Raw genomic sequence first — 72,089 nt, 5'->3', positions numbered from 1 at the left:
TTAATTTAATAATTTAAAAGTGTTAATAAACAAAAAGACAAAACTTATGTTTATTTGTCTTGTCTTTTTTTTTGCTGATCCGAAAAATGATCCGATCCGTGACTCTGATCCGAGAAACGATCCGAACCGTGAGTTTTTTGATCCGTTGCACCCCTACTCAGAATGCAAAAACACGGTGATCTGAACAACCACTACATAATGACAAAATTGGACAAAGTACACATCCACAACAGAAGGAAATGAGAAACAGGTCTAGGCACATCCACGCACTTTAAAACAAAAGTCCAACAGAGGAGGGCGGAAGGGGGCATAGGACGAGGACGCAGAACTGGAATATGGGACCACCAAGGTTGAGGGAGGAGCAAGCGAAGAGATGATGGTGGGAGGTGCCAGGGAGGAGTTGACGGCAGAAGGAGCCTGGAAGTGGATGACAGCGGGAGGAGCAAGGGAGTGACCCCCGACAAAGTCGCTGGAATTGAAGGAGGAAGGAGCCACGGTGTAGGTGGAGGTGGAGACGATAGTGGTAGAGACCCAGGAGGAGCCGATGTGCCGAAGACCCGGTGTAACACCGCTGTACTGGAGGGCAGAGGCGGAGGTGGAGACGGGGACTCGGCAGACTGAGTTGGAGCCTGAGGAAACAAGGATAATGGTGGAGCCGGAGGGAAGAAAGAGCCTTTTGGAGCCAAAGAAGTGGAGGGACGGGGAGTAGCCAGAGGACTGGAAGTCCATGGCAAAACCAGGGTGATGACTGACCAAGGTGGAGCAGGAGGGATGAGTGAGCCCGGCAGAGCTTGAGGGATGATGGTGAAGCAGAGGGAGTGTGGAACCAAGGTGGAACCAATGGGTCAACAGGACGAGGTGGAGTCCAGGGCTCGGAGGCTTGAGGTGGAGCAGGGGAACAACATACCTAGGCAAAGTTGGTGAACAGGAACGCCAAGGCAGATCTGAGTTGCTAGGTGATGCCAACAAAGGAGGAGTCAAAGGGCTGAAGGGAGCATAGACATGACCGAAGAACTGGATGGTATTTGCAGTAGAGGTGGGAGTAGGGCTGGGCAAGAGCATTCACTTGAAGCTGGGCAACAAAACATAATTGGCACTGGGCAATGAAACAGACTTGGCGCTGGGCAGCAACATTAGCAACAAATGAGACTTGAAGCTGGGTGGGACCAGCAGCGACAAATGATACTTGGAACAGGACGAAGAATGAGACTTGGAACTGGATGATGAAGCAGACTTGGAACTAATCTTTTCACATTCCTCAATAATAACAATGGATTCACACTTACTTCAGCCTTGGGAATTAGGGTGGGGCTCCACTCCATACCCTCATACTTGATGAGTATTCCCACTGGAACAGACAAAGAAATATGCTCACACAACTGGCCAGACTCCTTTTTCAACTAAAGGAAACAAGAAACAGGTGCAGAGAATTAACCAAACAACAAATCACCATGCAAACATAGGTAACTCCACGACCAACTCAACGTCCAACTTAAGCGAAACTCAAACAGACGTGACAGTTATGTCATATTATATTATGTTATATTATATTAGAATTTATTTGTGATTGCAAAGCTGAATTTTTATCACCCAATATTCCAGTTTTCGGGTGTCACATGATCCTTCAGAAATCATTCTAATATTTCAAGATTCTTTGATGAATAGAAGGTTCACAACAACAGCATTTATTTGAAATAGAAATCTTCTGTAAAATTATCTTTGTAACTTACTCATACAGCAACTACTAGCTGGCCTCCGTTACACTCATCCCCCTAAACCTCACTCCCAGCCGGGTCACGGCACCAATGTAACCCCTCGACCCAGGTCCTACTCGCCCCGCTCTGCGCGGTCCTTGAACCTGGGTCTCCAGTGTGGAAGTCGGATGCTCTAACGAGGAGGCTAAAGGCTGCAACCCCTAGCGTCAGTTGCTAGAGCATCTCTTGAGATCAGAGGAGTGAGGTTTACTCGCACAGCAACTACTAGCTGGCCTCCGTTACACATAGCAACCATTATAACTGCCAATGCACTCAGTTTAAAAAGATACATGCCTTAAAAAAAAGTACAATATTCATGGATAAGGCTATTTGTGTATTTTTAAACTCAAACTATAGACAAAATGACCTGGTAATCAGACAAACTGAGCACAGTTAAGCTCAAAATGCCTAGCTGGATATCAGTCTAACTCTAGTATGTTTATTAGCTTTTCTCTCTGTTAAGAAAATGTTCCATTTTCTTAACCTATTTACCAAAACAGTCCCAGTGGATCAGCAAAGCCAATTCCCTTTTGTTCTTTTCTTCTCATAGCAGGTGTGTCAGGTGGTACCTGTCAGACAGCGTCCCACTGTTCTGTCCTGTCTTTCCCATTTCCATGCTTTACAGCTTCCACATTAATCACTGCTCTGTCTCTTCTCTCACCCGTCGTCATTTGTTCACGTCCCTATCTCCTCCTTTGCCACAAATCACTGCTAATTGGGTTCTCCTGGTTTGTGCTCTTAGAGCAGAGCAGTGTATCTCCTCTCTGCAGAGACCTTTGTTTGAAGACTTCAAGCTGGAAATGGGTGCTGACGGTGAAGGTATAAATGCAGTTTTAAGTTTTTACTGCAGTTTGCATGGATCATTCAAGTATTTTATCTTTTCACAAGGACTTTTTACACTTGATAGTTAAACCTCGGTCATTATAAACCCTGGGTCAACAGAATCTTGGGTTATCTTGCTTTATGTTTCACAGTGCTCATACTCTACCCAGGGTAAACAATTAATCCTGGGCATTCATAAGCTGATGTTTCACACTATACATTTCTAAACCCTGGGCTAATGTTCTTATTTGCATATTTGCGGTGTCTGTGTCATGATTGGACAAACGCAGCAAGTGACCTATTGCATTGTTCATCCTCAAATATTGCCAACTGCCATCAAATTTTTCTTGAATGGAGTTTATGCACTTGAATATGAGGCATGCGATTGGTTGTCTGCTGCACAGTGTAAGGGAACTGACCATTTTTAGTCTTTTACTATTAAAATTATGATAATTTGTTACAGTGAACCTTTAACATCCATGAAACCAAAAGGTTCTTTTTTATTTTCTTTATCTTCTTTATTTTTGGCGTTTTTGCCTTTACTGAGATAGGAGAGTATAAAGTAGACAGGAAGCAAAGTGGGATATTCAAAGCTCTCGGGTCACCCGAAGCACAACTACGATGTATATCGGCGCGCTGCCCACGAGGCTATCGGCTCAGACAAGATTTATTCTCGATTCTTTTTCAGGCAATTAGGATGGATGAAGACTGAGACTTTTGAGCATCAAAAATAATGCAAAAGCACTATTAAAGTATCATAAACAATAGACTTGTGAGATGGAGAAATAATGAAAATCATTGTGCACAGATAATCACTGATTCATTGAAAAGATTAAAATGAATCCAACAGAATTATTTGTAATTGAATGCATAGTACTTTTTTACATTTATAGTTTAATTTCATTGTATATTGTCTCTTCTAGCTATTCTTATTTTTTATTTCTCTGATTTTTGACAATCTGATTTTAATTATTTACATTTGCAGGTTATGAAATGCATTATAAAATGCCACTAGTGTAAATTATGTTTAGGCATGCCCCAAGTCTAATTAAGTGATTCATAATTAAAAGGGAAAAAAAATATTCTGACGATTTCAAGGATCTTCCTCCGGAAATCTTAACATCATTTGTGGACACAGACCACAAACCCCTCTGATATGATATCTGAGCGCATATTTTTGACAAAAATATCACAGCGGTTTACTTTCATTACCTTTCACAAGTCATATATCAAACAATGGCCCTGGCCCACTGCCCAGGTAACCCTCAGGGACCGGAGAAGAACACAGCAGGGTTCTGGAGTAGTTCTGGAGGTTATAGAGGCAATTCATATTCAATACGGCCTGGGCCTCTGTTCTACAGAACTCCCCCGGATCAGACTCACCAACTCCAGATGGCAGGGATTCTATTACGAAGGACCCTACTGTGAGGGTCCAACCCTCCAGCATCTTTAGAAAGAGATTAACCAATATCAACATACACCGGGGTAGGCATTCCTTCAGAGATACACAAAACACTAATGGGCTCAAAATGTTAAACTGAGAAAAAATATTCTAATAGCTTGGCAAAATTGATTATACAAGAGGTTGTGCTAGTCACAGCTAAAGGGCATTGTTAGATGCATAGCACATTTAGCCCTTTGCAACAAAATAAAAAATTTAAGAATTTTTCTTTTATTAAAGGGTTAGTTTTTGTCATTTATTACTCACCCTCATTCCACACCCGTAAGACCTTCGTTCATCTTTTGAACACAAATTAAGATATTTTTGATAAAAATCCGATGGCTCGTGAGGCCTCCATTGAGAGCAAGTTAATCTAGACTTTTAAATGCCCAGAAAGGTACTAAAGACATATTTAAAACAGTTCATGTGACTACAGTGGTTCAACCTTAACGTTCTAGTGAATCTTTTGTTTTGAATCAGTGGAGCACTAGTGGCTAAAATCACGTGAACCATTAAAATTTTGAATCAATGACGTAACAAAGCCTCGTTTACTGAAATCACGTTACTTTGGCAGTTTGAGATCGTTTGATACACGCTCCAAACCACTGATTCAAAACAAAAGATTCGTAAAGCTTCATGAAGCAGTCTTTTGAAATCGCCCATTACTAGATGTTGTTGAATAAAGTCATTATGTTGTTTTTTTGACGCACAAAAAGTATTCCCGTCACTTCATAACGTTAAGGTTGAACCACTGTAGTCACTTGAACATTTTTGAGTAAATTCTTATACTTACATTTTTATTTTTTAGTTTACTGAGTGACAAAAAATTACGTCATCCACGTCACGTCATTGCTCTAACCGACGTTACCAGAAGAATCCATTCAACATTAAACTGAGTGATATGCTGTCAATGAATAGTTCATGCAAGTAAATAAAGAGTGAGAGTCTCCTGTGGTTACATTAGCGCATGCTATTAGCATGTAGTGCTGTTGCTAACTAACACTTGGCCATAAAGATTAGGTGCTATTTTATCCAATATTTCAATTATATTGTAATTAGCAAGTTTTTGTAGCTAGTACAAAATACATTTTTTAAGATCTACTATGAAAATCTTTGAGTTGTAATATGTGTTCTTATCAAGTTTTACAACCACTGCATCAAAATAATTGAAAAATGAGAAATATTATGTATGGTAAACAATAGTTTTAAGCAGGCCTACAGTGGACTTAAACATTAAATAAAATTAAAATGAATACATTTCAGTTTGACTTAATTATTATTTATAATTATTGTTTACTTAAAAGATTTTAGTTGCTTTACTTAAATTTTTTCAGGTAATTTGTGTCAACAAAAATGGAGTATTCTGAACTTATCGGGTTTTACAGTGTACAGTATAGTCATAGCAGAATGGTAACAGATGGAACACTGAATTAACCAATCAGAATCAAGTACCTGAACTGATTCGTTTTATAATTAAAAACTGGTCTTCAGAATCACAAGTGTTGATTCATTATAATGACATTACCTCTAAATCTCAGCATAATATAAAAATGTATCCTGTTCCCCCAGTTGATATTTATCTTCCTTTTACATGGCTAAAACTGTTATACTATAAACATGTTTTGAATCTTCTGCTATAACATCAACCAGCCCGACCAGAGAACAGCGAATGCTGCTTTGTTTCAGTCAAGCTCAACTTAATTTTCTCCCAGCGTCTCTAAGTCAGTCAGTAATTGAGTGCATTGCAGTGCACAAATATAAGCCCTTTCTTCATTTACAGACTCTGCTTCTTATTTCCCCTCTCCCCGTCCTCAGCAGCATCTGAGGGTGATAAATTATTTACACAGTGTATGGATCTACAAGCACTCAATCCACTGCAGTCACTCAGCCATATTGCCCCGGGGAGAAGAGTGTGGCCAGGCATTTTACGAAAGAGCAAGCAAGCGTGGCGATAATGCACCGGCCCGATAAAGGTCAGCAGCCCCCCTCTGGGTCTCCTGTGATATTTTCATTATTGAAGGGAAGAGGCTGCTGTACGCCAGCACTCACTGCACCGTGCTAAGACTGAGGGATGGAGAGAACTGTGAAATGAGAGAAGAAGAGAAAGAACGGATAAAGTCCATTTACACTAAGAGCGGTAACTATAGCGATAACGACAAATATATAGTTCTAAAAATCATTCTAAAAAAAAAAAAAGAATAGCAGAGTCCACACTACAACGATATCGATATGGCACAGAGGAACATTATCGTTGAATTCACTTTTATATCTATTTTTTGCGCACAAAAAGCATTTCACCTCACTTCATAACATTAAGGTTAAACCACTGCAGTCACATGGACTATTTTAACGATGTCTTTAGTACCTTTCTGGACCGAAATTGCTGTCTACGGATGAGTCGTATACCTTTCGGATTTCATCAAAAATATCTTAATTTGATGGTGTTAACAAAGGTCTTATGGCTGTGGAATGACATGAGGGTGAGTAATTAATGACAAAAAATTTCATTTTTGGGTTACCTAAATTTTTAAAGCTTCCACTAAGAAAAAATAGTCCTTTACAATCTACAAAACAATCCACCAAGCAACAAGATGAACTACAATAATATTATAGTAAAACAGAACAGAAGTTTTCAATACTATTGATACCTGCATGCAATAAAATGCCACTTATATATATTTAAAGAGAGTACACTTTCATGACTGTTTCTTGTAATAATGTCAAATTAAAAGATTTACTTTAAAGTTTACATTTTAATAAACTTCTGTCACGTAAAAAAAAAGGTTAAAGGTGCAATATGTAAGAATTTTGCAGTAAAATATCCAAAAACCACTAGGCCAGTGTTATATATTTTGTTCATTTGAGTACTAAATCGTGAGAAAATTCGTGAGAAAATTGCAGTTTTAACCAAGGCTCCGGGACGTGTGAGGAGTCGCCTGTCAATTGCGTCATACCCGCGTTACCCTCGGTTTCCGGTTTTATTTTGTAGAAACCATGGAAACACCAAAGACGCTTTAATATTTACATGTTTTAATAGACAAGAGAACAACTGTTTTGATATATTTATAGACAGAAAACGAATTATTGTTATATAGCTCAACACGTTTAGTCTTACTGTTTAAATCAATTTTCTTGATTTTTTGCGAGTACCATGCTTTACCATGCCTCCAAGAAAAACATTATTTTGTCAAATAGCTAACATAGCATAATCAGATGCAGCTTTATTTTTAGTAACAGTAATACAGCATTTTCTCCATCATACAATATGTTTCAAAATTAATTGCATTGCATTTATCAACACAAGCCATCCAGCATTTAATATGATATTCTTAAATCGATCAGCTTACTCAGTGTGTCTCAAACAAGTTTCTCACAGCAGCCACCGAGCGAATGCACAGAGTAACGTTATAACATCATTTTCAACACACTCAAATGTATCTAATATGGACCCTTTCCCAAATGGTACCCTAAACCCTCAAGGTCTTCCTCTGAGTCTGCACTTTCACAATGTAATGCCGCTTTGACTGCCAGATAAAGTCCTCTGTGTAGCTCACAGGCCCTGTGCCAAATGGCACCCTAAACACTCATGGCTTTCCTACGAGTCCGCACTTTCGTGACGTAACGTTGCTTTGACTGTCGGGAAGAAGTCTGCCGTGGATTTCGCACCAGTGCGGGTTCAAAAGTGTGCATCGAGGGCGAATATCAAAGGGGGCATCTGCAAGCGCACTTCTGAAGCCTAAAATTTACAAATAGGACACCCTGTGGTCTTCTTCACTTCTATGCACTTTATGGTCAAAAGTGCATAGAAGTGTGCCATTTGGAACAGGGCCCAGATGTGGCATAATAAAAGTTCCACTACTCATGAGGCGTGTGTTGCGCAATCGCTCCAGCTCCTCGTTCAGCTCCCACAACACTCGGTCCTGCTCTGCTTCATACTACAGTAACGTTAATAATCACATCCATGAACATGATTTCTTCCCGAGTCCTATCCCAATTGTTTTCCACCGGCTGTAATGTGAAGACCACATGTCCCAGGATTCTGCACTCAAACTTGGCGTCATCAAGCTACGCCTTTGTTTTGAATAGGCCTCTAGTGACCTCTAGCAGACAGAAAATATTACATATTGCACCTTTAATGTGTTGACTAACATAATAAATAACATGTAAAGTACTTGGTCATAATTTTAACTGTAGTCTGTTATTCAACACTACACTTAAATTAACAACTTCAATACACTTTAGCCATTTTTAAGACTATATAATTATGGAATTACATAAAAATATTCTTAAGTGGATTAAAAAAGTTCAGCTACACTATATGGACAGAAGTACTGGGACACACCTCTTAATTATTGAATTCAAATGTTTCAGTCAGGGCTGAATTTTCCTGAAACCTTCTTAACTATGTTGTTCTTAAATTTTACCTTAAGCTGTACCTTAACATTAATATTTGTTTCCCGAAATGCTCTTAGTTAAGTCATACGTTTGTAAGGTTGGTCTGGGCCACTCTTAGCTATCACTGTTGAAAGTCTATATGAATATAATTCTGAAGCTGCAATACACCCAGTGTTCAATTAGGCTAATGCCAAAAAATAAAATGTAAAGATTTTCATACAAAGAATAAAATTGTCATTACACTGATGGTTGTTAGCTTTTAATGATATTATCCAAAGGTACATAAGCTGCCAAACCATTAGGCAGTAAAGGCTTAGGAGTCTATTTATAGGGAATAACTGTGGTGGGGAGTTATGTAGTTCATGATATAGTTAACAGGTTTGAGAATATTTTGAATAAACAAAGAAAAACATAATAAGCATGATACCAACATAAATGTCAGCTGCATGACGCGTTTCCAAGGAATTAATACGTTCTAAAATAATGTTCTAAAATAAACTCACACTGGGGGTTCAGATAAAATATAGAGCCCACATAATATGGATAAATTATAATAAAGATCTAGTTTGAAATTTGGATTATTTATATAAGATCCCATGAGTCCTGGTAAATGCAATTTTTTTTATTTTCTCGAGCAATCGATATAAACCAATTCAGCACCAGCGCCATGGACAGCACCTGGTAACATCACACTAAAGAAGGTATACCTTAAGCAACCTCCTACGGTATAGTTTTGGGAACACACCTAGAAAAGGCTTTAACTTTAGTTAAGGTATATATTTAGAGTCTACGTAGCATGCTAAGAGACAAAGTTATCAGGAAATCTAGCCCAGACACATTGCCACATGTGTATAAAATCAAGCACATAGCCATGCAGTCTGCATTTGCAAACACTTGTGAAAAAAATGTGTCCTTCTGAAGAGCTTAGTGAATTCAAGCATGGTACTGTCATAAGATGCCACTTTTGCAATAAGTTTGTGAAATGTCATCCCTGCTAGATATTCCACGATCAACAGTAAATGGTATTACTGGAAAGTGTAAGCATTTAGGAACAGCAGCAACTCAGAAGCGGAAGACCACGTAAAGTGAAACAGAGCAGGGTCACCGATTGCTGAGTCCCCAACACTCCATAGCTGAAGAGTACCAAACTTCCACTGGCATTAATATCAGCACAAAAACTGCAGCGGGAGCTTCATGGAATGGGTTTTCATGGCTGAACATCTGCATGCAAGCCTCACATCACCAAGTACGATGCCAAGCATCGGGTGGATTGGTGTAAAGCACATCGCCACTAGACTCTGGAGCAGTGGAAACATGTTCTGTGGAGTGACAAATCACACTTCTCTGTCTGGCAGTCTGATGGGCGAGTCTGGGTTTGGCGTATGCCAGGAGAATGTTACTGAATGCATTGTGCCAACTGTAAAGTTTGGTGGAGGAGGGATAATGGATTGGGCTGTTTTTCAGGGGTTGGCCTAGGCCCCTTACTTCCAGCGAAGGAAAATATTAATGCATCTGCATTACCAAGATTTTTTAGTCAGTGTGCTTCCAACTTTGTGAAAAAAGCAAGACTGTGCCCCAGAGCACAAAGAAGGTCCATAATGACATAGTTGGATGAGTTTGATGTGGAGCCCTGAACTCAACCCCATCAAACACCTTTGGGATGAATTGGAACAGAGATTGGGAGGAGTCAGGCCTTCTCATCCAACATCAGTGCCTGACCTCAAAAATGCTCTACTGGACGAATGGGCAAAAATTCCCACAGTAACACTCCAAAATCTTGTGGAAAGTATTCCCAGAAGAGTGGAGGCTGTTATAGCTGCAAAGGGGGGACTAACTCCATATTAATACAGTGCTCAGCGTAAATGAGTACACCCCCTTTGAAAAGTAACATTTTAAACATTATCTCAATGATCACAAAAACTATTTCTAAAATGTTGACAAGTCTAAGTTTAATATAGCATCTGTTTAACTTATAACATTAAAGTAAGGTTAATAATATAACTTAGATTACACATTTTTCAGTTTTACTCAAATTAGGGTGATGCAAAAATGAGTACACTACTACATCTAGCACTTTGTATGGCCTCCATGATTTTTAATGACAGCACCAATTCTTCTAGGCGTGGAATGAACAAGTTGGCGACATTTTGCAACATCTATCTTTTTTCATTCTTCAAGAATGACCTCTTTTAGAGACTGGATGCTGGATGGAGAGTGATGCTCAACTTGTCTCCTCAGAATTCCCCATAGGTGTTCGACTGGGTTCAGATCAGGAGCCACTGAATCACTTTCACCCTGTTCTTCTTCAGAAATCCAACAGTGGTCTCGTCACTCCAGAGCATAGAGTCCCAGTAGTCTTCATCTTTGTCAGCATGGGCGCTGGCAAACTCTAGATGGGCTTTTTTGTGCCTGGGCTTCAGGAGAGGCTTCTTTCGTGGACGGCACCCATGCATGCCATTCCTCTGCAGTGTACACCATATTGTGTCATGGGAAATAGTCACCTCAGTTTGGCTTTAACATTTTTGGCTTTAACAGTTTGTGTCATGATCATAAGTTGGAGTGCCCTAGTTAGCCACTAGAGAGCACTCCAACCCAGACTATTGCTTCACCACTTTTGGACTTCATTTCCCATAAACCACTTCCCGGACTCATTATCCCGTCATTGCATTCAGCTGTTTTGTGTTTGATCATTTGTGTCTGTCTATTTATACCCTGTTTGTTTATGCTTTTGTTATTGAGGTTTCATTTACGGTCACTGGCTTCTCTGTTTGTTTTTCCCTTGTTTTTGTATGGACTGTTTTGTGGATTTTGACCTTTACGTGTTGGATTACGTTTCTGGATTACCCCATTAAAGCTGCACATGGATCTTACCTTCTTGTCTCTGTGCCATCCGTGACAGTTTGTCTTGTGACATTTCTCTTCCATGTGGTGCCATTGCTGACAGCATGAAATGGGAAGGGTTTTTAACACCTTTTATAGTCAACTGTCTGCTGGACACCTGTGTAATAAATAATTAGACTCACCTGTGGTTGAATTCTTGTTAAATTAGACATTTGTAGTCTAAAATTTAGCTTTGCTCCAGAGACTTTGAGTGGGGTGTACTCATTTTTTGCATCACCCTAATTTGAGTAAATCTGAAAATTTTGTTCTCTAAGTTATATTATTAACCTTACTTTTATGTTATAAGTGAAATAGATGTTATATAAAACTTAGTCTTGTCAACATTTTGGAAATTGTTTTTGTGTTCATTGAGATATTGTTTAAAATGTAACTTTTCAAAGGGGGTGTACTTATTTATGCTGAGCACTGTTGGTGTAATGGTCAGGTGTCCCAATACTTTTGTCCATAGAATGTATCTACATTTAATACGATTAATTTTTAATTTAATTGCAATAAACATACAAGTACGTGTCCAGAAACATTACTTTCAGTTTGCATTGAATATATATATTTTTTTAAATTATATTGTTTCTGTAATAAGTATGCTTATATGATTTATATATGATTTTTTTACAAGGGAACTGTTCACCCTAAATGAAAAGACATCTTTGTTGACTCAACATTGTTTTAAACCCACATGCTGTTTAAAGAACCTTTATGCAGCTTTTGACCATATGACCAGTCCATAACTATGAAAGTAGTCCAAGCAAATAATGTGCTATTTTCCTAGTTTTCTGAAAGGCACAAGTCGAAAAGTGAAGCTGTCATTCACAAATTCCAAATATTTAGTTTATTCAATATCGAATATGACTGAATGTGACCTGACTACACAGGTTACACAAATTAAAGTAAATTGTTATGGTCAGATCAAGTAAAAATGTTCCTCAAGGTTGCACAATGTCACTTATGTAAGGTCAAGGAACTGAGATGCAGTTTACACAACACCGTTTTCAACTAAAAACAAAAAACTTTTATGCATTTTGGCTGTTCATTTACATGACAACGGCATTTTGGGTGCAAACTTTTGAAAAAGGGTTTCAAAGTGCAAGTTTTTGAAAACAACATCCCCAAGTAAACTACAAAAACATAAATTTGTGAAAACTGTGACGCCATGCACATGCGTATAGAGTGCCCCAGGGATGACACGTTTTTGTAGGCCAATCCGGAAGTTAGCAGCGCACGGGTTCCCTCGACTGAAAGCCTATTCATTTTTCCCATAGACTTTTGGAAAATCGCAGAAAATAAGCTCTGTGTTTAACAAAGGGTTATGACACTTACATGTTTTGTCTATCAAGATAATCTTTACAAGTTAACACAACATTTATAGATTTTGAAGCCTAAATAAAGTCGTCAGATATAAAAAGCTAACAGTAGGCTATAAACGGACTACAGCACACCATGGTCGCGGATCAACGTCGTCACCACCAAGCGTCCTCAAACTTTATTTAGAAAACTATTTAAAAACATGCTCACTGATTATATATGCGCTGTGTATGAATACTTATCCACTTTTTCATGAGAAATGCTGTCCAAATGTCCTGTTTGTCATGATGATGTCTAAAGTCCCCGCCAAAGGAAGTAGTCCCTTTTAGCAATTTGTTAGCAACCGCCGAATTTAAGACACAGTAAAAGTTTAAAAAATCACAAGTGGGTTATAACTGGCGTGTTTTATGTCATAGATCAAAACGTGAAAGTATTTAGAGGCTTTGTTTACCACAGACCTTATTTCAGGCGATTTAGCAAAAACCCATTCAAAAAACCCATAGACTTTACGGCGTTGGAACCGGAAGTCCTAAAATGCTAACTCGCTTCTGGGTTTTGCCTACAAAAACGCGTCATCCCTGGGGCACTCTATTACATGTTCAGTGTATAGGCTTGTAGTGTTTCTTTACAAAGTGACATCGCCAACTACTGGCCTGGCAGCATAATGCAGCATTTTTAGTTGTTTTTGAGGATCCATGTGAACAGGGATTGTTTTGACTACGTTGTCATCTATAAGCGAAAAATGCAAAGGAAAAACTTTACTGTTTTTAGTACACTGTTGTCATGTAAACGTACACTAAATCTTATCTTTAAAGCATTTCTAGTACAAATATGACTCAAGTGCTGATGTAATACAAATATTTACTTACATTTTGCCATTTTTTAGCGTAGCATTTCTACTCTACTTTCTATGGGTAGTCCCATGTGCTGTCACTGGTAAATGATGGATGTTTAGATTCTAATTGGCCTTCTGTGTTATCAGCAGTGATTTTTTTTTTTTCATCTTAAAGGGTTAGTTCACCCAAAAATGAAAATTCTCTCATCATTTACTCACCCTCATGTCATTCCAAACATGTATGAGTATCTGTCTTCTTATGAACTAAAAAATTAATTTTCAAGTCTTAAGTTTTAAAATACAAGTTTCATGTAAATAAATAACACAAACCTGTCTATAAGCTATATAAAGCAAACAACAGAACACTGTATTATTTAGCAGCGTTTTCTTATGCAGGTTTAGTAGTTAGATCTGCTGGGAAATGCAGTGCTGAAATGTGCAGAATGTCAGTCAACTCGAAACACAAACCAACAGAGACCCCAGCCTTCATTGCTAATTCAACAGATAACACTCTTTTAATGGAATTTTTCATTCTTTTGAAATTACTTCCTCACCCAAGTGTGATCGCCATCCCATAACTATTAAACATTAAATGGAATTATCACTCTTCAGCCACTAAATGACTAATGTTCAACTCGCATAACATAAATGCAGAAGTCTGATGTCGGATTAGATTAACTCCCCAGCTTTGTGCAATTTTTAAAGTACAATCACAAAGTTACACACACTCTATGGATATGAAAATGCGGTCAGCTATTAGGACTTGACATAGCACTCTTGCTTTCCTCCTGAGATGTACACAATGGAACACAATGCAGGCAGAGCTGAAGTCGTGCGAGGTCATCACCTCTCCTGTGAGAGGCATATCAATAGTGCTGTGCTGCTAGTCAGAGAACTGATGAAGTGCCGGATAGCCAGTTTATGGTGTCAAATCAAAATTTGAATTGAAATGAAAATACTACTCTGCATCCTTCACACATGAACTATTGCTAAATATTGTCCAGGATTTCACAATATAAATAGTCCAAAAAGAGAGTATTTAAAAGACTAATAAACTTGTTTTAAAAATGTATTATTACAGGGTTCTTTTTCTCTTCAAGTGGACTCTGGTTGCAAAACAACACAATCCGGTTTTGTCTTTCGTAGGCGCACTGGGAAAAAGTTTGTGTATGATTTTCCATCATCTTAAAAAGATTTGAGGGCTTGCATATCAACTAAAAACAAGCAAATTTTCCAAACCCAAAGAATAAAAATATGTTAATTTGAACTAGGGTTGCTTAAAAATATTACATCAAAACAGAAATAATCCCAGATGTATAAGCTAATCACATACTAGAAGGCTTGCATTGTGGTCAAGAAGCAATGCTGTTGGGTATTATTTTTCTCCAAACAATCCAAATCAGTTACTGTCATGTATATGTGAAACAAAACAGTGTACCGCTGCATTAGTATTGTGGTCCATTATTTTGTTATGCACTTCTCAGTTGCTCTAAAGCTGAAGTCATGCATGCTTTGATTTGAGCTACTTAATTGGGATTGTTGAAATGTACGCATAATTCAGTAAATACTTACCAACATCAGACTTAAAAACAAACAAGATTCACTTTGATCATCCAGCGTACATAACTGTTTATGTTCAGACCACAGGCAAATCTGATTTTTTCTCAAATCAGATCTTTTTAGGCAGACTGCCCGCACGATTAATTGCAAATGATCAAATAAGATTTGTGTGTCCAGAAATATCCAGCCTATCTGCATGGGTTGCTTTGGTAATGACATATGCGTACTTACATATGTGACGAGCCTTTCAAAACGGATGCAGGAAAAATGGAGGTGCATCATCTCACTCTCTAAATAAGCGCCCTGTCCAGTTGTGGCGTAGAACTCCTCCGCAGCAGGAACATGCCGAAATCTATGGACATACCATTTGAACACCATATGAATATTTCTGGCATTTCCATCAGCAGTTTTGATGTTGTGTGTCGTGTTAAGAGTGATGCAGAAGACCAATTTGAGCATCCAGAGTGTCCAAACTGAAATGCATCTGTAAAAATCTGATCAGAATTGCATTTCAAACCACCTCCATATGTGGTTCGAATCAGATTTGAAAAAAATAGATTTCATGTGTTTGTTTTTTGGTCTGTTTTCAAAAACCCATCTGGGGATGAAATTTGGATGCAAAAACCAAAAAAAATTGATTTTTGCTGGCAGTCTGAACATGGCCTTAGAAATACTGACATCTAAATATGCAATATGCCTGAACCTGGCTTGCTTGCATTAGATTAAAAAAAACATAGTTTAAAAATAGAAATATGACCGTAAATACCAAGGAGGGAAAATGGTCACACTTTATATTAGGTGTCTTTAACTACTATGGACTTACACATATATATTGTTAGGCATGTGTATTATTGTGTTCATATTGCTTTGCGAAACACTTTTGCTGCTATTGAGGTGGATATGGGTAAGGTTAGGGACATGTTTGGTGGTATGTGTAGGTTTAGGTGTAAGGGATGGGTCAGCAGTGTAATTATAGATGTAATTACAGAGTAATTACAGCTGTAATTACATGCAGGTTTTTTTTTAAATATAAGTAAAAAAAAACAAGTATGTACACATTAAGCGCACTGTATCAAATTATTAATTTAAATATTATTACAGATAAAGACATAAAATAAAGGGGGATGAAAAAAACAGTTTTAAAAATGTGTTCATAGTTTAAGTTAAAAAAAAAATTAATTAATAAAAACTTTGTTAAATAAAGGATGAAATAAGAGCATGGCTCTAGCAATGGCAGGCGATAACTGCATAAAATGCAATGGAAGTTGCTTTGGATAAAAGCATCTGCCAAATGCATAAATGTAAATAATACAATTTAAATGAAATCTATTAATTTGATAAAGGAACAGCAGGTCTGAAAGGTCTGATTTTAAGCACTGTACACCTATAACCGTGACATTTCACTGAAATATGACCAAAAATTCATTGCACTTAATAATTTCCATTATTTTTTCTCAGTGTAATTTTAATCTTTCACATTTTAATGGTTTCACTTAATTGTTAAGTTTTAGGTGGCCTATACAGCATTAAATAATTCTATTATTTTATAAACTATTCATAAACTATGTATTATAAACTTTATTCACATAGCCTATATGTGAGCCTATCAGATAGAGAACTCAAATATAGTTCACATGTAAATACTGAATTTTAAACTTACTGGTTTAAGGAAATCAGCTTCCTCAAATAAAATATTATACATAGCCAATGGGTTTTAGGTAACACAATAAGGTCTCATTTAACATTAGTTAACTTTAACTAACGTTGAACACTAGCCTTCTACATTTATTATTATTAATCAATGATAATTTCAACATTCACTAATCAAAAGTTGTATTAGTTGACATTACACTGTAAAAAAAATCCCATTGTTTCTACGGAAAAATACCGGCAGCTGTGGTTACCAGAACAATACTGTAAAAATGACATCAAACCGTAAACATACTTACGGAGTTACATGTGAATTTTACATTTTAAATCTGTTAAATTTACGGTAAAATTACATATTTCATTAACTGATATAATGTTAATTTACCAACCTAATGAAGTACTAATATCTGTTTTGTACCTTTATAATACACTGACAGTCACCAAACACAGTGGTGATAAGAGTCACATGATGAATCAAAGTTCATCACAAACAGCTTTTCCACAAGCTGAGAAGGACAACACTAACATATAGAAGGTGCACACAGTGTCATTCACACACACACTAAACACCATCATGGTAACATGCATGACATTTTAAAAATGCAATAAACATTAATTTAACAACATTAGATGTAACATAAAACCCTAATGTACATAACTGATTAGAAAAAAAATGAGAAAAACTAAGAAGAAACAGAGTTATTTCAACGAAAATATATCAAATGTGAAGTATCACGCAGGGAATTGTGGAAATGTCAATATACGGTTTTTCACTGTAAATTTTACAATGAATTGTTTTTTTCACTTCCAAAAACTGTGAATTTAACGGTATTTTACCGTAAAATTACATTAAATGTACCGTTAGATATATTACAGTTATTCACTGTATATAGTACGGAAACTTTCTGTAAACCAATCAACAGTTTTTCACCGCAGCATTTTTACAGTCTTTTACTGTTAAAATCACGGTCATTTTTTACAGTGTAGTTAATACACTGTAAACTAACATGAACAACTATATTTTTACTAGCATTAATAAAGATTACTATAAATGCTTTAATATTGCTCGTAGTGAATACATGTTAGCTAAAGCATTAACACTTTATTTTAGGGTCTTTTAGTTGCTTATAGCATGCATATTACTATTATTGGCTGTTTAGTACTTATTAAGCACATATTAATGCCTTATTCTGCATGACCTTATTCTACATTCAATACCTAAACTTACTAACAATTAATAAGCAATAAATTAGGAGTTTATTGAGGGAAAAGTGTAGTTAATAGTGAATACATGTTCCCTATATTAACGTATTACCAAGTAATGGGACCTTATTGTAAAGTGTTAACATGTTTTACAGTCAGTGAGTGAAGTGATGTAAAATTACATAATTTATACTTTGTTTATGAAGTGGTGCACATTAGGCCTACTATTTATATACAATATAGCCTACTGTGTTTTTGTTAATAAGATTCAATCAATAGTATTAACTAATTTATTCTTTGTCAGTTTTAATATGCAGCTCTTGGGCAATGTTTTTGCCACTGAATTTTAAATAGCTTAAATTAAAGCAATAAGGAAGCCCGTGTCAGGCAAGCAGCAAGTTCTGACAAGTGAACCCAGGCATCTGTTCGTCTGCTGCTGTGACCAGCACCATCTCGGCTCACTGAATTCTCGTGATCGACAGGTCCAGGTTGCCGTACCCCGTCAGTCAACGTGACGCGCCTGGAAAATGTCTGTCACTCAAAACAAGAGCTGTGGACGCGCACACAAAAGATGTGGACGCAGAGGATGAAGGACACGGCTGATACTACCGGGCGAATCAGAGGGCTACAAGACCTATCTGTTGTCATCCGCTGTCCTCTGACTTTGCCACGGAGGGAAAGAGATCTCCCTGACCTTGTCCTTCGAGAGAAAATGGCATGAGGCAATCTTCAACAAAGCCCTCTCGAGAGATACAGGTTGCCTCTATTAAATGGGGAAATCAAGCAAAGCCCGTGGCAATTTCAAGTCTTCAAGGGAAGCATGATGGGTCAGTCCTGTCGATGTTTTCCGCTGTAATTTTCTTTCCCTCGCCATGCTCGCCTTTCACAACAAGCTCATTAAAACCGTGCATCAACTGACATTTTACCCCTCTCGCGCTCGCTCTAGTTGCGGATCATTAGTTAGCATCGCGAGGCTCTGAGGAAGCGCACGTCTTTGAGATTGGTGTGTGTGTGCGGTTTGATGAGCATGTCACCCCCTCACCCCCAAAGATGTCTCATTAAGAGTTCAGTAGAAGCACCTCTCTGTCCCCCCAATCCGTCGTTCCCTCCCTCCGTGCTCATTCGCTCTCTTTTCGTCTGCTAATTAGCTGGCATTTTCGCCTCTTCTGTGCGTCCCCAGTTACATCTGAGAAAGAGACGGATATGATTTTTCTTTAACCCAAAGGCCAACTTAATCAGCTGAATTAATGACTTTATTACCCACACTGCCCAGGGCAATGCAGCACGTTTCTCCTGTACCCCACGTTCTCGCTTTTTTTCTGTCACATGCGCCGCACAATCTTCATACATTTTAAACAATAAACAGAAAGATAAAAGATGGACATGGAAAATTGGTTCAAAAAAGGAGGATGCTGCAGAAAACGCCTTGAATAGATTTTTCCCCTGCTTTGGTTCTAAAAATTATTCTTTATTTATATATTAATTGAATACTATCAAAAAAAAAATGTAAAAGAAAATTAAAAATAGAAAGAGAGAGAGAGATAGTCTCTTCTGCTCACCAAGGCTACATTTATTTATTTAATTAAACATACAGCAAAAACAGTAATATTGTGAAATATTATTACAAATAAAAATAAGTGTGCTTTCTATGTTAATACATTTTAAAGCAGAATTTATTCCTGTGATGCAAAGCTGAATTTTCGGCATTACTACTCCAGTATTCATGATTCTTCAGAAATCATTCTAATATGCTGATTTGCTGCTCCAGAAATGTTTCTTATTATTATCAATGTTGAAAACTGTTGTGCTGCTTTATATTTTTGTGGAAATCATGATCATAATTATATATATATATATATATATATATATATATATATATATATATATATATATATATATATATATATATATATATATATATATAGCACATGTGTGTGTAAAATCCTTTACACTTTTTATAAATTTAATGTGCCCTTGCTGATTAAAACCATGTTCAAATTCATAAGTCAACACCATTGCTGAGTATTTTGTATTTAATGCTGCAGTGAAAAAAATAACGCAGTTTGAAATCGCTGGTGTTTCTGACGTCACAAACTACCTTGTAACAGTGAGTGGCTCTTAAGCTGGGGTGCGTTCAGCCCCGACAAAACATTGCAAAACGTTTTTTTAAACGGAAATGGTGATGCGTTGAACCAAAGCCACTGGAAGGCAAGCTTGTAACCTATAGCCAAAAAAGCGCAACGGCTAAAGCTAACGCTCCTCCCGCCATGGTACGCAGGGAATGAGACCGGAGGCTGTTTTTTGAATGGATGTCAATGGATAAGAAGTTTCACTATTCTGATTAAACAGCTTTTGTGGGGAAATAGCTAATAATTTAATTAATCGACAGCCTGTTTGCCAATCTTCAGAATGTTTTACACTAAACAATACTTTCGTTGGGAACTATATATAGATTTTAGCTTGATAAAAATGTATTTTTTTAAGAGAAGGCAGACTAGGGAATGTTGTCACTGCTATTACATGATAGGCTGAGAGGTGTCACACGTGATTAAGTTAGCCGTTACGCTTTCTCTAATGGTTAGAGACACAGACCCTCTTATCTCCCCATTATATACAATCTCTGTTCTGATGACACATGAGTTGCAACTATGGCAGCTGAGAATTTGTGTTCTTTTTGAAGAATTTTCAGAGCCTGATTAAATCGGTATACGTGTTTAATACTGCATTTACACTCGATGTTACAGTCACTGCCCTTGCCCTCCACAATAAAAGAGAACATCCCAATCGCGTGAAGGGATTTGTGGAAACTTCTAATTATTGTGATACAACACTTGTCTCGCATTTCAGCATGAAAAGACAAAAACTGTTGATCAATATTATTTTTATTGTGAGTGCTTATTATTATTGCTGATCACTGTTGATGTGCTATGATATTGTAATATTTACCATTATATAATCAGAGGAGTATAGAAAAGTTTTTTAAAGTGTCACTTCACAATACAATAGTAAAATATATATGTATAGTATTTTTGTTACATTAATACCCCTTGTGTGAGCTGTCTCTTTAAAGTACACATGAAATCAAAATTGACCTTATTTATTTTGTTAGCTCAAATTGCTAGTTTGTAGTGAACAATTCATCCGTGCAAGTCAATCCACACACAAAAATTGTTTGGCTTCGTAATATTTAATTAAAATCTGAAAATGCTCCTCCCCTCTGCAACGGTGCCCCTTCTCTGATAACGTCAGATTGACAGCTTGGGTCGCATAAGCCACTCCTCTGAAACCGTTAGTCTGCTGTGAGCGAGAGATGGAAAGGAGGAGCGCTAAAGTAAAACTCTGCCCTCTATTCAATATGCAGTTTCACTTGGAAATACGTCACAGCACTGGAGAAAAGTCGTTTGCAACTTCCGGTTCACGCAGACTTTAATACTGCTGGTTTATATACATCTTGCCGCTGAGTGGGCTGACATTTCTGACACACCCACCAAACAAGAGAAAACGTATCTCAAACCCGTTGCACGCCGTTTCCAGGAAACATGTCATTCAACCCGGAAAACGTAGCAAAACGTTGCGCACCGGTTTGAGCTTGAACGTGCCCCTGGTGATAGTGAGTGGAGGCGGGGCTAATTTGCATATTCATAGAGCCGCGTATATTAATGAGGCAAGAGTGTAGACTTACATTCAAGCTATTTTGAGGCATGAAGATTTTTTTTCCCAAGGAAACAACCGTTTAAATATGTCATTTTGGTGGCCAAAGATGAGTTTTAAGGGATAAAATTATTGACTACAGGACTTTAAGTACAAAATTTTACTGACCCCAGGCTTTTGAAAAGTAGGCTAGTGTGTGTGTTCTTATATGAGAACACAAATGCGTATAATGACATGGGTATTACAATGCAAACAGGTTTATGAGGACGCTTCCTGTGTCCTCGTAAACCAAATGGCTTACAAAATATACTAAACAGTGTTTCTTTGAAATTCAAAAAATGCAGGCAGTTTCCTGTGATAGGTAGGTTTATGGGTAGAGGGTTGTGTAGAGGGATAGAAAATACAGTTAGTACAGTATAAAAACCATTACGTCTATAGAGAGTCCCCGTAAACCATATATACAAGTGTGTGTGTGTGTGTGTGTGTGTGTGTGTGTGTGTGTGTGTGTGTGTGTGTGTGTGTGTGTGTGTGTGTGTGTGTGAAATGTATTATTTACTTACTATATTTATTATACTTACCATCTAAAGTTTCCACATCTTCATTAACATATAATAAACACATTAAATGATGAAAACACGCATTTGTGGCAAAATCCGCAATACAGCCAAAAATAATTTTTTAACTAAAAATAAATAAAAGCATTAATAACACCCTTGATGGTTAATGACTGTAAATTTCCATTGTCTGGTATCTGAAAACATTAACAAGATGGGGGGCACTGAGTGGCTTAATTGCTTACACTGTGTTTGTGGAACAGGTGTTCATAGAAATTCAATTTATTTGAGCATTTAATATCTTTAAACATTGTTTTCACATGTCTGTTCCATAATTGCCTTTGTTTCATTAATGAGGAAAAAAAAACTGTTATTTGTTTCATTACAAAAGTGGCAGGACTTTCTTGCATTAGATAAATGAAGCCATTTTACCTTTTATGCTTTTCTACTCTGAAGTATCTCATCTGCAATTTACAGTGTATGTAATTGGATAAATGCATACTGCGTAATTAAAAACTGGCACAATTTTGCTCTCTGTTGTAAATATTCATCTTTCATCATGATATTTTTGATATTAGTAAATGATCTGTAAATGAGCTCAAGTAATTAATGAAAAGATCAATGTATTATTCAATATATCAATTTGACTTGAATTTTTACGATTTTTACGAAAAAAAAAACAAGGTATAAAAGACAAAAACAAAATTCACGAGTTTTACTAGTATTTTCCATTAAAATCAAATACTGAATCAAGCTAAGACATTAAAGTAAAGAGTTATTTGGGTAACACTTTATTTAAAGCCTTTATGTATAATGCATAATATAGGTATAATGTTGATGCATTAATTATGCCTTGTAATGCACCTTATAATGCATTTTATGATTTCATGAATAATTGTAACCACACTTATAATATATTATAATACACCTTTAGAAAGTATAATGCATTAAAACACAACAAACAACCAATTACAGATGTAACAAGGAATCTGTATATATTATATTATAATGCATTTTAATAATTGTAACTTTGGTTACAATTATTTATGAAAAGATATAATGGATTATAATGTACATTATAAATACCTTTATAATGCATTGTAAATAAAGGCTTTAAGGCTTTGATTTTTTTATTAATTTCTTAATGAAGAATTAAAGAAACTTGCACAGAAGAAAAAACATATCTTTCACATATCAATGAGATTTTTACTCCGACAGACACCAGAACTGCAGCAATCTGATCAATTACCACAGTCTGAGAAAAAAAAAAAAAAAAAAAAGATTTCCAAAACAACACATTATCAAATCAAACTTCTCTTCTAATCAACAGCCACTTTTGTCAGTGTTAGCGGAGTGTATTTTTGTCACTGGCCTGTGAGATGATTTTTCAGTCCCTATAGACCCATTAGAAAATTGCACCTGCAGTTCAAGACATTTCATATGCAGTGAAGACAATACTTGTTTGGCAGCATCAAACACTTCCTCTCCTAGACAGGGAATGTGATTAAAAGTGAAGGTGGGGTTCAGTTAAAAAGGAAATATTCATTAACGTAAATCACCTTTCTGCAACTCCTACCCCCAACTCCACACACTCTTCCACATCCTCGATGTGTTCAGTAGCTGTGAGGTGAACGTACGATTGTTATTGAAAGATGGCAAAGTCGGAAAGAACTTGATGTCAGTGTTTTCACAGCAGACAGAAAACGTAACCCAATGCATTTTGAGACCCTGAGAGTAGCTCATGTGCTGGAATTCAATATCGCTTCTTCATAAGAATCTGATACTGAACTCCACATGCTGCATCCTAATGAAATGGAGTCTTGTGCATAGAAGCAAATAATATGATGGCATTTAGGCTTCCAGTTCAGCAAAGCATGATACCTCCAATGAAAATGTGACATAACATGCAAAAGGATAAAAATATCAATTAAATAATCCATAAGCCAGTGTTTCCCAACCCTGTTCCTGGAGGCAAACCAAAATTACACATTTTGGATGTCTCCATTATCTGACTCTTCTATTTCTGGTCTTGGAGACTTTAATAATGTGCTGATGAGTTGAATCAGGTGTGTTTGCTTAGGAAGAGTTCAAAAATATGTACTGTTGGTGTACCTCCAGGAACAGAGTTTGAAAACAGTGCTATAAAACATCATCTTTAGGTTTGCAATGGCTGCTCTAGTGTTGTTTGTATTTTGTCTCACCCTGGTGGACAGAAGGAAAAATGACATGTAACAGTGCAAGATAAAGGATTAAAAGCACCACATGGAACAACCCTACATAATAGTCTGTTTTGAATACATCTGTTTTTGAAGAAATTTATCTCATTGGAACTAATTTAAATTTGTGAGAACTTATAAATTAACTGATGAGAATCAGACTGCACTCTTCCTCAATGCATATCATGAAAAAAGCACATCATCATCATCTCCATTTCTTCATGCCCGTTGTCCTCTGGTTTTATAAAAATGCTTTTGATAGCAACCTACATCACCTCCACAGGTAGTTGCATGGCAAGACCGCTGTCATTCCGAATATGATAGGCTTATTCTAAACAACAGCAACATTGCAAGTGACACTGATTTCATACAGCATTTTAACAAGAAGGTAATATTTAACATTTAACTTACTTTAAAACATCTACCTTTGTTTCAACACTGATAGTTCCAATAGTTCCAAACAACGTCATGCAGACTCACCCAATGCGTCTTGACTACAGCCACAATTACGTTTACTTCCTGAATGAATCAGTGTTTTGAGCAAATCGGTCGAGTGAGTGATTCAATGACTCACTCGAAAGTGAACTATCTGTCGTCACCTACTGGCGCAACCGTTTAACTTACAGAAAATCACTGAAAAATCTCCACGTAATGCTGCTTAATGTTGCAAACTGGTATTTATAATATTACTTTAATCAATTATCATTGTAGAGTTTACTGCATTTTGTTATTCTTATAGTTATTTACCTATAGTGATCAAGGAATTTGAAATCTCACACATTACTTCAGTGTTGAAAAGTCAGGTGCAAATGCATATTGTCCGTTCTACAATGCTTATATGCAGTTGGTTAAGCAGCTAACTTGGACTTCAGAATGCTTGTTCTGATCTCTAACCAAGTGTTTTATTTGCCCAAGTCCACCAGCATGTTGTGCTATTTAAAGGATTAGTTCACTTTTAAATAAACTTTTCCTGATAATTTACTCACCCCCATGTCATCCAAGATATCCATGTCTTTCTTTCTTCGGACGAAAATAAATTAATAATGAAAACATTCCGGGATTATTCTCCTTATAGTGGACTTCAATGGGCACCAAACAGTTGAAGGTCACTGCAGCTTCAAATTGTTCTACACGATCCCAGATGAGAAATAAGGGTCTTATCTAGTGAAACCATCGCTCATTTTCTGAAAAAAATTTGAAAATTATATAAGTTTTAGCCATAAAACTTGGCTAGCACTTGAACTAGCTCTCTTCTTCTCTATTTGAATTCCAGCAGTGTAGACACTGCTAAGTGTATTACTGCCCTCCACAGGACAAAGTTTGAACTAAGTGTTATATACTAACATATTGCCTATAAAAATTAGTTCAAACTTTGACCTGAGGAGGGCAGTAATAAACTTAGCAGCATCTACACTGCTGGAATTCAAACAGAGAAGAAGAGCGCTAGTTCAAGATGAGCATTTCTTGTTAAAACTTATATAATTTTAAAAATTTTTTCAGAAAATGAGCGATGGTTTCACTAAATAAGACCCTTATTTCTCATCTGGGATCGTGTTGAACAATTTGAAGCTGCAATGAAACTAATTTTGACCTTCAACTGTTTGGTGCCCATTGAAGTCCACTATAAGGAGAAAAATCCTGGAATCTTTTCATTAAAAATTTCTTTTCATCTGAAGAAAGAAAGACATGAACATCTTGGATGACATGGGGGTAAGTAAATTATCAGGAAAAGTTTATTTAAAAGTGGACTAATCCTTTAATGTATTTGCAAAAATGTATTTTGTTTTCTCTTAACATTGAACCTTAAATTTATCTTGATCAACATGAATGAACTCTAATAACTAGTCCTATAATGACTCATCAGACCACATTTCAAAATTTCAACAAAATACCACTGTTTAGTAAAAGCATATTTGTTTCTGTGTAAAACACAAATTTTTATCAATTCTAAGTGGAACTGGGTGGCAGCCATGGTAACTGGTACCTGTTAATTAGAAGCTTATGGAGGAGACAATCATGTGACCTTGGAGAGCTAAATAATGAATTGATAATGTGCACTTGTGGTCTAGTGCAGGTTCTCTGAATACTTGGGCAGATTCGCTAATGGCTCTTAAATGGAAAGAGGAACACAGTCACAAAGGTCATCTTAGAGTTCTTAGAAAAGAGAAGGCAAGCTCATCACAAGTCTTGAAATAAAGCATTTCTGCTTTAGTTTCAGTAAATGTGCTGTGGCATGAGGATACTGGTTCTTCTTTCCCATAGGATCCAGTGCAATTCTTTTTTTAAGAGTATGTTGCCATCTCCTGGTCAAAATAAAACATTGCTAATATACTGAACTACTGTACAGCTTTGGCCAAAAATACTGACAGTTTCACATTTCTATTGTACACTGGAAAACAATAAGTATTTCATATGTTTTGAAGAATGTTATTAGCAAAACATTCAATATATGCAGAGTCAATATTTACAGTTTTGACCCTTCTTCTTCATAACCTCTGCAATTCGCTTTGGCATGCTGGATATCAGCTTCTGGGCCAAATCCTGACAGATGGTGATCCATTCTTACCTTAGTGCTCGGAGTAAATCAGAACTGTTAGACTTCTTGCTTGTCCAATCGCCTTTTGTGGATTGATCACAGGTTCTTGATGGGATTAAGCTCAAGAGTTGCCTTGCCACAGATCCAAAACTTAAATGTAATAATCTCAGAGCCATGTCATTATCACTCTTGCTTTGTGACTTGGTGCTCCATGATGCATGGATCATCACCAAATATCATTGTTTATTCATTAGATATCATTGTTTATTCATGATTGTCTCAGGATGTTTCACTGTTGCACAACACATGACTCATGGTAGTTCAACTTTTTGTCTGCGGACAACCGATTTTCCAGATGTCCCAAACAGTCTGAAAGAGGCTTCATCAGAGAAGATAACTTTGCAGCAGTATTCTGCTGTCCAATCGTACTTCCTGCAGAATTTAAGTCCGCCCTTGATGTTTGTCTTGGAGAGAAGTGGCTTCTTTGCTGCCCTTCTTGACACTAGGTTGTTGTCCAAAAGTCTTCAACTGTGTGTGCAGATGCTATCACACCGTCCTACTGCCATTATTGAACAGCTCTGCATTTATGGGGATATGATCCCGTAGCTGACTCCTCAGAGTGTCCACGCTCACTGGGATGTCTTCTTCACTGCAGTTGAACCTCTCTTCTTGAAGTTCTTGAAGATCTGGTAAATGGCTCTTTCAAGTGTAATATTCTTTGCAGCAATTTCCTGGCATTTGATGCCATTTCGATGCAAAGCAATGATGGCTTCTTCAATGACAGTCTTTCTTTTGAGGTATAACCATTGTTAACACAAGAACACAATGACTGGAAGCAGTTCTTCCTTCCTTTTATAGCAATCAGTCTGCTCTTATAATCCAATCAGGGGTGCGTTTCTCAAAAGCATCATTAACCAACTAACATCGCAATTTCCGTCGTTACTAACATAGTTCAACGATTTGGTGTTTCCCGAAACCATAGTTCAAATGAACATTCGCAAATTGCATTGCAAACCTGTGTGGTTTGCACCTCTCGAGCTGGGGTTAGAATAGTTTCTGTGGACTTAATAAATCCTTATCTTGAGCAAAAAGCTGACATAAGTACAATGTATATGTTTTATTTCGAATATATACAAATGTCATTTACATATTTTAGTTTGTCAAGAGATTTTAAGCACCGTTTTTAAAGAGTGTGCATGTGCGTACATGCCCTGGTACGTAAGAATGAGTTTATAATTGAATCTGGAAATAAAGCAAAATAACTGAGAAAAAAATGAGAATTACACTGTAAAAAAAATCAAAAGTTGAGAAAACTTAAATGTTTAAGGCAACCAATTTCAGCAGATTTTTGAGTTTTCTCAACTTCTTGTATTGTTTATACAACAAAAAGTTGAGAAAAATCAAAAATCTCCTACAAAAACAAGTTGGGAAAACTCAAATCTGCTGAAGTTTGTTGCCTTAAACTTTTAAGTCTTCTCAACTTTTGACTTTTTTACAGTGTAGTTCTCAGATGACATGTCTGTAATTTATAGCAAAAAATTCTAGCATTAATTCGAACAGATTCATTTAAAGTTATTACTCACCACCTGCATGACATCATTCACCAACGTGGCTGAATGACAGATTTGCGACAATACAGTTTCAGGAAAAAGTCGTGACTAATGGTAAGCCGTTTTGAATTTTATTCATTCTCAGAATATGAATTCTTGATATCAGCAATTCCAATTCTTAATATCTGTAATTGTATTTTCAATTAAATGTCACCATTCAAATTCAATTGTTGATATCAAGAATTGATTCTTACTAGTTGAAATTCCAATTTCACATATCAGAAATAAAATTCGTACCGATAAAAATCATAATTTTTGATATAATTACTTTGTTACTAGTGCAAATATCTATCCTTGATATGAACAACTGAATTGCTACTAGTAACAATGTTAATTTTTGATATCAATAATTTAATGGTCACTAGTGACAATGTTAGTTTCTGATATCATCAATGTGATTGTTACTATAGTAAGAAAGCCATTTTAGATATCTGAAATTATACTGATATCAGAAATACATTTTCAGATATCAAAAATGAATATTTTTACTAGTAGCAATTCAATTGTTGATATCAAGAACTGACGTTTGAACTAGTGCCAAATTAATTCTTGATATCAAAAATTCACATTTTTACTAGTAACAATTTAATTATTGATATCAAAAATTATGATTTTTACTAGTAAGAATTGTATTTCTGATATGTGCAATTGAAATTTCAACTAGTAAGAAATCAATTCTTGATATCAAAAATTGAATTTGAATGGCAGCCTTGACATTTCACTAGTGAAAATACAATTACAGATATCAAGAATTCAACTAGTATCCTCACATCCTCAGTATTTGTACTAGTGGAAATGTAATTCCTGATATGAAAAATTGAAGAAGCAAACTTAACAAAACACAAAATTTATGTCACTGCCAATACTTTTAGCCATGACTGTATACTGCCGTTTTCACTTAGCTACTGTATGTTTGGCAATTGTATCCTATAAAAAAGGCTTGATATTTACATTTACAACCTTTCATTTAATTCAGTAAATTAAAAAGAAAAAAATAAATAAATTATATTATATATATATATATATATATATATATATATATATATATATATATATATATATATATATATATATATATATATATATATATAAATGAATGACTCTTGTTATTTGGAATAATAAAGAAAATAAATATTAAAAATAAATGAATAAAACATTTTTTTAACATTTAAATATGATACACGTGTGTCCCTAAGAGAGTGGAAATAAGTTAGTTTGTTTCATACATATTTTAGACTAATAAAACATTATCAAACATTTTATGGTGCAATTACGGAAGAGGATTAGGGCCAAGCAATAATAAAAAAATAAAAACCATCGAGATTAAAGTTGTTATATTTCGAGAAAAAAGTCAAGATAAAATGTTGAGAATAAACTCGTTAAATTACAATAAACTTTTTTCTCGAAATTTGACGACATTTCTCACAATTTAACTAATTTGTTCTCGTAATTTAACGAGTTTATTCTCAACATTTTATCTAGACATTTTTTCTCAAAATTTAACAACTTTAATCTCGAGATGGCTTTATTTTTTTTTATTATTGCTTGGCCCTAATCCTCTTCCGTAGCAATATTAAATCTGATCCACTCAACATTTTTAAAAATGTTAAAAGTTTGAGACGGCACAAAATACAAAAATATACATACACTACTACCAGTCAATTGTTCAGCGTAATGTTTTTTATTTTATTTTTTTATGTTTTTGAAAGACGTCTCTTATGTTCACCAAGGCTGGATTTGATAAAATATAAGGTAAGATAAAAATCTAAAAGAACTGTTTTATTATATTTTAAAATGTAATTTATTCCTGTGATGGCAAAGCTGAATTTTCAGCATCATTACTCCAGTCTTCAGTGTCACATGATCCTTCAGAAATCATTCTAACAGTTATTTTAAGTTAGAATTATATTTTACTATATTTGTATTTTTACTGTATTTTTTATTTAAAAGAAAATGCAGCCTTGGTGAACATAAGACACTTCTTTCCAAAACATGGAGAGAAAAAAAACTAACCTTAATTATTCCAAATGTTTCACCAATAATGTATCTGACAACCTTTAAGTAGTGCAATGGCACAACAAAGAAACCAAGCAAAAGACAAAAAAAAGGGTATTGTAAAATTTATTTAGAAAAATATATCCATAAATACCATTTTATAACAGATGACACACACACACACAAACTGTTGTACTGAACATACATGAGCAGCACAGATAATATAACAAGTCATACATGTAATTCCAAAACTCATAATAATACTCTAAACCTAGCAGATATGTAGGAGGCTTGTGAATTCTGTAAACCTGAGGTGAATGATCATGCAGCTTTCTGTCACAGCACAGATCTGTACTTGCAAGCGAACATGATCCAAACAGCACAAGCTGACTCTGGATAAGCAAAAACACGAACCCTCACCGCCAGTCGCACATGATCCCCTCGGCAGCAAACGATCTCTTCACAGAACGGTGACCTGAGTGATACATAAGAGAACGAGTTAGTAGATGGTAGTTGCTTGTCTTTGTTAAAGCTGCAGTGTTTGATTTCTGCAGAATAGCACCAAACGAAATTGCAAAAGTACTTGTCTAAACAGCTTATCAGTTAATAAGCAGACATTTAAAAGGTAGATCAGTTTGTTTGTTAAGGTACCTGAGGCAAGTAGCGAATGCCCTGCGTGCATTACGGTGCAAGAAATGAATGGGAAAGCCTTTGAAAGTGTGTCCGTCGGGCACTGCCCTTCTCACAGCATCCTGAAACTCCTCGTTTCCACATGATACACCTGTACAGCGCTCTAGTTCATATGCCGACAACGCTGCCGACAGCAGGTATGACAGGTGATCATCCCAGACCGTTGCCAGACCAAGATCCTACAGATAGATATCCACTTAATTTCAAAAGCATGTTAAAAAGCTAATCTGTCAGCCATAATTTCCTGCTGGTTTTTCAATTGCAAGAAAGTAGTCTTGTACATCTGTGGTAAACTGAGATTTAAATAAATAAATAAATAAATAAAAAATAAATAATAATAATAATAATACACTAATACTTATGTTGCTCCAAACTTCCAAAGTCACTTTCTTTCTTCCATTGAACATAAAATTAAAGGATTAATTCACTTTAAAAAAGAAAGTTACCCCATGATTTACTCACACTTAAGCCATCCTCAGGCATGAAAACGGGTCAGGGGTGAAAAAGGTAAGAAGGATATTATCCCTCTAGGGGGGTCCGGGGGAATGGTCCCCCGTAAGAAAAATTTAAATATTCCATATTTTAAAGCATCAATCTGATGCATTTTGAGATGCTTTTTTTGCCAACCTGGGGAGAGCTGGAGAAACTTAACTTCAGCCATGAAGTCAAAAATTATTATGGCCTCCTTACTAAGTATTTTGAAGGGGGATCGAGCGGGAATCTTTATTGGTGTCGATTTTCAGTCTCTTTTTAATGACAGGCTTTACGCATCTGTCAATCATCCCCACTTGCTACTTGGTGGAAGAACCTAGAGCTATGATTGGTCGAACTCTTCTTCTTTTGCTGTTGCTTGATTTGAGGACTGCGCGTGCACAGAGGCGTCACCAGGTTTTTGCGTAGTTTAGAGTGACAAATCGTACCAGGGTACTTTGAAGTCAAAATGCATATCCGCTAAGCAAATTGCGTACAGGTTGGCAGGTCTGCTTATTGATAGAACGGTGGACCACTTTACCTTCTGCCTTGTCAGTCCCCTCACCTCAAAATCTACCTCCTCAAAAACGGTAGCGTTAGCTAATAATTTTCCACCGGAGCTTTAGCTAGCTAGCTAATGTTGCGTTATCTCCTGCTGTGTTCAATGACTCAATTCATCAAGATGTAGCTAACGTTAGCTAAGTCTATGTCAACAGAGCTCCTGGGTAACTTAATTTAGATATACCAGAAAATATTAAAATTTTTGAAACCATCACTCACCAAATTCAGTCAGGTAAATCGCAGAGGCCAGGCGTATTTTCAGCTTCTGATGGTGGTCTGCACTGGTGATGCAAGGCCCTTCGCATTAATATTTCCATGCACTTGCGCTCCCTACTGGCACGCGCACCTGTTCGCAATTCACTGAATATGAACTGCAGTTCACCCCCCTCAAAATGGCGATTTTGCCGAAATATGAGGGATTTTCATGTAGGCATCCTAGGTGTTCTTTCAAACACAATCAGAGTTATATTAATAATCACCCTGGTGCACGGAAACCACCAGTTTAAAGCTCAAAAAAAGTGCACAATCCATCTATCATAAAGGCCCTGATATACTTCAAACGAAATCGAAGAATGAACTGATGTGACGTCATTTCGAACAAAATCAGGCCAAAACGAAGCCCTTTTTTTTAAGTTCGTTTTGGGAGCATAATTGCGACTTGGCATAGAGGGGGACCCGCGGTGTATGTGATAGAAATGACTAATTCTAAGGTAATAAAAACATAACGGTTCATTATGTAAGGTCTTTATGTACCACTGAAAACATAATTATGTATATTATATTGTATTTCTGTCAATAGATCCTCCCAAATTTTACACATTGTACCTTTAATAAAGGCCTTCTGAAGTGAAGCGATGCGTTTGTGTAAGACAAATATCCGTATTTAACTCGCTATAAAGTAATATAAATAGCCTCCGGCTAAACGGATTCTACTTATGTCTAAAGAGTAACTTGCGCGTAGACTTGTGCCGATATTCGGTAATGCGATAAATCGCGATAATGAATATGCACGATATTGTAATCGTCGGCACTTCAGAATACCGTAAATAATAATTTATTACCAATTATTAATTTTTTATAAGGCAATTAAGAATACTTTACCCATCAATCTTATAAAATGCACAACACCGCTGTATTCTGCGTCAAAAGGACACGCGCTCAGATGTAAACAATCCCAACGTGCACAAGAAGCGGAACCAGTGACTGAGACGAGCTGAATGAAAGTGCGTGTTCACTCTCTGACAGCAGAGGGCGCTGATGGAACAGCAGCGTGCAGCGGTTACCACGGAAACCATGCAAACAAAGTAACTGCGCTAGTGAAGTTTTTAAAATGCTTCAAACAGCCATTCATTTTTTTGTAATCTCAGTGTTGTTCATCACAGCACCAAATACTGAATACTTAAAAAAGTCTTAAAAGGATATTTATTTTCAAACCTAAACATTTTTATATTTTAATCTGGACTACAACATGCCCTAATGATTAGAAATGTTCTGATTATTTGTTATTGTTCAGTAAAACTTGAAAACATACAGCTTCATTAGTTAACATGTTAATTCATTATCACTTAACTGACAATAAAAATTCTTATAAAGTATTAATTTCTTAGTTACGGTTTAATAACATTACTAACATCAAAATAACTTATTTAATGGACCTGAGATTAAACTAACAATGATCAGTTGTTTCTAAACTAACATTAAAAAAAAAATAACACCTTCTGTAACAAATGTAGCTATTGCTCAATCTTAGTTAATGCATTAAATAGAGTAAAGTGTTATCTGTTGTTCGTTATAGCCTAATTCTTTTGCATTTTAATCTGTTTGAAAATTTCAGTCAGAGTTGTTTTTGTTTTATTACAAAAAGAGTTCTTAAACCTGTTAAACTATGACAAAAATGGTTTTGCAACTTATTTTAATATCATGATAATACCGTATACCGTGATAAAAGCTTCATCAATTAATCGCAACATGAAAATTTGATACCGTCACATGCCTACTTACGCGCTGTATAATGTAGGACGTAGCGCAGTACGTCATGACGTAGCGTAATACCAGTAGTATGTTGCGTAAGTTACGCTTTAGATGCAAGTAGAATCCTTATGGCCATTTGGCCGAAAGCTAGTTATTTTACTTTATTAAGCTTAGCATCAGGGTGATTATTAAAATAACTCTGATTGTATTCGTCTGAAAGAATATAGTCATATATGCCTAGGATGGCTTGAGGGTGAGTAAATCATGGGGTAGTTTTCATTAAAGTGAACTAAGAGCACCAAGATCGCATCACCTGGAGAAACGTCTATCTATGAAGAGACGTCTATCTATCTATGGTCTCACTCCAATCTCCTGGAAAGTAGCCCATTTTCAATTCTTGTCAAGCTTATTGTGCTTGCAATTTCACCCTAATTTCACATAAATTACATATTTTGATTTAAAATGGTGAATTTCACCAAAAAGCAACTAGTTTGCAGGTGTGTTTACTGGTGTTTTTGTCATTTTGGAATGACATGAGAGTAAACGATGACAGAATTTTCATTTTGGGGTTAAAGTTCGCTTTAACTGTATTCAGAAACGCACATTACGCAAGTTGCTTTTGTGTCAAAGGTTGCTTGTGCATGCGTGTTTTTATTACCTTCCTATGCTCTGCTAATAGGTAGCGCATCTCCAGCTCCAGTTGGTTGCTGGCCTCATTGGGCACTAGAGAAGGGGAGCAGAGAGGAGGAGTCGGGGGGAGAGAGGAGGTGGAGCCGGGTGCACATACAGATCTCACCGCCTCCTCACTCATGGCCTTCCAGCGGGAGCCGTCTGTGAAGTCAAACACACACAGCTCCACAGCATCTGATGGCTGACAGTTCGCAAAAAACGTCTTGTGGTTGAAGACGCAGCCGAGTGTCCGGTAAGGGTGAGTCGGTTTTGGTTGGGGGACCATGGGAGGAGCATCTGGGTCTATTGGTCTGTGAAGGTATCTAGTACAGAAAATAAAGCAGGAAAGTTTGTCTTAAAGCAAGATATCATATACTTCTATGAACAGTTCTTTTTAATGAATCCCTCAAAATGTTCACAAAACAGCCACAAACTTGATATCCATTTGAATCATACTTGTTTAATTACCAAGTTCACAACTCACTGAACTGCATAAATTAGTTTATGCCTAATTCCGAAAGAACCAGAAACTGTTACTTGTAATTAAAGATACATATTCACAACCCGTTTTGTAATTGTTAAATAAAAGTATAAATATTAAAACATTTTCATTATTTGAAATAAAGCTGAAATAAAATAACATAAATAAATTTTAGATTAAAAAAAATTAGAAATGAGAAATTTTATAATAAGTTTAAGTAGTAAAATTAATAAACCTAAAACTGAAATAAAAATAAATTAAAGCTAAACAAATATTTTACAAAATAAATACAAAATAAAGCACATAAGAAAATTAAAACAAACTAAAAATAAAATAACAAATGAAAATATAAAAATAAAAGCTAATTCAAAATATTAATAAATACTATACTAAAAATACTATGTATGCACACTCACTGGCCACTTTATTATTAGGGACACCTGTTCAGTTAACAAATATCTAATCAAATATTTGCAAAACCACTGAGCAATTATGTAATTTGTAGACTAAAAAAAGCCATTTGGCTTTTTTTTTTTTAGTCTGGAGCCATGTTAAGGGCAATCTAGAAGGTAAGAACAGTTAAAATATATGAATTATTACCTGTGTGCAGTGAAACTTTCCCAAAAGGTGATGGAGCCGTCTGTACCGCAGGTCATGACCCAGGTGTGTGGAATGTTCTTGGCTTTGGTGCCCACACATACATAAGCATCCAGTCCAAATCCCAACAGCAGACTACACAGCAACGTGGCATGATCCTCACAGTCACCCTGACAACAAAAAACATGTTAATAAATGCAATAAAATTAGTCGATGTTCAAAAAATTCTAATATTTTACTCTAGAGTTTTAGTTTCTTAGTTTTAGATCAGCATTTAACAGGATGTCTTGCCTTGTTCCTGCACAGAAATGCCATCATAGAGCACCACTGCTCCTGCCTGACTCCTCCCCCTACCACAGGCGCTCTCTCCTGAGCTAATAAGCTAACGAAACGCGCAGCCTGCCGCGGACTCTCAAGCAACCTTCCGGCACGCAGTACACGTACATATGAGCATACAGGCCGGTTCACACCATTTTCGTCCTGGAAAACACAAAAGTATTAAATACTGAATTAAAAACTGTTATGCACAAGCATAAATCACCAATATGCTTATATCAACATTCACCAGTAAGGTGCTCAGTAAGGTCACCTGTGCAAAGATCTTCACAAGTTTGGACTGGTGTGAGGGTCGAATCTCCAAGAACTCCTGCCACCACTGTTTGGCATATACCAAAAACAGCCTCTCCTTCTCTGCCGTTTTCTGTCTCTCCAGGGATTGCTGGAAAAAAAACGTTCAAAAACTTTCTAATTTAGGCAAATTGTTACAAGACAAACCTTGAAAATAGAGAAATAATGATAATTAGAAAGTCTTGTTGATGGATAAATGATGTTTAGTGAGCAAATACTAGGAATGTTCTGGGTTAAAGTGGAAAAAAAAGAAGTAACAAATAGCAGACTGTGGAAAAGTGCAGTAGCATATTTCTTTTTTTGACAGGAATGAAAATGAGGCTTTGAGGGATGTATAGTGTGTTCAATGGATTGTACGGTTGTTTAAGAACATACCAATTGTCCAGCCGACAAAATCTTTCAGAGAAAAAGAAACAGAATACAAATCTATATAAAATAGTTTTGAAAGTTACAGTATGTGATCTAGGACCTTTATACAGTACATACCATTGTAAAGACTGCAAGTCTATCCCTCACAGCCTTGTTTTCATCTGTTAAATTCAATATGGCGTTTATTGGTATTTATAAATGTATACATATTTAAATGTGTATTTTACAAAAATGTTTGGTAATTTATATTGTATTTATTTACTGTATTATACTATCAAACTTTAAACTTCTCTAATGAGTGACTCAAGTGTCATCTGTGTTTAATGATGTTGCAGGTGTTCCAAACGTTCCAAATAAACACTACACTAATGCGCTTTGCAACAAAATTCTAAATGGCCAATGTCAGAAAACTGGGGATTGTTCGATGCTCTAATGATGATCTGAGCCAAATTTAGAGAAGAATTTTTGCAAAATGTAGTTTTTAATTCAATATGGTGGAAAATCTAGTTGTGTGGAAATTGAAACCATTTGAGCTGTTGGTGGCACTAAAAGATTTGAGCTAAAGGTTCCAATTTTGCTGTTATCAGTTCAGACAGTCCTCTATTTGTGTGCCATTTTCAGAAACGTCCTATGACCTGCCATAGACTTGGGAGAAGAAGAAGAAGAAAAAGAAGAGAGAGGGACACAATAAATCATATTTACAGTAATGCACATACAATGGAAGTCTAGGGGGAAAGACATTCCAGAATATTTAAAACCAGAAACATTTGATTCATTGTCTGAATTGTCCTTTTAGCAGTAGAACTGCTGTTTCTACAAAGATGAACTTTTAAGTTGCGTCCCTACTGACGCACTATACACTATGCACTTATACACCATGTACTTATGCACTATGTATTTTGTCATTTAACATCGGAGTCCCCCTCCACTACATAATTAAAGCTACGACAGTTGAGTGCATGAAGTGTCCAACATTCCACACTTCATTTTTTCTGTTAATTTAGTGCATCATCCAGGTATTTAAAGGGTTAGTTCACCCAAAAATGAAAATTATGGCATTAATGACTCACCCTCATGTCGTTCCAAACCCGTAAGACCTCCGTTCATCTTCTGAACACAGTTTAAGATATTTTAGATTTAGTCCGAGAGCCTTCTGTCCCTCCATTAAAAAATTTATGTACGGTATACTGTCCATGTCCAGAAAGGTAATAAAAACATCATCAAAGTAGTCCATGTGACATCAGTGGGTTAGTTAGAAGTTTTTGAAGAATCTAAAATACATTTTGGTCCAAAAATAAGAAAAACTACGACTTTATTCAGCATTGTCTTCTCTTCCAGGTCTGTTGTATATCCGCTTTCACAGTGCTCCACAGTGACGCGGCTTCTTCTTTCCTGTTTTACGGCAGTTGGCATCCGGCTTATTGGTGCATTACCGCCCCCTTCTGCTCCAGACAGTGACGCGATTAGGACATCCGCGACATACACACCTATGCGCCATTAAAAAAAAAATATAGCAACACCAAAATACAAACAATGCTTGAATACAGCGTGCGTCTCCCTCAGACTGTAAATGAAGCTCGAGCGCACTAGATAACACATCAACAGCGCAGAAGGGGGCGGTAATGCACCAATAAGCTGGATGCCAACCGCCATAAAACAGGAAAGAAGAAGAAGCAGCGTCGCTGTGGAGTGAAAGCGGATATACAACAGACCCGGAAGAGAAGACAATGCTGAATAAAGTCATAGTTTTTGTTATTTTTGGACTAAAATGTATTTTAGATGCTTCAAAAACTTCTAACTAACCCACTGATGTCACATGGACTGCTTTGATGATGTTTTTATTACCTTTCTGGACATGGACAGTATACCGTACATACATTTTCAATGGAGGGACAGAAATCTCTCAGACTAAATCTAAAATATCTTAAACTGTGTTCCGAAGATGGTCTTATGGGTTTGGAATGACATGAGGGTGAGTCATTAATGACATAATTTTCATTTTTGGGTGAACTAACCCTTTAAAATGCTCTTTTTCTTTTTGAAATTTTCAGTGTGGATGCACTACTCACACTATTTGTACTTGAAAATGTCATAGAATAGTGCATAAGTTACAAATGTAATTCCAATTTTTTTCCTGTAATGTAAATAGGGACTGGTTATTGCATGGTTATGACTGGAGCTAATCAATAAACTGAAGCATTTATATAGTAAATGATTCACCTGGGTGGTGATGACTTCAGGGCTCAGGGTCTCAGTAAGGGGAGGATACAGTTCCAACTTCAGATTCAGAACACCAGCAGGTACTTTACATTCACTGCCTGAAGAAAAAAACCATAAGCACACGTATAGGCAAATGGATTAACAACTTAAAGGGATAATTTACCCCAAAATGAAAATTCTCCAAAAGTAGATATTCTGAAGAATGTTTTAACTGTTTTTGTGCATACAATAAAAGTTAGTTGGGTCCAACGCTGTTTCAGACCCCACCGACTTTTAAAAGTATGGACAAAACATTCCTCAAAATATCTTCTTTTGTGAAGATAGTCATACAGGAATGACATGAGGATGAGTAAATGATGTCAGAATTGGTATTTTTGAAAGGAAATCATTTTAATAATATGACTTTTGCTTACCCACTCCTAGTAGTTCTACTGAGACACCATTTTTTCCATTGGGAGAACTGAGAACTGTTCGCCAGTCAAGAAAATAAGAAGAAACGAGTGTTGTGTCCCCAGATGTGTCGGTTTTAATCAGCACCATATGCACTGGATCACAGATGGACAACATGGTGGTTGCATCAGCCATCTTGCTAGCATCTCCTGTACCACAACAATACCACAGAGTTAATGCCTGCCTGTTCACAACAAGAATGATAACTATAAAGATAACTATAACAATATCAGCGTCCACACCAATGCACAGTATTGTTCTGTTTATTATAAGCATGTGCAGCAGTTATGTCGTCTGCCACTTTAAATGCTCAAACTCTTTAAAGCAGGATGGATTCTGATTGGCTGTCAATGTTTATATCATTCATCAGCTGGAAAAAATCATTGTGAAAGTGATTCCAATGATATGGTTTCTCTGTGCCGTATTGTTATAGCTGTGGTGTGGACTCTGGTATTCTTTTGCATTTAGAATGATTCTTAAAACTATATCTTTATCATTATTGTTATCATCCTTGGTGTGAGCAGGCCTTTACACATGAAAGGTTCTTGAAATGAATTATGCTGCTAGTATAAGTAGGGTTGCATAAGAAACCTGGGCCATCTCTATGGACTTCCAGAAGAAAGCCCTCCTGTAGGTCTGGTTCACAAGCACATGGGACTGGTTTGGAGCGGAAGCGCTGGTTGCGGAAGTGGAGATGAAGGGTGAATGTAGAGCACACCTGACCAGGTAAAGGCTCTGGCTCCTGCAAATGTTCCAGGAAAGCCTTACCAGCCAGAACTTGTAGGTAGAGGTATCTCCGTAGTGGACTGATGTTAGCTGGTGAAAGTTTTTAAAGGGTTAGTTCACTCAAAAATGACAATTTAGTCATTTAAGCCTCCATTTCTTTCTTCAGTAGGACACAAAAGATGGTGGACAGAAGGCTTCTTTTCCCTATTATGAAAGTGATATCAATAGACCTTAGTCAGGGCAGAGGCTTACTTACTTTTTGTCAGGAATGAAGATGAGGCTGCGATGGATAGAAGTACATTGTGTTTAATGGATTGTATTGTTGTTTAACAACATCCCAATTGTTAAGATGATGACTTTCAGTAGACAAAAACCCAATAAAACAGTTCGGAAAGTGGTGTGCCATTTTGTAAGTTCCTCACAGCCTTGTTTTCATTCGTTAAAGGTGCCATCGAACGTTTTTTTCACAAGATGTAATATAAGTCTAAGGTGTCCCCTGAATGATTTTTTTTTTCATTCATTTTTTTAACTGCCCATTTTGGGGCATCATTAAATATGAGCCGATTTATGCTGTGCGGCCCCTTTAAATCTCGTGCTCTCCGCCCACGGAGCTCATGCTTGCCTTGAACAGTGCCTAAACTAAGTTTACGCAGTTAATATAACCCTCAAATGGATCTTTACAAAGTGTTCGTCATGCATGCAGCATGCATGCGTCAGATTATGTGAGTATTGTATACTGTTATATTGTTTACTTCTGATTCTGAATGAGTTTAAGGCTGTGCTCCGTGGCTAACGGCTAATGCTACACTGTTGGAGAGATTTATAAAGAATGAAGTTGTGTTTATGAATTATACAGACTGCAAGTGTTTAAAAATGAAAACAGCGACGGCTCTTGTCTCCGTGAATACAGTAAGAAACGATGGTAACTTTAACCACATTTAGTACATTAGCAACATGCTAACGAAACATTTAGAAAGACAATTTACAAATATCACTAAAAATATCATGATATCATGGATCATGTCAGTTATTATTGCTCCATCTGCCATTTTTCGCTATTGTTCTTGCTTGCTTACCTAGTCTGTTGATTCATCTGTGCGGATCCAGATGTTACTGGCTGCCCTTGTCTAATGCCTTTCATAATGTTGGGATCATGGGCTGGCATATGCAAATATTGGGGGCATACATATTAATATACCATATCCCGACTGTTACGTAACAGTCTGTGTTATGTTGAGATTCGCCTGTTCTTCGGAGGTCTTTTAAACAAATGAGATTTATATAAGAATGAGGAAACAATGGAGTTTGAGACTCACTGTATGTCATTTCCATGTACTGAACTCTTATTTAACTATGCCAAGATAAATTCAAATTTTCATTCGAGGGCACCTTTAAATTCAATATGGTACCTAACCTGACAAAGGTCTATTACTCAAGACTTTTTTTCATATACAAAACATAAATGAAGATATTTTTAATGAAACCTGATTATTAATTAAATCTGCCCCTCCGTTGAAAGTCCATTCAACTAAAACTTCAAAAAAATTCATAGACATTGTAAAAGTAATCCATCTGAACAAAGCAATTTAAGTGTTCTGAAGAGACACAATTGCTTTATATGATGAACAGATTTACTTTAGGCTTTTATTCGCATATAAACATTGATCAATGCACATGCATAGAGCACATCAAATATGGTAAACAGAAGCTCAACCCTACTTGCTTGACGTCTATGAACCTTTTGAAGTGTCAAAGTTTAAGTGGAATAGACTTTCAATGGAGGGACAGAAATCTCTCAGTTTTCATTAAAAATGACTACATTTGTGTTTTAAAGATGAACAAAAGTCTTGTGAGTTTGGAATGACATGAAGGTGAGTAAATGATGACCCTTTAAGCACTCACTTGTCTTCAGCTGTGTGATGTTCTTGTCCACAAAACGGGTCGCAGACTTGTTCACAGTATCGGCTTCAGTGTGAGAAACATCCTGCTGAGAAACCAACTAGTCATTTATAGAGGTATAAAATATGTGTTTTGGTGAGGATGCATTGTTTTTGTAATCTCAATGTATGTAATACATGTTCAAAAATCTGAATATTCATACCACATTTGTAAAGTTGAGGTCTTTCATCACATCATCCACGATTCCCCTCCGCTGGAGTGCATGTATGAAGTCTTCCTCAGAGAGTGAGCGCTGTCCATGGTGCCCATCACCCCTCACTGTCTCCGCTAAAACATCACGAATCTTTCCATGGATATCCATCTGAAAATTGGTCAGTTGACAAATAACATTACTTTACTTTTTTCTTTTTCTAAAATCAAGTTTCAGGTATATGTGTGTGTACAGGTTTGGCTATGCTAGTGAGGGCCAAATGTCCTCACTTATAAAGTGAAATATTATGACAACTGACTAGTGAGGAAATTTTACAGGTCCTCACTGGTTAAAAAGGCTTATTAATTGGCCAAAACATGTTTATATTTAAATCTATTGTTTTGCACATGTTTCTGTAATGGGTAAGATTTAGATGTAGAGGTTGGGATAAAATTAACCTGATATAAAAGCAATGGAAGTCTATGCAATTATTCCTCACTAATAAACAAATGTGTGTTTTTTTTTGTTTTTTTTTGTATATATGGTTTATGAAGACACAAATATATATAACGACATGGGTATTACAATGTAAACATGGTTTGGCAGGACCCTTCGTGTCCCAGTAAACCCAAGGTCTTAAAAAAATAAATAAATAAATAAATACTAAAAACTGTTTTTTTCTGAGATTCAAAAAATGGCAAACGTTTTCTGTGATGTGTAGGTTTAGGGGTAGGGGTTGGTTAGGTGATAGAAAATATCATTAACCTGATATAAAAATCAATGGAAGTCTATATTAGTCCTCACTAATAAAGTGAAACTTCTGTTTCCTTTTAAAGGATTAGTCCACTTTCAAATAAAATTTTCTTGATAATTTACTCGCTCCCATGTCATCAAAGATGTTCATGTCTTTCTTTCTTCAGTCGAAAAGAAATTAAGGTTTTTGATGAAAACATTCCAGGATTATTTTTCTTATAATGGACTTCAATGGACTCCAAACGGTTGAAGGTCAAAATTACAGTTTCAGTGCAGCTTCAAAGGGCTTTAAATGATACCAGATGAGGAATAAGGGTCTTATATAAAGAAACGATTGGTCATTTTCTAAAAAAAATACAAATGTATATGCTTCCTGGGACCCAGGAATAGACTTCTGTCCTCTGTAGTGGACATTATATTTGAGTGATTTTCTCTGACATCATACATGTCACAGTTTTAAGTCTGGATGTCCTGTAAAGAGCACATTCAGGGCTTTGCAGAGATACCAGATTTTTAGAGGTTTCCCCATGACAACAACAACTTCTTGGTCTTTAATTATGACTGAAAATGAAAATTAGCACTCTTATGGAAATATGATAATATTTTGTGATTAAATTTAAAATTTATTTAAATCGGATTAATTTCAAATTGTTTATTATAAATCAACATCTCAGGAAAATGTTATGGGGTTTCAAATCAAAATATGACTTTCTGTTATGAAACAGAACATTGATTTCATACATGTCCACTGTAGAGGACACCAGGACTTAAATCATGTTTATCAGGCATTTTAGGAGACACAACAAGTGAATAGGGAAAGAAATTATATGTCAGTATTCCTATTAATTATTAGATATTATTATGAAAATGTTAACAATTATTGCTCCCATTATTACACTTCTTTTTTCATTGCATGTTGCTCCAAGAATACATTAATATGCAAATTAGATACAGTGTATAGATACATTGTATTGAATGGGAAAACCGATGTATGGCCATTTTACCCTCATATTGCATAAAGTAAAATGGTATATCAATTAATTCCATTATATGTTTCATAACATAGTTGAGAATCATCTTTATACATAGTTTGGTTAAAAACAATATTGAAGCCTAAAAATTGATTGGTGATTAAAAAAAAATTCCATTGTTTTTGCATATAAATGTCATTTCATGTCATTTTATTTTTTAAACAACTTAGTCCTGGTGTCCACTACAGAGGACATATCATAACATATGAATAAAATATAATTTTTAAAAAAATTTATTTTTTCATTTGTTTCTTATGCTCTAAACAATATAATGACGTGAAAAAAATGCTAAATTCAAAAAAAAAAAAAAAAATGTTGGGTCCCAGGAGGATATACACAAATGATCGCCTTCCAAGTGCTTCCACCAAAACCGCACTTTCGTATTCTTCAAAAAGCTTACGCTGTATGTCCTACACCTTCCCTATTCTACTTACAGAACAAATGTGGCGCCAGTTTCGTTTTTTTCTCTATGTAGAATAGGGAAGCCGTAGGACCTACAGCGTAAGCTTTTAAAGCCCTTTGAAGATGCACTAAAACTGTAATTTTGACCTTCAACCGTTTGGAGTCCATTGAAGTCCACTATAAGGAGAATAATCCTGGAATGTCATCAAAAACCTTAATTTCTTTTCGACTGAAGAAAGAAAGACATGAACATCTTGGATGACATGGGAGTGAGTAAATTATCAGGAAAATTTTTTGAAAGTGAACTAATCCTTTAATATCTAACTGTTTCTCCTCCTAATCTCCTCTATGTCACTGTAAAATATAACATTTACCTTTCATGATATAATCATGTACCTTTTGTGGTCTGAGCCGATTCGCAGATATGATCGTGTCTGGACCAGAGCAGACTGTGCTCGCACTGTGTCGGTTCACGTCATACTAACGCAAAAACGGACTTCTTTCACGTCAAAGTAAAGCATATTTACACTGTCTGAATCGTTCCCTATACTCTATAAAGTGCACTATGTGCCATTCACCATGTAGAAACTAGTAAATGTGTGAACAAATGACCGATTTCAGCTGCATCAGCGTCTGTTTATAGTGTAGGAGGGGGCAGGAATTCAGATTCTTGAGAGCATTTGATTGGACACAAGATTTGATGAGAATCTAAAGTGCGATGTGATGTCATGAAAATCCATGATCCATTTTAGTGGAAGTGAGAGACTAAGTTTTGAATGCTTATATCTTCTAAATGTGAATTTTGTCATTGTTTTGGAACACACCAGCTTATTCATAACATTAAGGATAACATATTCATACTAAAAGCTAAAACATTTAAATTTTGATTTTTAAAAAGGAAAAATGCATTATTTTGAAACTTTTTTTAAACCACATTTTAGCCTCTTGCTGCGTGACAAATTAATTTTTAAAAAAACTGCCATTTCATTTGTTTTAAATTAACTACACTGTACATGTAGTAATTACACAAAAGTAGAAAATATAGAAATATAGCATGGGTGGTAGTCATAACAACCACCCAAAAACACCAGCACAAAATAAAAACATGGCAGCGGAAAACAAACTTGTAATGTTATTGCTTGTAGAACTACAAAGTTACTTTAATCGTAAAAAAATGATATGTAAAACAGGAATGTAATGGTTTTTGACATAAATAATTTGCTCACACGTCATGATTTGTAAGTAACACCAAACAGATCATCACCTTACCTTGATTAAATGGTCATGAATTATTTGTTTTAACTCGGTTGCTTTTTCTGGTGGCAGGGACATGTTTTCGAGCGTGAAAATGACACAAGAGTTTAAACTACAGGTTTATAACCAAGCATTTGAAGTCAAAGTGTGCCTCAAATGCGGGGATTTTACAAACTGTATATTTATGTTGCTCGATGTCAACGCCTCCTACTGACATTTTAAATCCTGGCGGAAAGGCAAGCGGGAATCTGTCGTCATAGCGCCTGTGTATATTTGCAGTTGCGGTTTTAAAATACACTAAACGCTGTAAAACAAAAACAAACGAAGTACATTACGTTTAACAAAAGATGGCGTTCGTGAGCTTTAATGTTTTACGAATTCTGAAATTCAAGGAAATATTAAACTCCTTTGTTTAATTCAGGCACAGCGTTGAGGCCCCTTCATACTTAGGAAATTACGTCATGAGAATTCGGCGCCTGGATCTTGTAGTTCTGAAAATAATACTTGACATATTCCATACTTGTACTTTCTGCCATGAAACCGCCTTACATTTAGTTTGGCATTGTACTTCTTCAGCGATATTGTGGTGTGACATTCAGAGCTTCATGAAATATTCAGTGTGTTCAAGACCTCTCTCACTTTTTATAGGAAAATTTACTTGTTTGGCTTCACTGATAGGATGAAAGAGGTGTGTGTGAAAAAAATTCCACATTCATAAATGCAAGTTACTAACCAAAATACAACTTTTGTTCACTTAATTAAGTATATTTGTATGAGACTCTTTGAATAGGAAAGCTATAGACTCTCCAAAAGCTCTACAAAATATTTTATATTTTTATACTCAATTGTTCCGGATTTTTTAAATATTATTTTATATTATTATTTATCTACTATTAACTAGTTGCTTTTATTTTTTCCATGTTCTTTTTCTGTTTTTCTATACATAATTGTATAATGTTCAATATTTGCATTTGAACGAAAGTGTATAATGTTAATATTTATTCAATATTAACTTAATATTTATTCAAATATTAACAATATTAATAATAATAAAAACTATAATAGTTTTCGACTGCATTTTCAGTCTTCTGGATTGACTGTAACATGACAGAAAAAATAGAAAATGTTTTAAATTTAGAACTGTACAATATTTTATTTTATTAAATAAAATTCTCAGAAAAACAAAATTATGTCATTAATCTTAATTATTATAAATGTCAAGATTAACTCAATCAACTCATATATGTAACGCTGAAATTAAGATGTAATTTGAAACGCTTTTAAACTGAAAAACTTATGAAATCGATAAAAAAATATATATATATTAACAGTCATATTTCTGTACTATTATTTTTTTATTCTCTATCTTACATTCTCTGAAGAGTTAAATAATGCTCTGTATTTTTCTCCCTGCATTTGACTTATTGCTGCTAAAATATATTTTTTTCCAGGTTATGGCTACAAACCATAGGTAAAAAAAAAAAAAAAGAATTCAATGAATTGTACCCAATTACAATTGCACAGCAATATTTGGAACTATTTTCCTTTATCTTAAAAACAATTGTTATTAGCTTCTAAAAGGTCATCCCTTGGCTCCAACAAGACATGTTCCCGTACTTGTGACAAGAGTCTGCTGAGAGGAAAAAGGATCAGTCTTTCCCGGTTGGTCACTTGGCTAGATGGAATGAAATTACCACTCCACCATTAGCCACTTCTGGAAATATTGGATCAATTCCTGGAAACATGGCAGGAAGAGACATCTAATTTGACTCCTATTGATTCTGCTAAGTAATTGGCATTAAACCCACAATGAACAGTGTGAGGTAATGGGAACTGAAATCAAACTTTGATCCTTGGAGGCAAAAAATAATTTGCTACAGGCTTAGTTTAGCATCCATCGCCTAAAAATGAAATATAATAGGTCTGACACTGCACTGATGTAGCCATCTGTAAACATGCATCATGTGAAATCTATCACAAACTGCATTTATTTGCACTCATACATCAGTTTTTCTCCCCATGTCCATCGATCATATGAGAGAAGCATGCCTGAGACAAATAAACAGCAATATTTCTTCTTTAGTAAAGAGTTTACTATGTACATTTTGAAAGTGGAAACCAGACCACTTATTACATTTGGCTGAATCTACAGTCAGTTTATTACTAGAAGATCCTGAGATGTGCATGTACGGAAACTCACTGGGCTTTGACCTACTGAAACAAATGAGTCACCCTATGAATATCCATGTGGAAACTTGAAGACAGAAGCATTTAATAAACTGACTCAGTTGGACCGGTGGGGGTCTATTTTATGGAAGCTTGTTTCTGGCAGGGAATAAAAAAATGAAAAAGGTAATTGCGACTTTTATGTCCCGCAATTCTGACTTTAGAACTTGCAATTGCAAGTTTATGTCTGGCAAATGACTTTTTCCTGGCAGTTGCAAAATTTTATCTTTTCATAAAAATAGTGAGCTATAAAGTCAGAATTGCGAGATTTAAAGTAGCAATTCTGAGAAATAAAGCTGCAATTCAGACTTTTTTTTCTCACAATTGACTTTAAAACTGACAATTCTGAAAAAGCCAGAAATGTGATCAATTTTAAGAAATAGTCACAATTCTGATAAAGATTAAATCCAGCATACTGCCCTTTTTTCTCAGAAATAAGATATAAACTCACAATAGTCAGAACTGTGAAATTTAAAGTTGCAATTTTAGAAATAGTCAATTCTGAGGAATAAAGTCAGAACTGCAAGAAATAAACTGGCAACTCTGAGAGAAAAAAACAGTCAGAATTGTGCAATAAACTCACAACTATCTTTTTTCTTTTTTATTCCTTGGCAGAAACAAGCTTCCATACCATTTAACATTGCTCCACAGATGAACTGAGACACAATACTGTACAGTGAAAGTTGCTAGGCCTCGAGAACTTACCATGATGGAATCACAATAGCAGTTACAATGTAACTGCATCATTCGTTACACTGTAATAACCACGACACAAACATTCAATAAATCATGTAGAACGTCCCGGATTGAATGCTTGTAAACACGATCATTCTACATGTTGTCCCTTATCTAAAAACATCCAAGCACCTACTAATATGAGTACCATAATTTGGGTCCCTGGGCAAAATAAAAGTCAAAAAGAGGAATCTGTTGGATAAAATGGCATTACTGGGACAGAAAGGCCCAGCACATGCACAGTCCTAGTGCTACGGCGGCACCAGCACCGACATTTAGGAGAATTGGTCTCCAGAACTGCCAGTTCTCTTTCTTTTTCTCCGAATCGCTCAGTTTCAGCTTCATCTGCTGCACCTTCTGTGCTGTGCTGGCTATTCGCTCCTCACGGTTCCGCTTGCGTACGCTGGAAGAAACAAAACACACAAGGTTAATTACTTCATATTTTTTAATAAGTAAAAAAAAAAAAAACAGAGCAATGTTACTGTATGAGCTGGACTATATCATTAAATGCATGTCTTTTTTTCAAATATATATTTGAATTATATATATATATATATATATATATATATATATTTGAATTATATATATATATATATATATATATATATATATATATATATATATATATATATATATATATATATATATATATATATATATATATATATATATCTTTTGAAAAAATAAAAAAGTCTTTACAGTCACTTTTGATCAATTTAATGCATCCTTGCTGATTAAAAGTATTAATTAAAAAAATCTGGCCCCAAACTTTTGAGCAGCAATGTACAGTCAAACCAAAATGTACCTTGAACATTTCATTCATTAATAGTTTATTCACTATTGTTTAAAAAAAAATGGTAATAAAATATGACAAGATCTCAGAGTTAAACTGTCAGAAAAAAAAAATATCTTAATTATGTCAGATAACACTTAAGCAAAACATGGTCAGGTCAAAGTGTCTGAATAATTTTTGGTTCCAAATTTTTATCAATTTTACTGGTAGTCCACTGTATGAAGAATTTTTGGGTATAATATGTCACAGTTTACTTTATTTTGCTATCCTCACTTACATAAATGAACTATAGTGTCCTGAACCCACTAGTAAAAATATATCAAAATTATCAAAAATGTCTGAATAATTTTTTATACATATAGCTACATATATGTACATATAGCTCTTAAGCAACTTTGTAATTCAGTCTAACAGTGTTGTTACAATCACGTTCGATAGAACTAGACTAGAACAACTCGGCCATCTGTTCACTAGATAAAATGTTACTTTTCCCCCCTTTCTCTTACCCTAATGTTTTTGACTCTGTAAGACGCTCTTCCTTTGGTGACTCTATCCTGTCTCGTTCTCTTCCTGGATCTTGTGGTTCTGTACAAGAGTCAGACTGTCCGTTGTGTTTCTCTGAACTCCACATGGGGCTTTGAGAAGATGAAACCAAATAAGCTTCTGGTTCCTGACATTCTTTAGGCTGCTTCTGCTTTCCGTAAAACAGGTTTAGAGTTAGAGATACAAACACATTACATGAAATACTTCTGGAAAGCTGACGTGTCCCGTGGTGTGACACGTTATATTTAATTTTCTAATTATAAGTCACACGGCAAGACCATTTGAAATGAACTAGTAATGCAAAAAAGGCAAAAGTTACTTCCATTATAAAAGTTTGGGGTTTTTCATATTTTTGAAAGAAGTCTCTTATGCTTACCAAGGCTGTATTTGTTTGATTAAAAATACAGTAAAAACAGTTGCAAACTCAAAAATATTATTACAATTGAAATAGCTGAATTTTCAGCTTCTTCAGTGTACCTCACATGATCCTTCAGAAATCATTCTGTTATGCTGACTTGGTGCTCAAGAAACATTTCCTATTATTGTAAATGATGAAAATAGTTGTGCTATTAATATTTCTGAGAACACTGTGATACAAATTTCAAAAGAACAGCGTTTACTGGAAAGAGAAATCTTTCATTATAAATGTAATTACCACTCAGTTTTGATCAATTTAATGCATCCTTGCTGAATGAAGGTATGAATATAATTAAAAAAAATAAATTAAAATAAAAACAAAAACTTGCTGCCCCCAAACTTTTGAATGCTAGTGTATTTTTTAGGAATATAATATAACATAAAATATAACAATGCAAATGATACAGTTCTGCTCATACTTTAAGTTTACATACACCTTGCAGAATATGCAAGATGTTAATAATATTAACAAAATAAGAAGGATCATAAACTATGCATATTATTTTATTTAGTACTGTCCAGAATAAGCCGTTTCACATAACAGATTTTGACATATAGTCCCCACAAGACAAAATAATACCTGAATTTACACAAATGAACCATTACAAAAGTTCACATTCACCCTTGAATCTTAATACTCTGAACTGTTACCTGGATGATCAACGACTGTGTCTATATTTTGTGAGAGTTGTTTATGAGACCCTTGCTTTGCACTGTTTTTCAGAAAAATCCTCCAGGTTCCTCACATTCTTTGATTTTCTAGCATCTTCAGCATATTCAAACCTTTTTCAACAGTGCCTGTATGATTTTGAGATCTATCTTCTCACACTGAGGATAACTGAGGGACTCATAGACAACCATTAGGTAAAGGTGATGGCAACACGATGCATTAAGAGCCGTGGGTTGTACATTTTCCCATTTAGCACTGCCCTTTAGAAGCTGCATGAGATGCTTTAGAAGCTTTACATGCTTCCCCATTGACAAAATAAGTACAACCTTAATGCATATTCTGCAAGGGGTATGTAAACCTATGAGCAGAACTGTAAATAAAGATAAATAAATCAAATGTAATAATGAAAAATCGCACCATGTTTGATACTTGTAGAGTAGACTCTCTCAGGATGCTCTTTGCTCCCTCTATGACTGCCATGTATGAAAAACGAAGCTGATCTGGGGTTTGGATAAGACCCATTCGATACTCTCTCATATCTAACAAAACCTTTTGTATGTCTACAGACAAAGGGTCTTTCCTCGTGTCCATCTACAAATAGAAAAGGACATTTAAAAGTCAGTTCCACAGTACACGCCATATATTATACCTGATAACAGCTTGAGAAATGATTACAATGTAGTGAATAATGTGCTGTGAAACCTTAGGAATCATTAACTATTTTGAAACTGCAGTCTCACCAAGACAAGGCAGGTGTCAACCAATGAGAAGGTCCCAGACCGCCCTATTCCTGCACTGCAGTGAACCACCGCAGGTCCGTTCTCTGGCCCCAAAGAGCCAGACTCTCGAACTTTGAAAAGGAAGTTGAGGAATGATGCTGGGGACTCTGGTACACCAAAATCAGGCCACGTTGTGTAATGAAAATGGTAGATCTCTCTGGTTTCTCCTGTCTAAACAGATGGGACAATATTAAAACAACCTTTATTTTTCATGTCTTGTTTAGAGAAGCGTTCAAAGATGTGATCATTTGACATTGCATTCACACCTTGTCATTTTGAAGTTCTAATAGTCTTATTGTGTAGTTGGGTTCGACATCCTCAGACACCAGAGTCACCATAAACCCAGTGTCACTGAAGTCCATGTCTCGCTCCTCCTTTGATGGCCAGTACTGCGCACACTTTTCCTGTTCAGCGTGAACAAAAACTTTCATGTCAAAATTATTTACCACTGTTAAAAATTTGTTTTTGTTTTTTTTCCACTAAGCAAGCAAATCCACATCTGCTTATGTGTTGAATCCATTACTATTTATCAACATACTACCAGATTTCATGACAATTATTTAAAATAACAATGGGTAAAATTTAGTCTACTGTTCAAAAGTTTGAGGTCAGCATTTATTTGGTCAAAAATACAGTAAAAACAGTAATATTGTGAAATATTATAATTTAAAAGATCTGCTTTCTATTTTAATATGTAATTTATTTCTGTGATGTCCAAGCTGAATTTTCAGCATCATTACTTCAGTCTACAGTGTCACATGATCTCTCAGAAATATTCTTAGGGTACGTTTACATGAAAATTGTGTACTAAAAATGGAAAAGTTATTCCTTTGCGTTTTTCACGTACAGACGACAATGTTGTCAAAACTATGTATTATGCTGCCAAGCCAGTAGTTGATGTCACTTTGTAAAGAAAAACAATAGGCCTATGAACTAAACACATAATACACATGGCCATGACGTCACCGTTTTCAAAGGTTCTCAATTTTTTGTAGTTCACACAGAGACGATAACTGCATAATTTTAATAAACTTGCACTTTGAAACCCATATTCAAAAGTTTGCATTTTTAAGTCCCCAAAATGCTGTTGTTGTGTAAATGAATGCCTAAAACACATAACACAAGTTTTCCATTTTTTTTTGTTTAAAACAGCGGCGTGTAAATGGACCCTTATAATTCATCCTTAAACTCTAAATTATTTGTAATAAGGAATTATTCACAGTATTTTGATGTGCCCACAACAATACTGTGCATGACAATATTGTATAACAATATTGTGCATGTTTATTATTTAATATATTTGTAACACTTTGCAATAAGGTTCATTAGTTAACAGTAGTTATAGGATCTTCTTCTTATAGGATCCTATAGGATCTAGGAGCTCTCTTCTTCTCTATTTGAATTCCAGCAGTGTAGACACTGCTAAGTGTATTACTGCCCTCCACAGGTCAAAGTTTGAACTAATTGTTATATACTTGCACTAGCATATTGAATGTGACAATTTAGTTCAAACTTTGACCTGTGGAGGGCAGTAATACACTTAGTAGTGTCTACACTGCTGGAATTCAAATAGAGAATAAGAAGAGAGCTAGTTCAAGATGAGCATTTATGGTTAAAATGTATAAAATTAATTTTATTTTATTTTTTTTGAAAATGAGCGATGGTTTCTCTAGATAAGACCCTTATTCCTCGTCTGGGATCGTGTAGAACGTTTTGAAGCTGCAATGAAACTGTAATTTTGACCTTCAACCGTTTGATGGCCATTGAAGTCCACTATATGGAGAAAAATCATGGAATGTTTTCATCAAAAACCTTAATTTCTTTCCAACTGAAGAAAGAAAGACATGAACATTTTGGATAACATGGGGGTGAGTAAATTATCAAGAAATTTTCATTTGAAAGTGAACTAATCCTTTAATGCACTCTGAACTAACATGAACAATGAACAACTGTATTTTCATTAACTAATGTTAACGAAGATTAGTAAATACAGTAACAAATGTATTGCTCATGGTTAGTTCATGTTAGTTAATACATTAACTCATGTTTAACTAATGAACCTTATTGTAAAGTGTTACTGATATATAACATTACCATTTACTGGCACATGTCTATAAAAAAGCAAGGGAAATAACAAACGTCAGATGTGTTCACTCACCGAGCCTTTTTCTATAACTCTGTTAAGCATAATAATTGCCTTGGAACGTTGTTCCCAAATCATTAGCCAGAAGTGACCACAAGTGTTCCTCAGGGGACCCTGCAGAAACAGAAACAACTGCAATTACATTACTGAATATGTAAACAAATTCAACAAGCTGGCCAATGCAAACGAAATGTAAACAATCTGAGCCATTCCTTGTTCTACAAAAGGCTGTAAAAGCTGTTAAAAAAGGTAGGATTCATGATGCTAAACATTAGAAATTCAATAAAAACAGGGGAATGACTAAATCAGACTTGTTTGTTAAAAACAACCACATGTAAATGTGTATTTAGGTCACATGAGACATCAGTGTAAGTTAGCAAAATGCAAACAGTAGACTTACTTTTTCCATTACTGTCATACCTGTGTCAATATGTACCTTCTCTGGGCCTCATCCACGGTAATTAGGCTTGCATTTATGTAGTCATTTTCTGAATTTTCTAATCTCACCCGACTGTGATCATCTTAACAAAAAAATGCATGTTATTAAGCCAGAGTCGAAACAAACCTGTTAGCATACATTTGTGTGAAATTCAACGTAAGCTTACGGCAAAAAGCTTTTATTTTAATAACTTTTTAAATAATTAAAAAAGAGATTCTCCAAAAAATGATAATTCTGATATAATTTACTCGCTCTCATGTTAGGATTGAACAATTAATTGAATTTCTAATCGTGATAATAATTACGGGTGCCACAATTATGTAATCGTTCAAAGGTGCAATTACAAAAAAAAAAAAAAAGTCCACTTACATTATTCTGTGTGCTTAAGATACTTTTTTCTTTTTTTTTTTACAGGTTATCTTGAGGTTTTTTCCTTTGTTTTAATTTTAGTTTCAGTATAACATTATAATACCATGCATATTTTTACTTTTTTTTTAATTAAAGGAGCAATATGTAAGATTTATGTCTGCTAGAGGTCGCTAGAGGCCTATTCAACACAAAGGTATAGGTTGATGACGGCAAGTTTGAGCGCGGAATCTTGGGACATGTGGTCTTCACCTCACAGCCAGGGGAAAAGAATCGGGATAGGACTCGGTCAGAAATCATGTTCATGGATGTGATTATTAACGTTACAGTAGTATGAAGAAGAGCAGGACCGAGTGTTGTGGGAGCTGAACGAGGCCGCTGGAGCGATTGCGCAACACACGCCTCACGAGCAGCAGAATTATGTCACAGTCGCCGGCGCTGCTTCCGCTTTTCCGGTCATGAGTATGAGGTAACACAGCTCTGTTTATTATTAGATACATTTGAGTGTGTTGAAAATGATGTTATAACGTTACTCTGTGTGTTCGCTCGGCGGCTGCTGTGAGACACTTGTTGCACAATTCAGTAAGCTGATCGATTTAAGAATATCATATTAAATGCTGGATGGCTTGTGTTGATAAATGGCATGCAATTAATTTTAAAACATATTGTATGAGAAAATGCTGTATTACTCTTACTAAAATAAAGCTGCATCTGATTATGCTATGTTAGCTACTTCACAAAATAGCGTTTTTCTCTGAGGCATGGTAAAGCACGGTACTCGCAAAAAATCAAGAAAATTAGATTTAAACAATAAGACTAAATGTGTTGAGCTATAATAATAATAATCAGTTTTCTGTCTATAAACATAACCAAACAGTTGTTCTTGCCTATTAAAACATGTAAATATTAAAGCGTCTTTGTTGTTTCCATGGTTTCTACAAAATAAAACTGGAAACCGAGGGTAATGCAGGTATGACGCAGCTGACAGGCAGTTGCTTGCAGTTGCTTCAAACAATGGTATAAAGCTACTCAAAACATCATTCAATGTAAATTGTGATAATCGTAATTAATAAATCGCAATTACAACTTCAAGGGAATAATCGACAATTAATGATTTTTGTCTTAATCGTGCATCCCAACTCTCATGTCATTAAAATCTATAGTCTTTCCTCTATGGAATATCCAATATAAAAGGTCACCATTCACTTTCACTGAATTTTTTTTTTCTCCATACAATGAAAGCTTATTATTCTGATTAACATCCTCTTTTGTAGTTAACATACAGCAACATGATGCTGAGTAAATGATAACATTTTTTGCTGAACTATCCATTTAAGGGCAAGGTTACAAAATAAGTGAAACATTATTAAAAAGGTTTACATGAAAGACACTTACAGGGACTGACGTCTCTATATCTATTCCTATTGTGATTTTCTGGGAACTTTGCCACTTTGCAGGCACACTCCTGGGACTGGTTACGGATTTCCTAGAAAGAGATTACAAAATAACAAACATCAGTGTGAAAACCCTTAGAGCCATCCCTAAATATATATATATATATAAATAAACTAAAATAAATAATTAAAATTATTCTAACAAATGGCAAAAGGAGGGGGGAGCGTAATTAAAATATAAAAAAGGAACATAAAACGATAATATATCCAGTCAAATAAGGGGGGTTGGGCATGACTATCTGGCTGAGTTATAGAGAACTGACAGCTTCGGTTCTTCAGTTCTTGGGAAGTGCTCGTCAGTTCTCAGAAACATATCAGTGCATGGTTGTGTTTCAAAACCTCGTGAGCTCCCTAACTTGACAGCATTTTAGGCATTACAGACGCACGCACGGGTTTAAAATGTGGCAAAAAATAAAAAAAATAGATGGCATTAAGGATGCTAGGACTGGGAACTCCTATGGTTCCCAAAAAAACCATCACGAATCAGTGATGTCTTAAAATGCTGTCTAGGTAAACAGCTCACTAGGTGTTGAGACACAGCCCACGTGTTCACAGGAAGCACCAAGTGAGCTGCTCTAATGCACCGCACTGTGACATGACCACTCATGCACTTCACATTGCTGCCAGCCAAGTTATTTTGATATATGGCAAATCGCTGTATGGTTTGATGTAATAATACGCTGACTATTTAATTTTGTTAGACAAGAATGAAACAAATGCTAACAAATATAATTCAATATTGTTGTAAAACCATAAAACACTGACGTACGGGTTATCCGAGCTGAAATGATTCACAGTAGAAGATTATTTCAGATCTAGCAGCAGGCAGCAAGTTAATGTGGACCGTATTTCTCGGTATTGCGCGCATGCGCGGTAACGCAAAGCTGAATTACTCAGTCGTTCTCACGGGCCGAGTACTTGTCTAGGACTATTAGATAAACATTTCAAATCTACCAGGGCAAAATACAGCTGGTGTCCCAAACGTTCATCTTAACAGCGACACATATTAAACCTAAATAAAATGTATCAAAATAAAACTATCACTTACATTATAAAGGTTTTGCCACTGTCCAGATGAATCGATGTTCTCAAACTCCTGGTCCATTTTTTCGGGGTTATTCAAACGGAAAATGGTTCAATCAAATGTCGTCTGAGATCGAACGAGGGGTCACTATTCCATTGTTAGAAATTGTCATGATCCCCTGAAAACGGCAAGAGGAACGGTGCAGTACGATGTTAACCCTCATCAAAGAGGATAAAATTACCAGCACTTTCAGCACCCCCATCGGCTACTTCCGTGTGCCAGTACTAGAGAGGAGAGCGAGAAACGGCGCCCTCTGTCTGCAAGAGGCGACATGGCTGCCTTGATTTCTTCAACAGCTCAGCTAGTGGAGATTCATTCCAGTGACTCGAATCTTTTGAATCGCTTCACTATGATTCTTTCACTCTTCTGTAGTTTATGTCGCGATGGCGACAAGTCGTGCTGGATTCGGAACCGCGTACTACTACCAAAGAGTTTTATCATCTATTTTATTATCTTATTCATGTTCTACTGAGTCCATGACATACATAACTATATCATGAAAATTACATGTTAGCTACTTCTCTCATGAGACACATATTGTTTGTAGTGAATTGATTAGTTTAAGATACTAGAGTTGAGGCTGAATCAATAGTGTTGTGATACTCTTTTTGTCATTGACACTCTAATGCCAATAAGTGTTACATTGTAATTTGTGATATTTGCTAATGCAAGCATCACTATTACTGTTGCTTATTCTTAAAGGTGAAGTATGTATGATTTTTTTGTTAAAATACATTCTCTTAAAGGTGCTAAAGAGGATGTTTTGTTTTATACATTTTTGCAATATTACTTGAAACTGTCTTTACTAACTTGTTAAAAGACTATTTATTAGGTGCACTGAAAGGAATAATATTAATATACATCATCTGTGCACGAGGTAGGGCCTTAAAAACATCAGCCAATCGTTTATGCGATCATCGCGTAAAAGATTGGCCCTCTGGCTTGTCAATCACTGCCATGAAGTTCCTTGTGAGAGACGTGCGCGATTGCACGCTCCAGTAACTTTCCACACTCCACAGGCGCCGCATGCAATGTTTTTGTCAGGAGACAGGAGTAACAACTGCAGATTATGAGTTACCTGCGGTGAGTCCGACATAATGAATAACACGACACAGCGAATGCCGGTGGTAAACACTCGTGTTCCAATACTCGTGCACGAGTTTTGGGAGGCGTTACCTAAGGGTAGTGATGGCCGATTTCGAAACACTGCTTCATGAAGCTCCGAAGCTTCATGAATCTTTTTGTTTCGAATCAGTGATTCGGAGCGTGTATCAAACTGCCAAAGTCACGTGATTTTAGTAAACGAGGCTTCAGGGCTTCATCACGTCATCACTGTTTCGAAACAGTTCGAAATTTCAATGGTTCACCAACAGAGGGCGATGATAAAGTGAGCCCATGAATCATGCAGATTCACTGAGAACTATTGAACAAGTGTCTAGGGCTTTACCCTATGGTTTTACCTGATCTCCGATCAGTTTTATACAGTTGTACATGTTTTAATTATACATTAGAATAATTAAAATGAATAATGGTAGTTATTAATCTCTTATTGGCCTGTTTAGCTTGAACAGAGAAACAAGCCTTTAAAATTGATAAAAGAACACAAATTATACACTATACACTCTATATTTAATCTTATTAGATGATTAGTTAATTCCATTTAATTGATTTACTTTAAATAAAACTTTTGCAATACATTTGTTAAAGTGTATTTTTAATGCATGTTTGGCCTGAGTTTTGTTGCATTTGCACTGCTCTGACCACTAGGGGTCACCGTGGAGACGGGTGTCAGATTGTTTCGAAGCCTCGAATCATTACGGCACATTTGATTCAGCTGCTTCAGTGTTTCATAAAGCCTCGATCTGCCCATCACTACCTAAGGGGGGGTTGTTCTCACGCATGCGCTCATTTCAAAAACTCAGTAACAGTCTTTGGTTTCTCAGTTGACGAAAAGATCCTCTTTAGCACCTTTAACCCAGTTTATTGTTCATTGACTACTACTTCTTCTTAGTTTTATGGCAGATTTCAACCATGACTTATCAGGTGCATACCGCCACCTACTGTATCGGAGTATGTAGCATGGATTTGAATCTACTTTACATCTACTAAAAAAAAAAAAAGGAATTCTATCTATATCCTACAACCCTGTATCCTTCATATATTCCACAACAGCATCCTGTGTTTTTTTTACCCCTTCTCCTGTTGTTCCCAAAACACCTTCAAGGTTCTATTTCCTTCCAATCTGAATTATCTTTTGCTTTAATCTATTCCTCTCTTCCCTATATTTCCTACAATATAACAGTATATGTTCTGCATTTTCTGTGATTTTACATTCTATACATTCATCTGATTTACATTTACCTAACAAAAACAGTGTTTTATTTAACCAAACCTTAGTCTGGTTAAAACAGACTCCTCCCTTCTTTTCCTTCCATTAACACCCTGTGCATTAATACATTTCTGTATACTATAATATTTTCTTCCACTATTATCAATGTCCCATATTTCCTGCCATTATTTCTTTTTTAATTATTTCTTTAGCTTCTCCTTCATTGACTACTATTATTATCAAAGTCCCTTTAAGTCATTTCACTCGACGGCCATCTTTGAAACGCCTCTCGGGCATACAAGTGCAGCTCCTATCTCTTTGAATGTGGAAACATAAAATTCTCCAAAGCTGTTTGCCAAGCTTTCGATTAAATTTCATAATTGAAATCACCAATGAAATCTGACAACAACTGTCTCATAATTTTTTTTCCAAACGCTCGAATCATCATGACAAAAAAAACCCTGTATTTTTTGGGTGGATTTTATATTTCTTTCTATGGCTCTGAGAAACCGGTGCTTCTAACGGCTGCTGTGACGCGATGACTTTACCAGTGTGTCCACCTAAGCGTTTTTTCCAGCTGCTAGCGTATTTTTTCAATTGTTTTCAATGGGAACGCCGCGTTTTTTAAACGCCAGGAGCGTAACGAGGCGCTGAGCGTCTTTTTCACGCTCAAGCGCTGAGAGCTGGGCGTTTTTTACAGGTCGCCTCGAGTTGAAGAATGTTCAACTTTGAGTAAAACGCTGCGCTCATCACTGTCACTTTTTAGCCAGCCATCCAATCAGAGTGGAGGAGGTGCGGGACAAATACCACAACTACACTTCAAAATCACATCTCGACCTGAAGCCACCTAACGTTACATCTGATATGAGAAAACAATGCGTTTAGCCAGCGCCATTGTACACAACTCTACTGAGAAACCACTACCATTCATTCAGTCGCCGAACACCTTACCAATACATACTCCAACAGCTTCCAGCTACACACTTGGGATCAGCTCCTGATGATTCTGATGGAGCTGCGTCTTAATTTATTGCAGGGTGATCTTGCTTAAAGGTTTGGTTTTTCAAAACCTGGTGTTGTGGTAAATTCAAAACTGCAATTTCAGGGTTCCTGGAATATCTTCGTCCAGGCGATGAAGTAACTGCAGACAGAGGCTTCACCATTACTGATCTCCTCTGTGTCAATTCAAGTCACCTTTATTTATAGTGCTTTTTACAATGCAGATTGTGTCAAAGCAGCTTTACAGTGATAATTGGTACATAATTTTGGCTGCACAGCAGCTCTTGAAGAAAATGGTGTCAGTATCCATCTTAAGTAAATTCAGTATTGATTCATTCCAATGTAAGAATCAATAGATATTAATTTAGTTAATGTATCTATATCAGCACTGAAGTAAACAGTGATGTCATCATCCAGCTAAGTTCAGTTCGCATACAATGTTGTCAATGTAGGCAGATCAAACCACTGTTGAATATCAAAGGAAGGTGAAACTTGTCATTCCAGCATTCACCAAGAGACGCATGCAACTCTCCGAAGAAGACACCACCAACACCAGGCGCATCGCTAATGTACATGGGTCATGTGACTGAAAATCTTCAAAATCCTTTCTTACAACAGTTCAAATTAACCTCATCCCTAAAATTGATCATTTAGAGAATTTGCCCAGTTTAACCTTCTAAGCAACATATTTATCCTCTACATCAGAAATTAAGTGTTGATTTGTAGGTATGTTTGTCTGTGCTGTGGTTTTGCTTTAACTAATCAGTGTAAATAGTGTATGTAGATATTTTTATAAACCTTTACAATATGACCACATGTTATCTGTAAATTGTTATTTCTATAAACCTTTACAATATAATCAGATGTGAAGTTTTTTTTTCTTTTTTTGATCTTTACAATGTGGCCAGATGTTAGCTGTCAGTATTTTTTAATAAAACCATATAATGTGAGCTTTTACAATTTAAAGGAATTAAGTCTTCTGATTTAAATGGAATAAGTCATGTCAAGTTTGCAAAATATCTTGATTATCTCAAATTATCTTGGTTTATTGCATATGAAAATTAAACGGTGAAACATTATCTCTAGTCTACATGAAGGTCAGTAAAAGATGTCTAGCTTCCTAATGACAACAAACACTCTAACTGATTTTGTCACAACTTATTAAATTATACATTTTCTAAAATACAAATCAAAGTTGTCTTGTTTAACAAAACAGATTTAAAATAATTCCAGTCTTCTTCACCTACACCCTCTACATGCTGCTCCAACTCCTGTCAGTCCCCATAGGTTACCTCTGGCCACTTCTTCATATCGTCTACCCGGCCGTAAACAATGACGATATGAGACCATCTGATCGTCGTATACGTATAACGTTTTCCCCGTGCTCCCAATTTAAAACATTTACTACATTAACGTTATTTGTCATTTCTCTAAAGTTATAGCTCGCTATAAACAATCTTTTAACTACTGATCTAGCTACCGGATGTGCCGCGTCAGTTTAGCGGAAGTCGGATGACAAAATCCGAATTCAGATTGTCTTTACTCAAGCAATTAAGCGTCATGATATTTTACTAAAATTTTACTAAAACATTTCTCTTCAAATGCCTACTTATTTCCACCATCCTCATATATAGACTAAATATAAACTAAATAAACTGTTTAATAATATCTTTTGTACTTTTAAATTTATATTTCACTGCTCCGTGCCTCTTTCAAACTCAAAATACCGACCTAATCAGTTGAATTCGGAATAGCACTTTAATCGTTTGAACATTTGTTCAATTTAAAGATTCGTTCAATTAGCAATGCCTGATTTGTTCACAAAGGATACACTACTTAAAGGAAAGATCAATGAAAATACGCTATTTTATTACAGTGATCATTTTGGTCCCGTAAAGAACATTTATAGAATGTATTAAATTATATTGAGAAATTGAGTATTCAAAACGTGTATCTGGAATTACGATTCACAAAGTTTGCCAGTTAGTGATGTATGATATGCAACTCACACAAGTCACTTGCAGGTTTTAAAGGGATAGTTCACCCAAAAATGAAAATTCACCCTGAAGTTCCAAACTTGTATAAACTTCTTTGTTCTGATGAGCATAAAGGAAGATATTTTGATGAAAGTTTGTAACTAGGCCACATGGGCACCATTGACTTCCATAGCAGGAAAAAAAAAACTACTATATAAGTCAGTGGTGCCCCAAAACTGTTCAGTTTAACACATTATTTAAAATATCTTCCTTTGTGTTCAACATAAAGAAATTTATACAGATTTGGAACCACATGAGGGTGAGTAAATGATGACAGAATTTTCATTTTTATGGTGAACTATCCCTTTAATGTCATTAATAAGGTGTGAACGTGGACGTAGTTTCTTTCCATGTGCTCCAAGAGCTAAACAGCTGCTTCTCATAAATGGCTAATAAGATAAAGCCTTTATCCCCTCACACCTTATCATGCATAATGCAGCACAATCCCCAGTCATACACAATTGGATAGACTGGCTGTCTGTTTGGTATAGTGCTTGTTTGTAAAGACTGTGTCCAGCTCAAGGGGTTGCATTCACTTTTATGAGTTTTTCTACTTTTAAAACTCACTTAAACATGAGAGGACAAATTGTAATTGCCTCTGTGATTTTGATGTCTCTGTTTTGTTTGGGTAAGTCCATTTCCATTTGAGAAGCAGCCTAGTTTGTTTGGTCTATGTGATTTTGTTCAAACCAAAGATGGATTTCAACACCTCTTTCCTTCTTAAAAAGAATCATTAGTACTTGTGTATGTGCAATATGAGTTTGGAAATATTAACAGCATAATTTGCTACCACGTGCAAACTACAAACCTATTTGTGCCATTATAACTAAGAAGAAACTAATCCACCATTTATATATTTATTTTGCTTGCAGGACAAACACTTGAGTGTTTTCGGTGTGATCTTGGATTCTGGAATCTGTGTTACACTACTAAGACAAACTGCAGCGATGATGAGTTGTGTTATGTGGGAATTGGTAAAGCAGGTAAATGTGAGATGCCAGTGTTGTTTTTGGAGTATCTTCTTGACTCCCTTTGTTACTCTGGCTAACTTTCTCTTTGGTTTTTCAGCTTCTGTCCTGGATATAAAGGTGATGGGTTGTCTTCCCATGGAGGAATGCAACAAGACAACAGTTGTAGAGTTTCTTGCCAACAAGACCTTATACTCCATGAAGACCACGTGTTGTGAGGAAGACTTCTGCAACTCCGGCCTTGCAGTTCAGTTGTCCCTCACTCCTCTCTTTCTTACCATACTTGTCATTGCCCAGATGATGGGCGTGTTCTGATGATTTCTTTTTCTTTTTGAACTTCCAAAATGTAATTGTCATAAGGGATTGAAGGCTTTTCATGTTTACATTCTTCACGTACTGTTGTTGTTCAATTTACTGTTTTAAATGATCTAAAACAGCTGCCTTCGTGCCAGAGCATGGTTGGATACTATTTTTCTAGCTAGTTGTCTTTATCCAAAAAGAGGAACGATTACTAATAAAATATTTAAAATGCGCATGTTCTTAACGCACTGTTTTACTGTTTAAATAAATGCAAATGCCAAACATTCATGGTTTCCTGTTTTTTTTTTTTTGTTTTTTTTTTGTACGGTTATGAGCACGTCCAATAGTGGGCGCTGTTTGACTAAATTGTAGGGTGGCCTTACTGCGCATGCTCAGATTTGCGCTGATCTTCACGTCGTCCTCTTAAATGTATCAACTCATCTTATTGTATGAAGATCTTAGAACGCATGCTTCCCATGTCAAACGTGATTGGACCGGTTGCGACCTTGCGTTTGAAAAAGTGGGGAAGTGCACAAATGCGTGTTTACTTCCCGCGTGCCAGGAAGGATCGAGTGGATAATAAAAAGCATGTTTGTCGCGCGCAGCATTGCAGCCGATCACAAAGATCTGATTCACGATGTTTCATATGATTTTCACGGGCGGAGAATGGCAACGTGCTCCAGCGACCAAAGCATTAAGGTAAATAATTTCTCACATTATGGCCTGCAAACTTGGTTTGCAACGTAACCGATGTGGTTAATAAGCATGCAATGTAAATAAGACACGCATATGACATGAAGTGGGTTTTTTGTCAATATGTTTTCTCCAAGGTGTGGGACAAGGGTGATAATGGAGAATGGAACTGCACGGCCAGCTGGAAAGTAGGTCTTGCCTTCAGAAAGTGGTTCTCAACCAAGGGTCCAGGAGCCATTAGAGGGCTTCATCTAACATCCAAGGGGGGCAGAGGATGAAGTGTTAAAGAATTCACTTTAAAATGAAAATTACCTCAAGATTTACTCACCCTCAAGCTATTCTAGGTGTATTTGTCTGTCTACTTTCTGATGAGCACAGAGTTGTTAATGTCCTGGTGTGCCCAAGCTTTTTAATAGCAATGAATGGGACCAATAAGTTTGAAGCTCAAGAAAGCGCATCCATCCATCATAAATGTACTCCACATGGCTCCAGGGGGTTTAATAAAGGCCTTCTGAGGTGAAGCAATGCGTTTAAGAAAAATATTCATATTTAAGAAGTTATAAAGTAAAATATCTAGCTTCCGCCAGACCGTCTTCCGTATTCTACTTGCGAAAGAAGTGTAAAACTCTCGCAGTTCAAAACATTTAAGCTACGTCCTATGCCTTCCGTATCCAACTTCTGAAAAAAAAACGTGTGACGTTTGTCCTGTTCAATGGCATTATAAAACTTGGATGCATCAGGAGGATATTTATTAAAATGACTCCGATTGTGTTTATTAGAAAGAAGAAAGTCCTATACACCTAGGATGGCTTGAGGGTGAGTAAATCTTGGGGTAATTTTCATTTTAACGATTAGTAAATTATTAAAATACTCTAAATCAAAATTAAAAAGCTAAAAATTATGATCCCCATTTAAAGAGGACCTAAAGTCTTGATATTTTTTTTTTTTGGTGTGAAAATGTTGTCTTGCTTTAATGTTAAAAAACATTATTTTTCACACATTTTAATTGTTGCAGCACCTTTCTTCCCAGTCTGTCAGTAACGCTCTGAGCTGCATTTCCCAAAAGCATCATCAGTCTAAATAGATTTAATGGTGCGTTCAAGTCATGTTGGAAAGATCGTATTTACGAGTTGAACACACATGAACGCCACCACAATGTTGTAAATACGAGTGGGGAGCTCTGTATTTTCTTTTTAAGTACATATGAAATCAAAATTAACCTGAAATTTCTCATTTTGTGGTGAATAATTAATCTGCAAGTCGATCCACACAAAAAAAATTGTTTGGCTTCGTAAAATTGAATCAAAATCTGAAAATGCTCCTCCCCTCTGCTACAGTGCCCCTTCTCTAATGACGTTAGTTTGACGGCTTGGGTTGAAAACGCTTAAACCACTACCCTGAAACCGTTCGTCTGCTATGAGCGAGAGATGGAGAGGAGGAGTGCTAAAGTGCCATGTTTCTCATGTCAGTGAGAAACATGGCGAAATGCCACAATACTTATTTAGCAGTGACACTGTCAGGCTTTTCTGACAATTCCCAGCAAAAAATACAATACCATCATAATATAACAATATAATATGTAACGATAAAGTTTAAAATGTTTCATAAATTAATTAAAAACATAAAAAAACAACATACAACCAATGCACATTCTTTGCTCTACATTTTCTAGAAGTGTTATTTTGTGTAATTAATTTAGAGAAGGCACACCGCCATCATACTCCGACGAAAGTGGCCTAAACGCACCTACCATCGCAAACACGACTTCCCACCTCGTAAATACGAACTTCCAGGAGGACTTGAATGCACCATTAGAACTGTTGCCTGCAGTGGTCTCTACGATCAACTTGGCTCACATTGCTTTTGGGAAATGCAGTCCTGTTTAGTTCTGGTCTTTGTGAAGCACAGTGTGCTCTGATTGGTCTGCTGGACCAGTGTGTTGTGATTGGTCAAACTCTTCGGGCTTGTTTTGGAAATATCACGCCCTTTACCATAACCATGAGTTTCAACACACTACTAACGCAACTCAGCCAGTTGCTTATGCTTTGGGTGGGAATTTTTTAAACGAGGAATATCGTGATGTGTAGATTTCCGGAAGAAAACTCTGAACTACAATCGAGGCATTTTAGCAAGTTCCAAAAGTGTGCTTACAGATATAAAAAGAAACTCCCCTGGAGCTGACTTTGATTTATAACTTTGCAAACCTTTTTCAAGCTCAAATAGCAACATTACACACTAAAGAAAGTTGTAAGAAAATGAAAATGTAAAGTATAATGGGTCCTCTTTAAAGATAGTGTGAAACGGAAGTTGCGACAGTCTTTTCTTCCCCCCTGTGATTTGTGACGTATATCCAAGTCCGTCTAGTATGGGCAGAATGTGGGGTTGGGAGTTCATTTTGTACATCATGATTCAGGAATTGATTGGATGGTTACGGTTTGCTGTTCCTGTGATCTTGTGAGTGACAGTCCCTCCCTCACGCCAGTAAACGTCATCAAAGCAGAGATGTCACTCTAAGTGGGAGGGGAAGATATTTTGATTATAGATTACAAGAGCACATGAATTTAAAATATGTGCATGGATAAAGCATTTATAATAATTACTGCAATATTCCATAAAATAAGAATTGTTCATTTTGATTTAATGGTGACTGTAATATATCAGCACTTGCAGATTCTGTTAATAATAAAAATGTAAAAGGTGCCATCGAATGTTTTTTTACAAGATGTAATATAAGTCTAAGGTGTCCCCTGAATGTGTCTGTGAAGTTTCAGCTCAAAATACCCCATAGATTTTTTTTTTCTTTAATTTTTTAACTGCCTATTTTGAGGCATAATTAGAAATGCGCTGATTCAGGGCTGCAGCCCCTTTAATTGCTTGCGCTCTCCGCCCCCTCCCGAGCTCTCTACTCTATCATTGCATAAACAAAGTTCACACAGCTAATATAACCCTCAAAATGGATCTTTACAAAGTGTTCGTCATGCAGCATGTTTAATCGCGTAAGTACAGTGTTTATTTGGATGTTTATATTTGATTCTGAATGAGTTTGATAGTGTTCTGTGGCTAACGGCTAATGCTACACTGTTGGAGAGATTTATAAAGAATGAAGTTGTGTTTATGAATTATACAGACTGCAAGTGTTTAAAAATGAAAATAATGACAGTCTTGTCTCCGTGAATACTGTAAGAAACGATGGTAACTTTAACCACATTTAACAGTACATTAGCAACATGCTAACGAAACATTTAGAAAGACAATTTACAAATATCACTAAAAATATCATGTTATCATGGATCATGACAGTTATTATTGCTCCATCTGCCATTTTTCGCTGTTGTCCTTGCTTGCTTACCTAGTCTGATGATTCAGCTGTGCGCATCCAGACGTTAATACTGCCTGCCCTTGTGTAATGCCTTGAACATGGGCTGGCATATGCAAATATTGGGGGCGTACACCCCGTAACAGTCGTTATGTTGAGATTTGCCTGTTCTTCGGAGGTCTTATAAACAAATGAGATTTATATAAGAAGGAGGAAACAATGGTGTTTGAGACTCACTGTATGTCTTTTCCATGTACTGAACTCTTGCTATTCAACTATGCCAAGGTAAATTCAATTTTCAATTCGATGGCACCTTTAAGGAAAACAAGCAGCTTTTGGCATAATTACATCTGAAATATACAAAATAGGGGTGTCCATCAAATAGTGTTGGACACTGGGGGGCCTTTGGGTCAAAAAGGTTGAGAACCACTGCCATAAGATCATCCCAAATCATTATTAAACACACGTTCTCATATTCAGGTCATGAATTGTTGTAGACTTACAGTATTGGTTGTTATAGGGTTGCATAGAGTTTTGGGCTGTAATTTGACAGAAGCTGTTGTTTTGTAGACTCACAGTGGCTCAGTTTGGCGAGTGACCTGGGCCCATCCAGAGTTTGGACAGGTGTTGGCATCCTGCTCCTTTGACCGTACTGCCATAGTATGGGAGGAGATTGTTGGAGAGTCCAATGACAAACAACGAGGGCAAAGCCACTGGGTAAATGAGTTTCTGTCTAGTATGGGCATTTGCATTTAAATCAGTTGATTCTCCCAAGTTTTTTTATAGAGTATATTGTATTTGATTGGGGTTTATACATAGTTGTAGAAGAATGCTTTAACTTCTTAAATAAGAGTTGCAACACTTTCATGGCATACTATCTGTACTCTTCTGTATCTAGAATATAAATTAATTGGTAGTAATATAAGCCATTATATATTTTTTTAGTCTCCTCTTTGACTCCTCATTTGATTGGACTGTCAGGAGTTAAAGGGATAGTTCACCCAAATATGAAAATTCTGTCATCATTTACTCACCTTTTAAGCTTTAAGAACGTTTGTAACCAAACAGTTGATGGGCCCCATTGACTTCCATAATATGGAGGAAAAAATACTATAGAAGTCAATGGTGCCCCGCAACTGTTTGGTTACAAACATTCTTCAAAATATCTTCCTTTGCGTTCAGCAGCACAAAGAAATTTATAGAGTTTTGGAACAACATGAAGGTGAGTAAATGATGACAGAAGTTTCATATTTGGGTGAACTATCCCTTTAAGACACATACTTCTTATGTTGTAATGCTTAGTGTACAGCCAAATATAAGCACCACCTTATTCTTAACAAAGAGCCATTTGTAACTTGAATGTGCCTGGCTTCTGGTGTCAGTTATTTTAGTTGTACAAAAAAACAGTCTGTTAGGCTGTTTGATATTGCAATGTGGTATTTATCATATTATTCTAATTTATTATCATAATCATAAGCACATTGGTTTGTAGTGCAAATAGTTTAGCCATTTACAGCATTTTGTTCTAGTTATTTTAACCTATAACAGCTAACGAATCAGAAGTCTCGCACATTCACAGGAAATAGTTTACTTCCATGTTGCAAAATGAGGTGTATTGCACAGAATCAGTTATTCTGTTTTGAACATAGCTTGATTATAACTTTAGGACTCTTAAATGGTCAGTGATTATGTCTCTCCTGTACTCACATCAGATAAAGAGAACCACACTTGTGGACAGTCGGACATCTGTGACCGATGTGAAGTTTGCCCCGAAGCACATGGGCTTGATGCTGACCACATGTTCTGCAGACGGCGTGGTGCGAATCTACGAGGCCCCTGACGTGATGAACCTGAGCCAATGGTCCCTGCAGCACGAGATCTCGTCCAAACTCTCCTGCTCCTGCATCTCGTGGAACCCTTCCAGGTGGGAACGCACAAATGATAAATAAACATTGCTGTATGTGAATACACACATGCATGATGTACACCTACAGTACACTGTTGTGGATTACATGAAGTTTTATTTTTTCACAAATCCCATTTTTCTGGACTCTGATTTAATGGTTAATTAAATGTTAGTAATCAAAAAGTATGTCTAATTAATTTAACAACAGTTTATTATAAGTTTAACAAAAACAAAGTAGGGCCATAATTTTTTTCTCAAATTGCAAATTCTGAGATGCTCTGTGAGTAAATTCTATTTTTATGACTGAATTCTGTCCATGTTTTCTGCATCATCAAAATCATAGGGCCCTATTTATAGATGTAAGGGATAGTTCACTCCAAAATGAATTCTGTCATCATTTAGTCCGCCTCAAGTTGTTGTAAACCTGTATGAATTTTTTTCTTCTGCTGAACACAAATGTATTTTGAAGAATGTCAGTAACAAAACAATTTACAGTAGCCATTATTTGGCACAGAAATACTCTGTCAACTCGTGTTTTGAAACTTTGGCCATCTTTAGCATGAGAATGCAACTCTTTAACAGTGTAAATATTTCAGAATGCATGAAACAGCATTACACCCCCTCTTTAATGTATTCTGCATCTGTAAGTCTCAGATAATTTAGATTAAAAAATAGACTTTTACAAAAGGGGGAAACTTCTGTCTCCTTATTTGATCTGTGACTGCAAATAGCACAGATGTTTTATATGCTTGTGAACAGTAACATGAAACGTAATAGATGTTGGAGAGCATTTCCAAGATTCTTTTGGCTTTTATAAATCTCTAGCCACTTGAGTCTGTATTATCCTGGCAAACTGAATCAATAAATGCACATACTTAATTACTTAAGAAAATATTTTTTCTTTTGTCTTCACAGTTCTCGAGCTCACGCTCCTATGATTGCAGTGGGCAGTGATGACAGCAATGTGACATATGGCGGCAAGGTTCAGATTTACGAGTACAATGAAGTGACAAGGTTTGTCTTTAAATCACTTTATCCTTTTATATGCTAGGTCACACGTATCCAACAAAAGCAGAGGAACAGCAACATTTCAGACCTTTTGAAGACAAGTTCGATTTAGCTGTTGGATTTAGAATGGTGGGAAACCCTACCCAACAAACCCAACACTTTTTTTTTTTTTTCAATGCTAACTATACATTTTTAAATCTTCATTTATGTATAAATATATGTGTGTGTGTGTGTGTGTGTGTGTGTGTGTGTGTGTGTGTGTGTGTGTGTGTGTGTGTGTGTGTGTGTGTGTGTGTGTGTGTGTGTGTGTGTGTGTGTGTGTGTGTGTGTGTGTGTGTGTATATATGTGTGTGTGTATATATGTAATATAATATATATTATACAGTACAGTCCAAAAGTTTGGAACCACTAAGATTTTTAATGTTTTTAAAAGAAGTTTCGTCTGCTCACCAAGGCTACATTTATTTAATTAAAAATACTGTAAAAAACAGTAATATTGTGAAATATTATTACAATTTAAAATAACTGTGTACTATTTAAATTTATTTGACAAAGTAATTTATTCCTGTGATGCAAAGCTGAATTTTCAGCATCGTTACTCCAGTCTTCAGTGTCACATGATCCTTCAGAAATCATTCTAATCTGCTGATTTGCTGCTCAATAAACATTTATGATTATTTTCAATGTTCAAAACAGTTGTGTACTTTTTTTTTCAGGATTCCTTGATGAATAGAAAGTTCAAAAGAACAGCATTTATCTGAAATACAAAGCTTCTGTAGCATTATACACTACCGTTCAAAAGTTTGGGGTCAGTAAGAATTTTTATTTTAATTTTTTTGAAAGAAATGAATACTTTTATTCAGCAAGGATGCATTAAATCAATCAAAAGTGGCAGTAAAGACATTTATAATGTTACAAAAGATTAGATTTCAGATAAACACTGTTCTTTTGAACTTTCTATTCATCAAATAATCCTGAAAAAAAATATTGTACACAAATATTTTGTACAATTGTACACATTAAATATTTCTTGGGCAGCAGATCAGCATATTAGAATGATTTCTGAAGGATCATGTGACACTGAAGACTGGAGTAACGA

The 72,089-nt window shown here is 36.0% G+C and overlaps 3 protein-coding genes across 6 annotated transcripts in view; 1 reads left to right on the top strand and 2 right to left on the bottom strand.

The window, feature by feature from the left end:
• Positions 1–30,582: 30,582 nt before the first annotated feature.
• On the bottom strand, positions 30,583–46,534 carry cep76 (centrosomal protein 76). 2 transcript variants are annotated; one of them, XM_067392785.1, is made up of 12 exons: positions 45,802–46,534; positions 42,359–42,517; positions 42,160–42,241; positions 40,123–40,347; positions 39,495–39,680; positions 39,082–39,179; positions 36,455–36,583; positions 36,157–36,345; positions 35,869–36,035; positions 34,777–35,110; positions 31,077–31,294; positions 30,583–30,900 (listed from the first exon to the last, which is right to left on the bottom strand). In XM_067392785.1, exons 1-12 carry the CDS (start codon positions 45,862–45,864, stop codon positions 30,762–30,764), a joined length of 1,989 nt encoding a protein of 662 aa, XP_067248886.1. In that variant the 5' UTR covers positions 45,865–46,534; the 3' UTR covers positions 30,583–30,761. The 2 variants fall into 2 exon arrangements, with proteins under 2 accessions (XP_067248886.1, XP_067248878.1); XM_067392777.1 differs by having other exon boundaries at positions 42,160–42,244; positions 45,802–46,533.
• Positions 46,535–47,275: 741 nt separating this feature from the next.
• Positions 47,276–57,674, bottom strand: ptpn2a (protein tyrosine phosphatase non-receptor type 2a). Of its 2 annotated transcripts, XM_067401302.1 has the most exons (9): positions 57,400–57,674; positions 56,293–56,383; positions 54,513–54,613; positions 54,108–54,206; positions 52,216–52,353; positions 51,911–52,120; positions 51,588–51,761; positions 50,047–50,231; positions 47,279–49,150 (listed from the first exon to the last, which is right to left on the bottom strand). In XM_067401302.1, exons 1-9 carry the CDS (start codon positions 57,454–57,456, stop codon positions 48,958–48,960), a joined length of 1,248 nt encoding a protein of 415 aa, XP_067257403.1. In that variant the 5' UTR covers positions 57,457–57,674; the 3' UTR covers positions 47,279–48,957. The 2 variants fall into 2 exon arrangements, with proteins under 2 accessions (XP_067257413.1, XP_067257403.1); XM_067401312.1 differs by lacking the exons at positions 56,293–56,383; positions 57,400–57,674 and having other exon boundaries at positions 47,276–49,150; positions 54,493–54,550.
• Positions 57,675–64,558: 6,884 nt separating this feature from the next.
• The window catches only part of LOC137030829 (nucleoporin SEH1), an 11,063-nt gene continuing 3,532 nt past the window's right edge, over positions 64,559–72,089 (top strand). The window contains exons 1-5 of one of the 2 annotated variants that reach the window (XM_067401279.1): positions 64,559–64,766; positions 64,898–64,948; positions 68,647–68,793; positions 69,789–70,000; positions 70,898–70,996. In XM_067401279.1, coding sequence (XP_067257380.1) covers positions 64,656–64,766; positions 64,898–64,948; positions 68,647–68,793; positions 69,789–70,000; positions 70,898–70,996 — 620 coding nt within the window. In that variant the 5' untranslated portion in view covers positions 64,559–64,655. The remainder of the gene's footprint in view (positions 64,767–64,897; positions 64,949–68,646; positions 68,794–69,788; positions 70,001–70,897; positions 70,997–72,089) is intronic. The other variant, XM_067401288.1, reaches the window with a different exon arrangement.

This window comes from Chanodichthys erythropterus, chromosome 2, assembly GCF_024489055.1.
Source record: "Chanodichthys erythropterus isolate Z2021 chromosome 2, ASM2448905v1, whole genome shotgun sequence".
Lineage (NCBI taxonomy): Eukaryota > Metazoa > Chordata > Actinopteri > Cypriniformes > Xenocyprididae > Chanodichthys > Chanodichthys erythropterus.
This window is presented reverse-complemented; position numbering and strand designations above follow the sequence as displayed.

What these genes read in the sequence shown, in the direction of transcription:
- cep76 (XM_067392777.1), bottom strand. Translation starts at nt 45,864, where the DNA reads ATGTCCCTGCCACCAGAAAAAGCAACCGAGTTAAAACAAATAATTCAT. An exon ending in TTGTGAAGATCTTTGCACAG is followed by an intron (nt 36,346 to 36,454) that starts GTGACCTTACTG and finishes TGTGTTTTCCAG; the next exon opens with GACGAAAATGGTGTGAACCG. An exon ending in GCATTCGCTACTTGCCTCAG is followed by an intron (nt 30,901 to 31,076) that starts GTACCTTAACAA and finishes TGTATCACTCAG; the next exon opens with GTCACCGTTCTGTGAAGAGA.
- ptpn2a (XM_067401302.1), bottom strand. Translation starts at nt 57,456, where the DNA reads ATGGACCAGGAGTTTGAGAACATCGATTCATCTGGACAGTGGCAAAAC. An exon ending in ATATAGAGACGTCAGTCCCT is followed by an intron (nt 54,614 to 56,292) that starts GTAAGTGTCTTT and finishes TTTTTTGTTAAG; the next exon opens with ATGATCACAGTCGGGTGAGA. An exon ending in TAGAACTTCAAAATGACAAG is followed by an intron (nt 52,121 to 52,215) that starts GTGTGAATGCAA and finishes CCATCTGTTTAG; the next exon opens with ACAGGAGAAACCAGAGAGAT.